Source organism: Bubalus kerabau, chromosome 17 (assembly GCF_029407905.1).
Source record: "Bubalus kerabau isolate K-KA32 ecotype Philippines breed swamp buffalo chromosome 17, PCC_UOA_SB_1v2, whole genome shotgun sequence".
NCBI classification, from domain to species: Eukaryota; Metazoa; Chordata; class Mammalia; order Artiodactyla; family Bovidae; genus Bubalus; species Bubalus kerabau.
In genome coordinates this window covers 29,200,586-29,272,450 of record NC_073640.1, presented here as the reverse complement: position 1 = coordinate 29,272,450, position 71,865 = coordinate 29,200,586, and the positions used below count along the sequence as shown (strand labels likewise).

General features: G+C 43.8%; 2 protein-coding genes across 2 annotated transcripts; one reads left to right on the top strand and one right to left on the bottom strand.

The window, feature by feature from the left end:
• The first annotated feature begins 25,825 nt into the window (after positions 1-25,825).
• On the top strand, positions 25,826-37,889 carry PRSS54 (serine protease 54). The gene is made up of 6 exons (XM_055552305.1): positions 25,826-25,883; positions 28,422-28,593; positions 31,076-31,334; positions 31,921-32,052; positions 35,930-36,231; positions 37,505-37,889. The coding sequence occupies exons 1-6, from the start codon at positions 25,826-25,828 to the stop codon at positions 37,563-37,565; spliced, it is 984 nt and encodes a 327-aa protein (XP_055408280.1). The 3' UTR covers positions 37,566-37,889.
• A 5-nt stretch (positions 37,890-37,894) lies between these two features.
• On the bottom strand, positions 37,895-68,931 carry CFAP263 (cilia and flagella associated protein 263). Its single transcript, XM_055552306.1, has 8 exons — positions 68,826-68,931; positions 64,788-64,914; positions 63,526-63,687; positions 58,060-58,215; positions 57,203-57,283; positions 53,897-54,052; positions 50,422-50,529; positions 37,895-38,158 (listed from the first exon to the last, which is right to left on the bottom strand). Exons 1-8 carry the CDS (start codon positions 68,924-68,926, stop codon positions 37,943-37,945), a joined length of 1,107 nt encoding a protein of 368 aa, XP_055408281.1. The 5' UTR covers positions 68,927-68,931; the 3' UTR covers positions 37,895-37,942.
• Between the last annotated feature and the right edge of the window lie 2,934 nt (positions 68,932-71,865).

Genomic DNA, 71,865 nt, shown 5'->3' with positions numbered 1-71,865 from the left:
GTGGCTGGCAGGACTTCTTAGACGTAGGATGGGTGATAATGTTCATCTGGAAATAAACGTGAGGCCCAAACTTACCCAGCTGAGGAAAAAAATGTTCCCATTTCTGTTGCAACTCTGCTGGAATCCTCTAAGCCTCTGGAACAACACTTGTTGTCCAGAATGAGTGTTTTACAAACTCATCTTGTGAAATGGAAGCTCTAAAAATATGGAATTTTGTAGAATTATGAATGATTATATTTTCAAGATCAATCTAACCCATAAGTTCTTCTTTGGGGTTCACAGGAATAACTAACCCCTCATTTTGGGAAGTGGGGCATCAGCAGTGACCAGTTTTTACCTAGCACCGCTCATACCCAGGTCCCAGCGAGGTGTTCTGAACAAGAATGCTCACCAGGTCCCTTGCCTCAGACTGCACAAAGACAGTCATTTCTTTCCTGAAATACACATTTCAAGCAAATATTTGTCATTTAGGGCACACACTTTGACGTCAAACAAGTCTGGGCTTACATCCCAGCTCCGCTGCTTGTGCTATGTGACCTTGGGTAGGTTGTGTAGCGTCTCTGGGCCTCAGTTTGCCTCATCTTGGAAATATGGACAAGAGATTCTACCTCCTATAGTTGTGAGGATTCAGTGAGATAATATGTGCTGACATCTTGAATAAACTGTTTGGCCTGTAGTAAAAAATTAATGTTATTCCTATATATAGATTTAATGTATTTACTGGTTTTTTCCCCTTGACTTGTAGGGATGAGTTATTTCCAAAAGTTTTGCTTTTTGTTGATCAAGGTTTTTAGAGCCGCTTCAACCCCGTGTATGGAGACAGACAAGCCTTATGCTTCCCGGGTTTTCCAATTTCAGGTGAGGGAAGAGACTGCTTCAGCCCCGCAAGAGGTCACACTACACTGTCCTTGAAATTGACACTGACACCAGAATCTATACAACTTTGGTTTATCTAAATAATTAGTGCTGGGACTTCCCTGGTGGTCCAGGGGCTAAGACTCCAAGTTCCCTATGCAGGGGGCCCAAGTTCAATCCCTGGTCAGGGAACTAGATCCTGCCTGCTATAGCTGAGAGCTCGAGTGCTGCACCTAAAGCATGCTGCAGTGATCAACCAAGCAACAAAGACTGCAGATCCTGAGTGCTGCAACTAAGACTTGGCACAGCCAAATAAGTAATTAAATAAAATATTTTTAAAAATAACTAGTGTTCGTTGAGCTTTGTTTTGAAGCTGAAGAAATGCTGTGTGAAAATTGTGGGTGGCTTTCTATCTCTGGGAATTGAGTGACCATTTTTAGAGCACTTGCCTCTGCTTGGGGAAAATCACCAGGATGACTTTTAGTCACACAGATATAAAAAGTTTGTGGTGGCAACTGCGTGGTTGATTGTAACTGAGGTACCAATGCTTCAGCAGGCTGTCCTGTGGAGCCATGTGAATGGTGAAGGCAGCTACAGCTTGACTATGTCCTTACTGAGCAGGGTTAGATGGTGTTGGGTCTTAAAAGATGGATTCAGCCTGCACCATCTCTCAACATAATGACTTGTTTTGGGGGAACGTGAGTGCCCCCAAATTGCCCACAGGCTGGCCCAGGCAGGAAGGATCAGGAGCAGCTTGGCCTCACCTGAGGGATATGAGGGCACTGGGGTTCAGGGGTCTCTCTCAAGGGGAAGGGATTGTTCCTGCATTTGATGAGGGGTCCATCGTCAGGCGCTCCTGAGGCTGACAGATAGGCTGGCTGGCCAACACGGAAGAAGAATGTACCAAGATGGAGAGGGGGACATAGAGAGATTCCTTGAGCCCCTGAATTAGACTGTCCAGAGCCAAGGTTTGGGAACTTATTAAACCAGAACCATAGTTTGGGGACCACTGTTTCAATTCAATTCAGCAGTTGGCAACCTTGGCTGCATGTTAGAATCATTGGGAGAGCTTATATATATATATATATATATATATATACACACACACACACACACACACACTACATGTATGTATATCCAGTGTGTTTGTGTATACTTACTTGCTTAGTTGTGTCTGACTCTTTGCGACCCCGTGGACTGTAACCCGCCAGGCTCCTCTGTCCATGGAAATTCTCCAGGCAAGAATATTGGAGTGGGTTGCCATGTCTTCCTCCAGGGGATCTTCCCAACCCAGGGATCGAACCCAGCTCTCCCACATTGCAGGCAGATTCTTTTATCATCTGTGCCACCCAGGGAAGCCCATGAATGCTGGAGTGGGTAGCCTATCCCTTCTCCAGGGGATCTTTCTGACCCAGGAATCGAACTGGGGTCTCTTGCAAAGCAGGCAGATTCTTTACCAGCTGAGCTACCAGGGAAACCCAGATATCCAGTACATACCCCAAATGATTGAAAGCAGATGCTAAACAAAGACTTGTATACAAATGTTCATAGCAGCAACAACCAAGTTACTAGTGATTAGTTATTATTAGTGATAATAACAAAAGGTAGAAACTACCCACATGTTTACTGATGGATGATGAGTAAACAAATTGAGGTATATCCATGTCATGGAATATCATTCAGCCTTAAAAAGAAATTAAGTACTGATACAGGCTGATGCAGTGGTTAAAAAGAAAAAAACAACCCACCTTCCAAAGCAGGAGATGCACAGGAGACACAGATTTGACCCCTGGGTAGGGAGGAGCCACTGGAGTAGGAAATGGCAACCCACTCCAGTATTCTTGCCTGGAAAATTCTGTGGACAGAGGATCCTGGGAGGCTACAGGCCATGGAGTCGCAGAGTCAGACATGACTGAGCAGCTGAACATGCACGCAGGTTCAGGCTACAGCATGGATGAACCTTGAAGACATTAAGTGAAAGAAGGCTACAAAAGGTCTCATCTTGTGAGATTCCTTTTTATAGAAAACATTCTTTTATGTGAAATACCGAGTTAAATCTATAGAGATAGAAAGCAGATCTGTGGCTGCCAGGGGGTTGGGTAAGGGGAGGATGGAGAATGTCTGTATCATGCATACCAGGTTTTGTTTTGAGGCGGTGAAGGTGTTTTGGAATCAGAGATGGCAGCTGCACAAAATCGTGAATGTACCCAGTGCCACCTAATCATTCTCTTTTTGTTGTTGTTCAGTTGCTCGGTTATGTCCGACTCTTTCTGACCCCTTGGACTACAGCACGCCAGGCTGCCCTGTTCTTCACCATTTCCTGGAGTTTGCTCAAACTCATGTTCTCTTTAGCATGGTTAACTTTTTGTGATGTGAATGTCACCACAATAAAAAATTACAATGATATTTTAAAAAGCATATAAATGCCCAAGGCCCCATTGCAGACCAATCAAACCTGAGCCTCTGGGGTGTGACCAGACACATGTGCGCTGAGAGGCTCCCAGGTGACTCCAGGGTGCAGGCCGGTCTGAGAACCACATCCACAGGGGACTCGCTGCCAATTTCCCAGCAGAACTTACCCCACACCTGACCTGCTCCAGATCTCAAGCCAGTATCCTCTCCTTAGGAAGATGTCTTCAGGGGTGCTCCCTCCTCCTGCCCCTTCTCCCTCCTGCTCCTGGACACAAGGGACTCACTTCTTCCCGGAGCACTCCCTGCCCTTGCTGCCTGACTGTGAACTTCCTGGGGGTGGGCACCAGGCCTTCCTTTGACTCAGTTTCCCCAGGGCCCAGCAGGAGCTGCAGAAATATAGAGTGAACGTGTGTGAGGGAGTGAGCAAAGGGGTGTGGGCTCTGCGGGTGGGTGGGCGAGGGAATGAATGAACCACCTGTCCCTGTGTGTCTTCCATCTGCTCAGCTTCCCCAGAGCTTTCAGAAAGTTCCTTTAGGAGCGGGCCTTTCATTCCTCCTGCAGGCTTATCTCTGCAAAGTTGAGGGATAGCTAAGTTTCAAACTTCTTAATTGTCAAACTTCTCACATCATTACATCTAGAGCCTTCTCTGCGTGCCTGCTGGAATCAACTGGACTGCGTGAATGCACTGGTCCTGCCCGAGTCCCACACCCAGCGTCTGATTCAGTTGGCCTGGGGTGGGACCAGGGTGTGGTGCAGGGGACAGCTTTTAAAAGCCCCCAGGTGATTCTAATGTGCCGATATCACAAACTACTGTATGCCTGCTTGGTTGAAGTATTCTTTTTATATATATATATATATATATATATATATATATGTCATCACTGAGTGCCAGGCTGGGCTCCCTGTGCTATACAACACCACCTGGTTATCTGTTTTACGCATGGTACTGAGTATGTGTCAATGCTGCTTTCTCAATGTGTCTCACCCTCCCCTTCCTCTGCACAAGTCAGTTCTCTACATGTGTCCCTTCCTTCCCTGCAAATAGATTTATCAGTTCCATTTTTCTAGATTTCATGGATGTGCGTTAATATACAACATTTGCTTTTCTCTTCTGACTTACTTCACTCCCTATAGCAGGCTCTAGGTTCCCCCACCTCACTACAACTGTTTCAAATTTGTTTCTTTTTATGGCTAACATTCCATCGTATATATATTCCACATCTTCTTTATCCGTTCCTCTGTTGATGGACATCTAGGTTGCTTCCATATCCTGGCTATTGCCAATAGTGCTGCAGTGAACATTGGGGTACATGTGTCTTTTAGAATTGTGGTTTTCTCAGGGTAAATGCCAGAGAAGGCAATGGCACCCCACTCCAGTACTCTTGCCTGGAAAATCCCATGGGCAGAGGAGCCTGTTGGGCTGCAGTCCATGGGGTCGCTAAGAGTCGGACACGACTGAGCAACTTCACTTTCACTTTTCACTTTCATGCATTGGAAAAGGAAATGGCAACCCACTCCAGTGTTCTTGCCTGGAGAATCCCAGGGACCGGGGAGCCTGGTGGGCTGCCGTCTATGGGGTTGCACAGAGTCAGACACGACTGAAGCGACTTAGCAGCAGCAGCAGCAGCAGCAGGGTAAATGCCCAGTGGTGGGATTGCTTCTTCATATGGTAGATTTATTTCGGTATTCTTGGCTCATTTGATTTCTGAAAGTCCTAAACCATTCAGAAACCAATCTAAGTTTCCCTCGCATAGAAGCAAAATGACATATAGCACATACTTGAATATGTTCTAGAATTTCATGCCGCATCTCTGAATGCTATCACCTTCAGAGTCAGACAGCCTTCTGGGCAGATGACCTGCTTCCCAGTCCACAGGCTGAACGAGGCATTTCCCAGGGGAAAGGAAAAGGCTTGGGTAGTTTGTTGAAGAAAGAGTTTGTTCTGTGTATGTAACCTAATGCTGTTCAAGAGAGAAATCTTTAGGGACCTGGAAAAGCTGGAGGGTTATATCTTTCTTTCCTGTAAATAAAGAGAAAGAGCAAGGTGAAGCCAGCCTCACTCTGACACAGCAAGACTTTCACATTCACACGCTCCATATTATCTATTGAAATGCAGCTATTTTCAGCTAAAATGTTTTTAACTCCATATGTTTCTTTTGTTCAAATTATACCTTGTTGTTGAAGAAACATAATGCCTACACACCTTGTTTTAATTAAATAAAGCTTAAATATTTGTTGTATTGGGTGATGTTTGTTGGTAATGTTTGCTGTTTCTTAGTACAATGTGACAAAACAGAATCCACTTAAATATTTACGATTAATGCTAAAATTAGGTATGATACTGTCCAATGACTTCACACATACTGGTTCCTCTTAGTTTGGATTTTTAAAAATTTTATGATAAAGTACACATAATATAAAATTGGCCATTTTAAAGTGTACAGTGGCGTTCAACAGATTAACAATGTTGTCAACCATCTAGTTCCAGAATTTTTTCATCATCACCAAATCCATTAAGCAGTCGTTCTCTGTTCTGTCTTCCCATATATTTATTGTATGATTCCATTTTAATGAAATATCCAGAAGAGACAAATCCATAGAGACAGAAATCAGATTTTTCGTTGCCTGAGGCTAGAGAGGTGATTTTCAGGGAGAAACGGGGAGTGACTGTCAATAGGTATGGATTTTTTTTCTTAGTGGTAACAAAAATGTTCTAAAATTGATTATGGGGGTAGTGCACAAATTTGTGAATATACTAAAAACCATTGAATTTTAAATTTAGGTAGGTGAATTGTATGATATGTGAATTATATCTCAATATATGCTTTTAAATAAACAACAACAAAACACTTAATTATCAAACTGAGTCTGAATAAGCCTCAGTTGTGATAGTTATTGTTTTAATTTTTTTAATTTAAAATTTTTTAATCAAGATGCAATTGACATATAACACAGTGTAAGTTTGAAACGTTCCATGTTTTGGCTTGGCCCTTGAACAACCCAGGCGTCAATCTCAACCCCTCCACTTCCCGTTTGCAACTGAAAATCTGCTAATCCAAGTATAACTTTACAGCTGGCTCTTTGAATCCCTGGTTCTGTCTTAGGATTCAGTCAACCTTGGATTGTGTAGCACGTATTTCTTGGAGAACACCCCCGTATCAGTGACCTGCATAATTTAAGCTTGTTCAAGGGTCACCTGTACCACGCTAATGGTGGCTCAGATGGTAAAGCGTCTGCCCACCATGCGGGAGACCCGGGTTCAATCCCTGGGTTGAGAAGAGCCCCTGAAGAAGGAAATGGCAACCCACTCCAGTATTCTTGCCTGGAGAATCCCATGGACAGAGGAGCCTGGCAGGCTACAGTCCATGGAGTCGCAAAGAGTCGGACACGACTGAGCGACTTCACTTTCACTTTCAATGGGGGATAGGGGTGGATACAGCACAGATACACAGGACAAAGGGATGATTCACGCCCTAGGAGGGATGAGATTGCTCAGAATGGCACCTAATGAAACACTTGTGAACTGTTTATTTCTGAAAATTTCCATTTCCAGTTATGGTTGACCAAGGGTAACAGAAACTGTGGAAAGCAAAACTGAAGATAAGGGGGGACAACTCTATTGTTTTCTTAATCATTATTCTTATGATTTGGGAGAAAATGGTTGTTTTTTAAAAAGATTATTCAAATGTCAAGTTATCACCTTCTTATGCCACCCTAGCTCTCCAAATTTAGACCAATACACGAATGAAGAGCAATTGATTTGGGGGTAATCTTTCTCTTGCATAAGGCCCCAGAGGAGGCTGGGCTGGTGACCTGACTTCATTAGAAGGCAGGGTTTTTTCAGGCAAGTCTTCATCGCAGTCCCTGCTGCAGCATCAGGTACTGAGAACAAGCAACAGGTTCCCTTGCTCACTTACTCCCCGGGGTGAGGAGTGGTGAGCTTGTTTCTTATGTGGGGTGATGGTAGGGGCATCCAGGGATCAGGCCAGAAGGGTGGCTTAGGTGGTTCGCCTGCCCCTCTGGTGGTGTTGAATGCAGGGGGCATGCGCAGTACTCTGCTTTTCTCTCGACACCCTGGTTTTACATTAGCAGGCAGTTTTAACAGCAGGGCCTGGTGCTTGTTTTCTCAGTAAAAGGCTACAAGAGGATGTGTAAAGTCCACCTACTTTCCCTATTTATTTGGGACTCTTGCTGGGACTAATGCAGTAGTTCTAGTTTGATGTTTAATCACGGCTCAGAAATTCTGTTGCCATAGATACAGAGGACCAGGATGATGTCACTGTTGCCATTTGCCTCATGAGCTGGTTAAAACTGGCCTTTAAAACTTAAACTTAGTTATCTTTACTGCCAGAATAGGCCCCTAGGGAATATGCCTTAATAAAGTCATATTTTGACAATCATTTCCTCTTTCCTCATCATTAAAACTGATTTTCTGGGTCTGCCACTGAATTCACATGGGACCTCTTTGAATCACACATTTTCTGAATCCACATTAAGATAAAAATCCTATGTGTGCCCTGCCTTCTCCCTGGAGAGGAAGGAGTAACAGGAGATCCTGGGAGGATGGTGACCTAATTCCTTTTCTTGGTCCTTCCATTCTCTCCATCAGTGGGATTACCCTTCAGGAGCAAAATCAGAGGGTGGGGCAGAGATTGTGATGATCCAAGGCACACCCGCCCTTCCTCCTGTCTCTCTCACTCAACACAGCACTATCTTGTTTCGTAAATGCTCTGGAAAATAAATTCTCTAATGAAACTCACTGTGGTTTGATTTAAATAAAAATATCCCCACAAATCATGCAAAGTATCATCTATGCTTCCACGACACAGACCCACGTGCACGGCTGCAAAGCCCGCAGCCTGCAGCTTCTGCTGGTCCCACACTGCTGAACACACATCTTCACTCATTCCTTCTTTGGACAAATGTCCTAGAAACTGGGGAGCCAGCAGTGAATGAAAATGACAAGGAAATAGCTTCGTGGAGCTACTTTAGGTGTTGAAGACTAAAGACTAAAGTGAATACTCTCAGAAGTCACACTACACCCTCTCCGGTGTCAGGTGCTGGGAGGGTGCTGGGAGTACCTGTTTCTGATCTGTGGCTTGGGGTGGGGAGGGAAGTTTTGACAAAATGTTCCCAGCTTTTGAATGGATCTCTTACCCATGAATGGATTTAGAAAAAAAAAATTGGTTCATTGAGTTGTGTAGATTTTCCATGTTTCCATTATGTAGAATTTTAAAATCATGCTTTTTAATATCACCACCAATCCCACCAGAAAAGTGTTGGAAAACTGCCAAGTTCACAGTGGTCAATGCAATTTTTCCAAATAGTAATTTTCACTTGCAAGCTCAAATTTCATCATTGCCAATAAATATTTCAGGTATTTTCATTGAAATGACAGTTTCACTTCATTTATTTTCAAGAAAATGTCTGTCAAATACTCGAGTTTGAATGACCATAGTTTGTAAGTCACACTTTCGAGTAAAAACAATGTTCCATAATGAAGGGGGCTTGTTTGACTGGCAACTCAGTCACAAAGTGCTTTTCCTTGAGGTAACCATCATCCTTCAGTTTGCAAAAGAAGCGTTTTATGCTTACTTCCTGTTTCATTATGCAGAGTATTTAAAAAGCATGTACTCTAAAGTCATGGTTTAATATAATTACTGACTTGAATGACTTCTTCAAAGATGTTATTAAGTGAAAATGTTTTTCTCCTGTGAATGTATGATAGTGAGAAACCAGTCCAAGCTCATATCTAGGACTATAGAGACACATGACACGTACTTTGGAGATCTCACGTTTCCACAGAGACGACACACATGTCCACAAACAGTTCTCATGCCTCAGTGGATAAGAGCCAGGACTTTGAGTGACAGAGACCTGGGTTCAGAGCCTCAGTCTTAAGCTTTCTGAGTCTGTTTCCTCCCTGTAAGACAGCAATAATATTACTACCCTCAAGTTTATTGTGAGCATTAAATAAGCAAATAATATAGTAAACACATCTCACATATTATTAATAGCAGCTGTTTTAAGTGGGGAAGGTGGACTTTGAGTCTTAAGGACTATATCTATGTATGATGTAGAGTTTATCAGAGTCAGGGAGAGAGGCTGGGGGCAGGGGTAGGGAGATTTCCAGGAAGAGGGTAAAAAGTTGAAAGTCACTCAGTTGTGCATGACTCTTTGTGACCCCATGGACTGTAGCCCACCAGGCTCCTCTGTCCATGGAATTCTCCAGGCAGGAATACTGGAGTGGGTTGCCATTTCTTTCTCCAGGGGATTTTCCCGACCCAGGGATTGAACCCAGGTCTCCCGCATTGCAGGCAGACTCGTTACCAACTGAGCCACCAGGGAACCAGGGAGACTTCCAGAAGAGGGTAGGTGGGACCGTGCCTGGGCACTGCTAACTGATGTGGTGAGATTTGGTGAGCTGGGTGCTCCAGAAGAAGGGAAGGGATGAGGCTCAGGGGTTGGCAGGAATCAGATGTGTCTGTGGCCATGCTGGGGCTTCTTTTCTGTGGGAGAAGAGATCTAGGCAAAGCTGCCTGGAGGAAGGTGACTGGCAGCAGGGTGGAGGGTGGGTTGGAGGCGGGGAGAGCAGTGAGGGGGCAGGACCCACAGGAGGTAGTGGAAGGGCAGGGGCAGCAGTGAGAAGCAGACAAGGACGCTGGGGAAAAGCCTGTATTGGGGAGGACATCAAGAGCCATGCTGAGAACTTGAGGCACCATTATGACACTCTTCTTCCTTTTTTCCCCATCTCACACAATGGTCAGTTGAGGTATTTTTTGCCCCAGATTTCTCTGTCTTGGTAAGCTGATGTGGATGAATCTAGGATGTCTATTCCTGCAGTGAGTCTGAGTACCTTAATTGCAAGACAGATGGGTCACCAGTCTCTTCAAGTGTCCTGTTTTATAGTGAGGGACACCTGGAGTCCTTTCTTAATTAGCCGGCGGATTTAGAGCAGAGTGAAAAAGTTGGCTTAAAGCTCAACATTCAGAAAACGAAAGATCATGGCATCTGGTCCCATCACTTCATGGGAAATAGATGGGGAAACAGTGTCAGACTTTATTTTTGGGGGCTCCAAAATCCCTGCAGATGGTGATTGAAGCCATGAAATTAAAAGATGCTTACTCCTTGGAAGGAAAGTTATGACCAACCTAGATAGCATATTCAAAAGCAGAGACATTACTTTCCCAACAAAGGTCCATCTAGTCAAGGCTATGGTTTTTCCAGTAGTCATGTATGGATGTGAGAGTTGGACTGTGAAGAAAGCTGAGTGCCGAAGAATTGATGCTTTTGAACTGTGGTGTTGGAGAAGACTCTTGAGAGTCCCTTGAACTGCAAGGAGATCCAACCATTCCATCCTAAAGGAGATCAGTCCTTGGTGTTCATTGGAAGGACTGAAGCTAAAGCTGCAACTCCAATACTTTGGCCACCTCATGCGAAGAGTTGACTCATTGGAAAAGAGTCTGATGCTGGGAGAGATTGGGGGCAGGAGGAGAAGGGGATGACAGAGGATGAGATGGCTGGATGGCGTCATCAACTGCACATGAGTTTGGGTGAACTCTGGGAGTTGATGATGGACAGGGAGGCCTGGTGTGCTGTGATTCATGGGGTCACAAAGAGTCGGACACGACTGAGCGACTGAACTGAATTGAACTTAGACACATCACATTTTATTCCAAGAAAAGGTCTTCTCATTCTAACTCTTGCTCAGCAACTGTTTCTTGACTGATAAATGTGAGAGATATGATGTTTTTTGTTGAAGTACGATAATCTTTGTTAATTATTTGTGAAAGTGTGAGTCACTCAGTTGTATCTGACTCTTTGCGACCCCATGGACAGTAGCCCAGTAGGCTCCTCTGTCCATAGAATTCTCCAGGCAAGAATATTGGAGTGGGTAGCCATTCCCTTCTCCAGGGGATCTTCCTGACCAGATGTCCTGCATTGCAGGCAGATCCTTTACTGTCAGAGCCACCAGGGAAGCCCCAATAATTATTTATAACAAAATGCTTTAAAAAAAAAAATCTTTTGGCCCAGCCACACAGCATGTGGGATCTTAGTTCCTTGACCAGGGATTGAACCCAAGCCCCCTGCTTTGGAAGCATGGAGTCTTAACCAATGGACCACCAAGGAAGTCCCTATAACAGAATATTTTTAAAATTAACTCTGTTCCTTTGATCTCCATAGAAGTACCAGGATTTCAGCCTGCGTCTAGTAAACGTTCTTTCCTATGAAACAGTAGTGGGTACTTAAGAGGAGGTACAGAGAGACATGAAGGCCAAAGCAAAAGATCCCTACCTCTCCCTGCCCACCCCCACCACCCCCGCCACAGTCTTAATCGATTCCTTGGGGGTATGAATGTGGCCTGTCAGATGTTTTCAATGTCTTATCTTTTTATTATACTTGAAAAAAAAAAAAAAGCCAGAGATGAACTCACAGTCCATATCCTGTTTTATAGCTTGCTTTTCTCCTTCGATAACAGATGAGCTAGGCCTTCTGGAGGTCCTGGCATGGAGCGGCACCTCCTTCTATGTGCTGAAGAGTCCTGTCCACACAGGCTTTGTTCTTAAAGGCACTAGTAGCCTCAAGCAAGGCCATCGTAACTAGGAAAAGATCTCAAGGCCTCAGATGCAATCTGCAAGGGGATCCTTGGGAAATGGGCAGCTTTTGTCCCTTGAACAGTGGTGTCCTGTGGCTGGATGTCATGACCTCGGAAACTCCAAACCTTCAGGACAGCAAGAGGTTCCCAGATGGAACCGGGCAATCGTCAGCCCTACAGTGAGTAGAAGGAGGAGGCAAGATGTGTGGGGTTTGCTGCTAGATCAGATTCTTGCCATAGGGGATCCAGAGCCCCAGCAAAACATATATAGTTCACATTTTCCATTTCCTTCAGGGCATTGGTCATTGACATTGAGAAATACAGTGACAAGTTGATGCATTTTACAATATGTCCAAGAAAAGTTCCTTCCAGGAAAACTAATTTTTACATTGACTCAGCACAGTCAAGCAATGATGTTTCTTTAGTGTAACAGGGTTACATACAAAATCTTGTATGCTTCCATATGGAGACCTGTACAAAAAAATTTTCTGCAGAATTGTTAATATTTTAAAAATTGGAAATGCCCATCAGCATGAGAATGAATACATACACTGAAATATATTTATAACTGGAATACTTGACAGACATGAAAATGAGTGGAGTAGATCTTAAAATAACATGGAGTGAAATAGCAAGCGGCAGGGTATGTGGTGTGAGACTGTTTAAAAAGCACACAGAAGCTGCATTGTGTTTATGGATACCTGTGTGATTGGTAGCAACTTGACAGTGATGACCTTGGAAAGGGAGTCATCCCAAGGTCATCGATGACTTTGGGAAGAAGGGGAAGAGACTACCCAGTTGGGCCACATCCCTGGTCCCTGTAATGTTAATGTCTTTCTTTTTTTTTGTAGGAAAAAAAATGAAGTTTCCATCTTCACCATATCTAAGTATACAGCTCAGTAGTGTTATGCACATTCCCAATGTTGTAACACAGTCCTCCAGAACTTTTTCCTTTTGCAAGACTGACACTCCCCATCCACTCTCTCCACAGCTCCCGGAAGTCACTACTCTACTTTCTTCTTAGAATAATGTGATTACTCTAGGTATCTCATATGACTAGAATCACACAGTAATTTTGTGTATATGTGACTGGCTTATTTCACTCAACATAATGTACTCAAGTTCCATCCATGTGGTAGCACGTGACAGGATTTCTTTCTAAGTCTGAAGAGTATTCCATTGTGGATTCTGGATACATATCCTGGATATACACCATATTTTCTTTTTCCATTTGTCTGTTAATGGGCATTTGGGTTGCTTCTACCTCTTGGATATTGTGAATCATGCTTCTGTGAACCTGGGTATGCAAATATCTCTCTGAGGCCTTGCTTTCAATTCTTTCGGATATTTACTCAGAAAAGGGATCACTGGATCATAGTTCCTTTTTTTTTTTTTTTCTGAGGAACATCCGTACTGTTTTCCAAAGCAGCTGTACCATTTTACCTTCCCAAACAACAGTGCACAAGGGTTCCAATTTTTCCACATCTTTGCCAACATTTAGTTTCTGTTACTTTACTATTTTTTATGGTGACTATGACATGATACCTCATTGTGGTTTTGATTTCCCTTCCCTAATTATTAGTAATATTGGGCATCTTTTCATGTACTTATTGGCAATTTGTATATCATCTCTGCAGAAGTGTCTATGCAGTTTTTTGTCCATTTAAAAATAAGGCTATTTGATTTTTTTTGTTGTTGAGTTGTAGGAGCTCTTTGTATGTTCTGGACATTAACTCCTTATAAGGTATATGATTTGCTAACATTTTCTCCCCTTCCATAGGTTGCTTTTTCACTCTGTTGATGTATATTAATTTTTAAAAAAGAAATATGAAAAAAATGAACTTTTGCTCATGCGTGTTTGCTGTATTATCCCTTGTGCTTTTATTTTCAATATTTTTTAAGTGAAAAAAGGTGGTGGGAAGTCTTGAAGGTCTGGGTTAAAGTTTGGGCTCAACTTACTTATCTCCAGTCTGTTTCCTCATATATCAAATGAAGATCATAAAATTCACCTGGCAGGAGTACTGCAAGAAGTAAAATAATATATGTAATCCTCAGAAAATATGTACAGTCCTGCTGTCCAATAAATGGGGATCATGATTCATCAGTCACGATGATGGCTGGCAGACGGAAGAAGTTTTCAATCACTTTGTACCCTCCTGTAAGACTGAAGCACGCATCCTGTTTTACTCTTCTTCTCTCCTGTTCCTCTCCTGCTTCCAGCCTCTACCCCCATCTTCTCTTCCAGTTCTCAGATTACTCCAAGCTCCAAGCTCCACCCACAGGCGGGCTGGTGTAAGGTAATAGGGAATGGTGGGGTCTGTGGCAGTCTGAGAACACTGCTGATATGCAGCTACCTCTGAGCTCTAAGTTGCCATACTGGAACGTGGGCCCAATGTTATCAGATATTTTGGGTTGGTTTTCTTTCTTCCTTCTGAGAGCAGTCAGAAATCCATTATTTTATGGAAAATACTTAGATTTTTAAAAAAATAACTATTTTTGGCTGTGCTGGGTCTTTGTTGCTGCATGGGCTTTTCTCTCTCTAGTTGTGGTGAGAGGGGCTACCCCCTAGTTGCCGTGTGTGGACTTCTCATTGCGGAGGCTTTTCTTGTTGTGGAGCATGGGCTCTAGGGTGCTCAGGCTTCATAGCTGTGCCTCCCAGGCTCTAGAGCACAGGCTCAGGAGGTGTGGCGCACGGGCTTAGTCCCTCCACGGCATGTGGGATCTTTCTGGATCAGGGATGGAACCTGTGTCTCCTGCATTGGCAGGCAGATTCTTTACCACTGAGCCATCTGAGAAACCCTGGATTTTTTTTTAATTGTTGGAAATCCAGTTTTATTCACTACTGTGAGGTCCAAACTGAATTCTCAGATAGGCCAGTTCTAACCTGCGGAGTGCCAGCTGGTCATCTCTGAGTGACAAAGGGGCCATGTGCATGATTGGGGGAGGGGTGCAGCGTGCAGAAGGAATGGGAGCTCTTCACTTGTGTGCAGATGTGCAGGCCTGCATGCGTATATGCACATGTGCACACATCTCTACGCATGTACATTTGCATTTTACAGGCGCCTCCAGTCCTAAGCAATGAGAGAAGAGCTGGTTGCCCTGGAACATTTGGTTTTCATTTGTCCAGTCCTCAGTGGCTGCCGATGCATTCGCTGTATGGGACCTGGGTCAATACCTCTGCTCTTAGATCCTCAAAGCTGCATCAGAGACCCTGGTCTGGGAGGTCCGTAGGTCCAAAACTCGAAGATGAAGTTCAAACCTCCTAGTTCCCTCTGCTCTACAAATCTTTAATGCCTCTGTGCACACAAACCCATGCCTGCCTTGGACTTTTCTGTCCTTCTATATAGAAGTTTGCTGGTGGGATCTGAGCTTGTTTATGGCAGAGCCGAGTGTCAGAGAGGAAGCCTCCGTGAGGCAGTGGAGCTAACACAGCCCGCTGTTGGTCTGGCCCAGTGGTTCCAGCTATTTTGGTCTTTCTGCCCTTTGGCTCAAGACTCGAATTCCAGGGAGGGGAGGATCTGATGGACCTGCCTCGGGTCACAGGTTCACTCCGAGGCCTGTGGGAATATCAGGCCTGTGCCGTGTTATAGCCCCAATTCACAAAAATGAGGGGCTGGCTAAAAGAGTTTCTGTGAAGTTTAAAAATAGTGATAAAAATAGAAGCGTGTATACTGTAATTCAGAATAGGAGTGGCTGGAACCCAAGCGTGATTCACTTCTGCTGGGATAAATGAATCTGAGAGCATGATGAGTTTGAGAAAGCAGCCAAAGTCTAGGTGAGGGAAACCAAACAACAGCAACAAAGAAATCCAAAAGTGAAATAGGAAGTACCACAATGACTACCTGGAAATTACATGTTGCTCTACTGGGAGCCTGTGAGTCCAGTTTCTAACATGTGGTCTGCGGAAAAGCTCAAGCCTTTTTGGTTTTGAGCATCACTGCAGACTGGGTGGTCTGAGGAGCCCTCTTGTTGCAAAACAGTGCAAAGGACACACCCTGGGATGATCTTTGTTCCCATGAGCTTTAGGAGAAGGTTTCAGAAAAATGAGCTGAGACCTGAGCTGTTACACAATGGCTTTAGGGGCAAGTGCTCTAAGGGGCACAAATGTTAAAATACTTAACATGCAGTGTGGGTGGAAAGCCAAGCCACAGCTTCTGGTAGTGATGCTCTCTGGTGACCAGTGTGTGTGTTAGTCATTCAGTAGTGTCTGATTCGTTTTGACCACATGGACTGTAGCCCACCAGGCTCCTCTGTCCATGGAATTCTCCAGGCAAGAATACTGGAGTGGGCTTCCATTTCCTTCTCCAGGGTACTTCCCAACCCAGGGATTGAACCCAGGTCTCCCGCATTGTGGGCAGATGCTTTACCATCTGAGCTACTAGGGAAGTGACCAGATGCAGAAGCAAACTCTCTGGAAAGACGTGTTCCCAGTTTAGATCCAGAGGACTTCCTAGTTGAAGAAGAAACTCACTTCCATCATTATCAGGAAGGGACTTGGGAAGGCAAGCCATTTTGTCTAAGAGTTAACAGGTAATATAGAAAACATATTTAGAGTTCCTCCACTTCTCAACTAGCAGATCTTGGAACTGTCAGATACCAAATATAAAACAGATATATATGAAATGGTTAAAGAAATAAGGGATGCAGTGACAAAGGTGAGGACCAAAAAGATACAATCAGACACAGACAGACCTTGAAAATAGATATTCTGGAAATAAAAACGTTTCTTGGTTGAGTTGAAAACACTTCCAGAGGATGGTTGGATAGTAAATTAGAGAGAGAGAGAGATAATTAAATAAGAGAGAGAGAATTGAGTAAACTAGGATGTATGTCCACAGTGATCACCCAGAATGCACCCCAATGACCAAAAGATACAAATATGAAAAGTATACGAAGAATAGAAAGCCTGAAGAAGAGGCAATATTTGAAAAGAGCTGAGATCATTCCAGAATCTATAAGAAAACATAAAAACACAAATCCAGAAAGTATAGCATATCCCAAAAAGCACAAATAAAAAGATTCATGCTTCAACTCACCTTAACGAAAGCACAGTATACCCAAAACAATAAGATTTTAAAAAGGGCCAGAGAGAAAGGACAGATAATTTATAAAGAAACAACAGGTAGGTTGGCAGGATCCTTCTCAAGGCAGTGGGATCCAGAAAACAAGGGGAAAAACACCTTCTGAAGATTGAATGAAATATCTCTTAACAATCTTAGAATTGTGTACCACCAAAATGGTTTCTCAAGAAAAGGAGTGCACAAAGAGACATTTAAATTCTAGCAAATCCTGATACATTTTTATCTTTAAAAAATCTGTACTAAAAAAAAATAAAAATAAAAGAAACATGTACTAAAGAAAACTTCTAAAAGAGATTCATTGGGGAAGAGATACAGATGTAGATATAAAGTCTAAGATACAAAATATAGTGAGCAAAAAACATAGTAAATATTGTTTAAATGCAAACAATCACTGAATAAAATCACAATTGTAATCATAGTAATTTAAAAACTATAATGTATAGGGTTAAAGAAAGAGCTAATATATAGAATGAGAATAGTGTATAAATCATGAGGGAAGATTAAGATGGAAGCCTTCTAAGGTGGTAGTATTATCATGGGGGAGTTATTATAAAAATTAATATTAGAGGTGATGAAATTAAATGTGCATGGAGAGATAGCTTGAGTGGTACCCTCTACAAGAATAGAAATAGACTGTAAAAATTTTAAACCAGTAGCAAGAAAATGTGGAATAGGCAAAACAAAACATAAGTCAAAAAGTCAAGAAAGAAGGAGAGAAAGCTCAGAAAAAGCAGAACAAATTTTTTTTTAAAAGGAAGATAGTAAAACAATTCTAAATATACCAAGAATCCCAATCAGTATAAAAAGAGTGTACATGCCAGTTAAAAAGACAGAAATTGCCAGACAGGAATTCTTTTTTAAAAAAATTCCAACAATGTACTATTCATAAGGGATACATCTGAAGCATAAAAGTACAGAAAGGTTGAAAGTAAAAATGTAAAAGCATGGATGGACTTCCCTGGTGGACCAGTGGTTAAAGATTCACCTGCCAATGCAGGGGACTCGGATTCAATCCCTGGTCCAGGAAGGTCCCACACGCTGCACGGCAACAAAGTCTGTGTGCCACACATACTGAGCCCCTCTTTAAAGCCCATGAGCTGCAGCTATTGAGCCTGAGCTCTGTAACTACTGAAGCCCGTGCGTCCTACAGCCCAAGCTCCGCAACAAGAGAAGCCACCGCAAGCCCACACACTGCACAGATAGTAGCCCCTGCTCCCACGACTAGAGAGAGCCTGCGTGCAGCAACAAAGACCCAGTGCAGCCAAAAATAAATAATAAATAAAATTAAAAAAAAAAAGAAGCAGCGTCTGCCTGAGCTAAAAAAAAGAGTAAAAGCATGGAAAAAGAAACACCAACAGATACAAAGTAGGCATAGTTATACTCACGTAGGACAAAGTAAACTTTTAAGATTAAGGGTATTATTAGGAATAGAAATTATAAATATAGTCAATGCACATTATCATGAAGTCTGTATTTGCAAGTTTGCCTACTCATTGAACTTTATTTTAACCCTAAAATAAACACTTGCAGTGCTTTGCAGTCATTCTCAAGTAGATACAGAGTGATGAAATTTTGAGTCACTCAACAAGCTGAGGTTGAACAGCTTCCTGTTTTAGCTCATACTAGAAACAACCATCCCTTTGGCTGTTTATTTAGTGCTGTGGTTTTTGTATTTCTGTGCTTTTTGTTGGTGATTTTGCTGTTTAAAATGGTCCCCAAGCATAGTGCTGGTATCTAGCATCCCCATGCACAAGAAGGCTTAAGAAAAAGCATGGATTAGAGAAGCTTCATTCAGGCATGAGTTACAGTGTTGGTGGCCACATGTTCAATGTTAATGAATAAACAATATGTACTAAATAAGGTGCCTTGAGACAGAAACACACATATAACAAGATTCAGTTCAGTGCAGTTCAGTTGCTCAGTCGTGTCTGACTCTGCAACCCCATGAATCACAGCACACCAGGCCTCCCTGTCCATCACCTACACCCAGAGTTCACTCAAACTCACGTCCATTGAGTCGGTGATGCCATCCAACCATCTCATCCTCTGTCATCCCTTTTTCCTCCTGCCCCCAATCCCTCCCAGCATCAGAGTCTTTTCCAATGAGTCAACTCTTCACATGAGGTGGCCAAAGTACTTACATATTGATTAACTGATGAAAACTTTATAATGAGAGGCTTATGCAAACCTAGCCTAATATTTCTCCAAGAAGCAATGGTTCAGTATTCATTAATTCAGTGTTTATCACAACTTCATAGAATAAAGCTGCAGAGAATAATGACAGAGAACTGTAGTTCATCAGGAAAATATGACAATTTAAAATTTGTGTATCTAATAAAATAGCTTCAAAACACAAAGCAAAACTGGCTATGATGCTAGGAAGAAACTGATTAAGTCACCATGATAGGAAGCACCTTTCTTAATTATTGATAGGCCAAACAGACAGAAAATCAGAGATACAGAAGATTTGAAGAGAACAGTCGACAAACTGAAGGTGAACTGATGGGCAGAGACAGTCTGCATTTTCCTCAAGCAAACATGGAACAGTTAAAAAGTTTCTTATTACATATTAAGCCAAGAGCAAGCCTCAGAGATTTTGAAGAATCAGTATCACAAAGATATTCTTCAACCCAGTTGTGTTAGAAATAGCTAGAAAAAGTTAAATAGAACTAGTCATACAGCTGGAAATTTAAAAACACACTTCTAAGTAGTTCAAGAGTCAAAAATAATCATAATGAAAACATTATAATATTAGAAATGAATGATAAGGAAAGCACAATGTATCAAACTTAAAGGATGCCAGGCAAGTAGGACTTAAAGGGAAATACAAAGTCTTAAATGTTTATTTTAGAAAAGAGGGCAAGAACATCCATGAGCTGAATGTCCAACCTAAAATTTTAGAAAAAGAACACAAAATAAACCCAATGAAGGTAGACGAAAACAAATAATACATCTAAATGCAGAGAATAATAAACCAGAATATCAAGACACAGAGTAATAAGCCAGTGCTGGTACTTTTTAAAAACAGATGCTACTAATAAGATAGAAAACAAATGCATGAAGATATCCAAAAAATTGTTAAAAAATAAAACCCAAAACCAAAAACATAAAGATCAACAAAGACAAAACTTTATTCTGAAAGCACAAGTAAACTGGAACTCTGGCGAAACTGGTAAAGAATAGACAGAGGCATGAATAAACAATACGAGGAATGAAAAAAGGGTGTTAATTTTCATATTACAGATTTTAAATGAGAGTGAGTGATAGCCCTTAACTCCTTTTAATTTAAAAGCAAACAAAATGGAAACGTTCCTAGAAAAACATAACGGAAGTGCCTCAAGACGAATAGTCAGCATAGTCCTGCTACTGCTGCTAAGTCGCTTCAGTTGTGTCCAACTCTGTGCGACCTCAGAGATGGCAACCCACCAGACACCCCCGTCCCTGGGATTTTCCAGGCAAGAACACTGGAGTGGGTTGCCATTTCCTTCTCCAAGCATAGTCCTAGAGGCACTAAAAATATTAAACAGCCTTTAGAAATTTACCCACAAACAGCAGACCTAGACAGTTTTCAATTGAATTCTGCAAAATTTCAGAGAACATATAATTACTATCTCCCAACTAATTCCACAGGACCTTAAAACTGATAAAACGAGAGAGGAAAATTACAAGCCAATCTAACTCACAAACACAGATGCCAAAAATGCTATATAAAACATTGGCAAATAATAGTGTATAAAAAGATAAAATATTTATCCCTGAAATTCGAGTGGCTTGAGAAGTTCTGTACTTTTTATTAATCACACTAACAATTTCAAGAATAACCATATGATTATCTTGTGTAGTTGTTCAGTCGTGTCCGACTCTTTTTGACCCTATGGACTTTACCCTGCCAGGCTCCTCTGTCCATGGGATTTCCTGGACAAGAAGAATACTGGAGTGGGTTGCTATTTCCTCTTCCAGTGATTATCTTAATTGATACCAAAAAATTATTTGACAAAATTCAATCCTGTCTAATCAAACACCATAAAGAAATCAAAAGTGAAAACATAGGCCACAAATGGTTGAAGATATTCACAATATGTACAGTGGACAATATTCAGAATATATCAAGAATTCTCACATAGCAATAAGAACTCAACAGAAAAAAAAAAAAAGGGCAAAAGACCCAAGCATTAACTATGGAGGGAATAAACATGTGGGGAAATTACCTTGACCTTATTAATAATTAGAGAAATGAAAATTAGCAATGAGATATCATTTATAACTGTTGTGATTGGCCAAAAATTAAGGCTGACAGTAGCAAGAGTTAGAAAGGACATGGATCAGCAGGACCCATATACGCTGCTGGTATGAGTGCAAATAGTTACAACCTCCTTGGAAAACAATATAGCCTTATCTTCTAAAGATAGATATATCCTGACAGATTGGGAAAGGAGTATGTCAAGGCTGTATATTGTCATCCTGCTTATTTAACTTATATGCAGAGTACATCATGTGAAATGCCGGACTGGATGAAGCACAAGCTGAAATCAAGATTGCTGGGAGAAATATCAAGAACCTCAGATATGCAGATGACACCACCCTTATGGCAGAAAGCGAAGAGGAACCAAAAGCCTCTTGATGAAAGTGAAAGAAGAGTGTAAAAAAGCTGGCTTAAGACAACATTCAAAAAACTAAGATCATGGCGTCTAATCCTATCACTTCATGGCAAATAGATGGTTCAGAAACAATGGAAATAGTGAGAGACTTTATTTTCTTGGGCTCCAAAATCACTGCAGATAGTGACTGCAGCCATGAAATTAAAAGATGATTGCTTCTTGGAAGAAAAGCTATGACCAACCTAGACAGCATATAAAAAGCAGAGATATTACTTTGCCAACAAAGGTCCATCTAGTCAAAGCTATGGTTTTCCACAGAGTTGGTGATGGACAGGGAAGCCTGGAAGGCTGCAGTCCATGGGGTCGCAAAGAGTCGGACATGACTGAGCGACTGAACTGAACTGATGGTTTCTCCAGTAGTCATGTATGGATGTGAGAGCTGGACCATAAAGAAGGCTGAACACTGAAGAACTGATGCTTTTGAATTGTGGTGCTGGAGAAGACTCTTGAGACTCCCTTAGACTTCCAGGAGATCAAAGCAGTTAATCCTAAAGGAAATCAACCCTGAATATTCAGTAGAAGGACTGATGCTGAAGCTGAAGCACCTATACTTTGGCCACCAGATGGGAAGAGTTGACTCATTGGGGAAGACCCTTATGCCGGGAAAGAATGAGGGAAAAAGGAGAAGGGGACAACAGAGTATGAGATGGTTAGATAGCATCACGGACTCAATGGACAGGAATTTGAGCAAACTCCTGGAAACAGTGGAGGACAGAGGAGCCTGGCTTGCTGTAGTCAATGGGGTCACAAAGAGTCGGACAAGACTTAGCAACTAAACAACAACAAAATGAAGTGCTTGATTTTTTAATTCTGTTAATTCCACAAGAGATTTTTGAAGTATAGTAAAGCTCTTATTGGCATGTTTAAAAAACATTTTTAACAAAGTGGCAATGGGACATAAAGAAATATTTTCCAGAGGGAAAAGCAACCAAGTGGACTAGTACTCCAACCATCGCTATCTCCCTGGATGAAACTTTCATTTTCCCAGAAGAAAATTTCAGCCCAGGTTTTGAGCTTGATGGGCTGGCCCCTGAGCATGCAAGATCAGCCATCACTGAAAAAACTCTCTGTAATTTTGGAGTCCATGTTTAATCTGAATACACTGAACTGAATATCTGATGGAAACTCCAGAACACACTGTGATTTCAGATGCCCTTTAGTTGAGAGGTAAGATTTTCTAACTTAATGAAAATAAAGAAAACAAGTAAAAAATGACAGGTTGAAAAATTGAATGTTTCATGCTGTCACTGTCCTGAACCTGAAGCCCTTGGTGTAAGACTGCAAATGAATTTCCTCTCCAAGATATAAAATAAAAATTTTATTATTATTAACCTTAAAGAAACAAATAATTATTTTAAATGTTGTGACGAATTTTTTAAAAATTTACCTAAAGTTGACAGTCTGTATTAAGTGGCCCAGAGAGGATGAAAATTTGAGGCCCACTGTCTATAAGGTTGGGCTTCCCTGGTGGCTCAGTGGTAAAGAATCCACCTGCCAATGCAGGAGATGTGGGTTTGATCCCTGAGTCGGGAAGATCCCCTGGAGAAGGAAATGGCAACCTACTCCAGTATTCTTGCCTGAGAAATCCCATGGACAGAGGAGCCTGGCAGGCTACAGTCCGTGGGGTCACAAAGAGTAGGACATAGCTTAGGGACTGAGCACGCATGTACACATGTCTATAAGGTCTGCTGGATACCTGTAGGTTTCTTTCTTATTGTGGGTTATGCTAGCTCCCTCCTGTCAGGAGACAGACTGTTTCTGGCAGCTTGCACATGGCTTCTTTTCATGCAGAAATTTCAGAAGGAATCTGGAGAGAGTCAACATCTTGGGTACTAATTCAGCATCCCCATTCTTCAAGAGCAGCCCCCGACTTTGCCCCGATCACTGTTTCTGCTTCCATCCCCTATCAGGCATGTGGTCCATGCTGAGAAATGCCGACTTGGAGCTGGTTGACCACCCTGGAGTTGGAAGGATCTGGCTGGAATCCTGCCCATGCTTCCCAGGTGTTTGGCTCTAGGGAAGTGACTTTCCCACGATGAGGCATGGTGTTTACATCTGGAGAGCTTGGGTAATTCCTTCATCCTGGTAAGGGTGACTGTGAGTCCTGAATGAGAAATTGTGAAAACTCTTTGAGACCTGCAAATGCAGAGCATATTGAAGGATCAGCAATTCCGTTTTCTCCCACTGCCAAAAATCTTTCCCATTCCATTCTCCCTCCTTGGGGTTGGAGGTGATGCAGGCTGGCGAGGCACACAGGATGGATGTTAGGGAAGCCAAGAAGGGAAGGAGGCAGTGGTTTCTCTCTCATCGGGCTTTGCTTTCTATCCAGCCATCCTTTACCTATCAGTCATTCATCTGTCCAGTCAATGCCAGCAGTCCTCTGGGTCTGTGGAATTACATCTGACCACAATGCTGTCAACACTTTTCTGAAGTCCTGGCCCTGTGCTGAAGCCTGGGCTGTTTGGAGCTGCTGGAGTGCAGATCCACCTAGCAATTGTGGTCTGGCAGGGCACTTCTTGTAGCTCCACATGGATCCACAAGCTGGGGGGCTAAAGAAAACTGGGCTGAGCCTCCAGGAAACCACACTAGGAGCGTAAGAATGCTGTCGGGGTTGGAAAAACCAAACCCTCCCAAGTCGTGGGCTTCCTCCCTCCAGTCCGACAGATTCATGTAGACACAGGGCGGGTGCCAAGGAAGCAGACAGACCATGGCCATGACTGGACAGGGTGCTATGACCTGGCGAAAGGGAAGTTGTCTCAGCCAGACTTGGGGAGAGGCTTCCAGAATAGCGTTGCCAAGTTTATGAAACAGGCCGGCTTTTCATCCCCGCTCCTTCTGTGTCCCCGTGTCCAGACGTTTGCTTGGTGGCTCCATGGTAACCGTGATGCCACAATGGAATATTCTTCCCAAGGTGCTAGAAGGAATCCCTCGGTTGAGCTCTGCAGTATAAGGTCAGAGTGAGTTCACTTCTCCTTTTGCAGGAGCAGTTCACAGAAGAACTCTGAGAACCATCCTGACAGCAAGAAACATCTGGCATCATGAGCGGAACATGGTGAGTGAGGACAGCACGCGCGGGTTCCTAGGGCCCTTGTGCATTGTCTGAGGCGAGGGTAGGCCTGGCGGTGCAGGGGATGGAGGAGCACGCCTGGGCTTTGAGCTCCAGCTCCACCATCGGGCAGCCTCGGCTGACCTTGGGTGGGATTCCTATGGTCTCTGAGTATCAGTTTCTGAATCTGTAGAATGGGGATGAGGGCTTCAATCCCTGGGTCTGGAAGATCCCTTGGAGAAGGAAATGGCAACCCACTGAAGTATTCTTGCCTGGAAAAATCCTACAGACAGAGGAACCTGGCGGGCCACAGTCCATGGGATTGCAAAGAGTCAGACATGACTCAGCGACTTCACACACACAGTGGGGATGACGACAGTGTCCACTTCACAGGGTTACCGTGTGAATGAACTGAGCGAAATGCTGGGGCAGTTACTATGTAAAAGTCTGAGCTGTCATCAGTGAAGAGAAACCCAGCATTACTTAAGCCAGCAGAGTTTAATGTGCTCAGTTGCTCAGTTGTGTCTGACTCTTTGAGACCCCATGGTCTGTAGCCCACCAGGCTCCTCTGTCCATGGAATTCTCCAGGCAGGAATACTGGAGTGGGTAGCCTTTCCACTTCTTCAGGGGATCCTCCCAACCCAGGGATCAAACTCAGGTCTCCTGCATTGCAGGTGGATTCTTTACCATCTGAGACACCGGGGAAGCCCATAGGAGGGGCAAAACCAGGGTGGGCTTTTACGGAACCCCCACTTTTTGCTTTTCAGCAGCATCCTATGGCTACAGAGTTAAGGCAAGGGTTGAATTCCACGAGTCAAAAAATTACCTTTTTCTGAGGCCTGACGCCATGGGGAAACCCGGGGACCCTGGCTGGGTTATACAGAAAACCAACCAGCGTGGCTGCCTCCTATCCTTGCATCTTACGAGCCACTGGCTGAACATCGGGGCCAGGCAGCTGGTCCTGGCCTCATTACTGCTCGGAACCAAAGAACAGGGACCTGACAGGTCTGATTCCCGTGTCTCGGAAGTTTTGCGGGTGGAAATGCAAGGGACAGGGACTCTGATACGGGGGTCGGGTGGAGGATGTCACCACCTTGGGGAGGAGAGGAAAAGGCCAGGCGCTCGGCACTTCTGTGTTCACAGCTGCCCATGGTGTCTGCTGCGGCTGTCCCTGGGGATGGCAGCGATGAGAAGGGCGCTCCTGCTGCTGCTCTACGTCTCCCACGCATCTGCCAGTGAGTGTGCTTCTATCTTTTCTCTCCCGTCACGACTTTAGCTGACCATGTGACGTGGCAGGGGGAGTCATCCCAGAAAAGGAAACTGTCCTTTTAATGTCTAGAGAGGGACTCGGGGGCGGGTGAGTTACGCCACCTTGCTCTGGGCAGCATGAGTTGGTGGAGGGAACCAGGGGAAGAAGTGGAACGTGGTGGGTGGATGTAGGACACTGGGCTTGAGCAGCCTGGTGTCAGGACTAGTCCTTGGGGAGAGTCTGGTTAGGAAAATAAAGCTTAGGCTACAGAGAGGGCCCCCTGAGGGGGGCAGAGGGGGTTGACATGAGCTCCTGGCTCCCCACTCACCGCCCCTGCCCCTGCCCTCCCCAGGATATATCCTCCAGGCTCCATCCTTCCTGAGCCGGAGTTGGGGGGCGAGTAAGGGGAGGGTAAGATTTGTCTTATGCACTTGGGAACCAGGCCTTCCAAGTGTTTCTGTTTCAGCTTTGGATGAAGGCCTTTATCCTTAAACTTTTAACATTACCTCTAAACTGATCCCCAGCTGCAGGGCTGGGCTCAGGGGCAGGGAGGTGCCTTAGAGGCTGCCTGGCCTCAGTCGGCAGAAGTGGCAGCTGCAGTCACCTCCCTGATACCCAGGTTATAGATTCCAGCCTGGAACAGGGTAGATGGTAGGGCACCTGATGAAAGCAGTCTCTGTGCCAGCTCCTGCCACCCCAGCTGGCTCTCTCCTGTCTTCCTGGAGTTAAATAGGAGACATGAAGGAGCTCCCCACGCACACGTATACACACACCAAGCAGACCAACCTCCTTCCTGGCCTCCTCCAGCTCCTTGCAGGCCAAGGAGACAAAAGACAGAAAGGGCCTCTCCGCCCCTCTTTAAAAGCCTCAGGCAAGTGACCTGGGGCCAACATTTCATCTCTGGGACAGATGTCCTCATTATATCCTGGCCTTTCAAGGATTGTATAAGGTCATGAATGAATGAATCAGCCAATTAGAACTTTGAAAAGATAAAAGTCATCACACATGTATAGATTCTTGCTGCATGAGGAAGGGCTGTTTATGCCTTGCTCACCACAGATGGCCAATATTCTGTGGAAAAACAAACAAACCAGAATTCCTATCTCTGGTGACCCTGAAGCACCTGATAGCCTTGCAGCCATCATCCTGCTGACAACCAGCTCTGTCACTGTTCCAGCAAAGTCTCGAAGTGTCAGTTCACAGAGATGTGAATCTGATCACATGGCATGGTGCCCTGGCATGGAGTGGTCCTTTGATGACTGTACTGAATATTCAGTCAACTCCAGCATCGCGGTTTGGAAATGCTCTGCCATTAGTGGTCACCTCAAAGGTCACCTCCTGGGGGAAGCCCTCCCAGACTTCATGTTCTGGGCAAAATCCATGTCCCCTCTTCTGTGTACTCTGGGGACAGTCTTGTGTCACAGGTCTCTCTGTACATCACTCTTCAGCGTGTCTGTCTCCCTCATGCATTGGGACCTCCCCTGGGGTGGGGACAGAACCCTGAAATCTGTCCCATTAGCCCAGCCCCTAACTCGGCAGGGCTGTGTGTACAGGTAGATGAATGGATGAAAAAGAAGCCACCAATGTCCTGACCTTATCAGCCAGTGCTACCCAGCAGGTGACATGCAGGGCCCAGGACCACCAACTTAGAAACACACGCTGGGGACTCACGTAGTGGCTACCAGAGGAGTGGGGGTAGGTAATGCCATCATCCATTGAGCTAGGAATTATCAGTCATGGGGACACACCTCTCCTCTTGTGAGAGGTGTGTTACCTTACCTCTCATAAAAGGAAACTGAAGCCCAGAGAGGTGAGTGGCTCTCCCCAAGTCCCAACGCACAGTGGCAAACTGGACTTGGGACATGGTGTCCAGATAATAGTTTTAACCTGGCAGACCCCAGAAAGGGTCTTGAGGACTCCCAAAGATCCCAGAGTACACTTTAAGAACTGCTGATATTTATGAAAGATTTCAGATAAACAGCTTAGGATAAACTCAGTGGGACTTCCCTGGTGGGAAGGGAAGGGAATTCTTTTTCACTGAGCCACCTGGAAGCCCCCAGTGGTAAAGAATCCACCTGCTAATGCAGGAGATGTGGGTTCAATCCCTGGGTCAGGAAGATCCCTTGGAGAAGGAAATGGCAACCCACTCTAGTATTCTTGCCTGGAAAAATCCCATGGATAGAGGAGCCTGGCGGGCTACAGTCCACAGGGTCACAAACAGCTGGCCCCAACTTAGCGACTAAACAAACAACAACAAATCTGCCAAGTGCTAAGCTTGTAATAAATGAGGGTGATCATCGCTAGCCTAACATTTTTAGATTCAAAGATGTCACCAAGGGTCTTTGATGGGGAAGAAGACCTCCTACAAAAATAAACGAGGGTGGTATGGTTATGGCGAGCCAGAAAACGTGGGGGAAACAGCAGGAGAGCGAGCGGGTCCTGAGGTCTGATGTGGCAGTGGTAGTGGCGGCCACAGGCCTCTAGCTGCTTGCCCGGCAGTCAGTCTCCTGCACATCCCCTCCAGGTTGCGGCATCCAGAAAAGCAACATTGCGGTCACTTCCGAGGAGGGTTTGGTCGAAGAGCAGGAGTTCCCGTGGGTGGTGTCGCTGCAGGATTCCCAGTACACCCACCTGACTTTCGGCAGCATCCTCAGTGAGTTCTGGATCCTCAGCATCGCGTCCACCTTTCAGAACAGGCCAGTACCCCAGCTTTGGAGCTGACACAGCCCACCGAGGCGGGGTGGGCTCCGGGGGACTCTGCTTCCTGCTCAGCTTGGGGAAGCCTGGAAGGTGGATTCCTGGTGTCAGGGCAATACGGCTTTTTTTTTACCAGCTCAGGGCTTGCCTTGAGCTTGGGGGTCCTAAAATCACCAGCTGCCAAGGTCGGCGCAGTCTGTGTCTTCTCTGCGGTAAGGACTAACAGCTGCACCTCTGTGGAGCCAAAGGATGCGCTCGCCGTCCTCTGTAGGAAGGATATTGGCTCCCGCTTTCTGTACTACAGTCACAAAGGCGCTGACTCTTGACACTGGAGGTCCTTACTGCTTATCTTGTTAAGGGAACTGATAAGAGTCCTAACAAGGAGTCTTCTTAAGGGAATTGATAGGATAAGTTTAAAACACTTAAACCTCAGACCTTAACCATGAGACTGCCACGAATGTACGTGCAGAGAGAAAATGCTTGAAGGAAATACACAAACACTTGGAGAGTGCCCATCTCTGGATGCTCAGAGCACACATGATTCCTGTTTTCTTCTTTGAACTTCTCTGTATTCTCCAAATGGTTTACGGTAAATGGACATTCTTTTAAACCAGATTTAAAAAAAAAAAAAACACTGTATGTGCTATATATATTGCCCTCCAGAGAGGTGGTTTTCTATGTAGTGTTTTCATTACTGCTATTTTCTATCTGATCTGCTGGTTTGGTTGATCTCCTTTTTTTTTTTTAATTTTATTTTTAAACTTTACAATATTGTATTAGTTTTGCCAAATATCGAAATGAATCCGCCACAGGTATACCTGTGGCAGTTGATCTCCTTTTTGACTCTGGGTTTTATTAAAGACCATTTAAAAATATCCAAGTGATAGGATGCTTTGCTTTGTTCTCCAACACGATTTAATTTTGAGTTAGATGGCAAGGTGATCTATTAAGGAATTTGTTCATGTTGTCTTTGTGGTCTACTATGTGGTCCATGTGACTATTTTCCATAAGTAAATTAAAAAGTTCCCCTCTGTCCTTGGAATATAATTTAATATATAAAATTGGAGCATGGAGTCTACTTGATCATTCCTGGGCTGACCAAGGCAAATTACAAACTCCTATCTTTTTCTCCTTCTATTTCCTGCCAAGTTAATTCATGAACATTGTGTTACTTGTTGCAATAAATTCTTCATTGTAGATCTAATTCCTTATCACCACGAGAAGCCTTTGTCTTGTTGCATGCTCTTCTGCTTTGATATTCAGAATAAAACTCATGCTTTTTGTTTTTAGATTATGTCTTCTCTCCAGTACTCTTGCCTGGAAAATCCCATGGAGGCTACAGTCCATGGGGTCGCAAAGAATCGGACATGACTGAGCAACTCCACTTTCTGTTTTTCTTGCTTTCTGTTTTCCTTTTCATTATATGGCTTTGTTTCATAAGTCTCTTCTAACAGATTTGGAAAGCTTGAATTTGTTTTCTTACAAATGTGTTCATCTTAGCGTTACAATTTCATGGAAAATACTCAAGTCTTCTGTTTCTCTCTGGATCATCCTCTCAAGACTCTCCCATGGCTAATGCCAGAATTCCTATCTTTCCACTCTTTCCTTCTCTCCTCATGACCACTCAATGTTAATAGGTTATTTATGTACTTTCATGTCTGCACACTTGTTATTTCATATATTAGCTGTAAATAAATAACAGTTTAGAATCCAATGAAAGATGAGAAAATTGGTGTATACAACCCACCTCTGCTTTCTTTTCAGTTTTTGTTACACCATTTGATTATTGCCAGGGTTTACATTATTACTCCAACCTATGGCTTTAAAAGTTTTTCTTTCATTTTAATTTTAGACCCATAAATAAATAAGCATAGAAGAAAGATAATCAGCCATAACATACCAGATTATCTTCAGGTGGTAGGCTATATGCTTGTAAGATAGAAGAATCTTCAAAGAATGATGGCACAAGTGTAGGGGTTCAGAAATGATTTCCTGACAAACTACTGTAAAATTGATAAATGACAAGGTCTTACTGTATAGCATAGGGAACTATATTCAATATCTTGTGATAAGTCATAATGGAAAAGAATATGAAAAATAAAATATATTATTGTAATATATTGTATATAATATATGGAATACATTTTATATGTATGAAATATATTTCATATATGTTTCGTGTATTTCATATATAGTCTATGAAATATATTTCATGTATATAATATATAAAATATTATATATATATATAAACTGAATCACTTTTCTGTATACCATAAACTAAAACAACATTGTAAATCAACTACACTTCAATAAAACGAAAAAAAAAATTTCCTGGGGACATGCTTCAAAAAGGTGAGTAAAAAGTAGCCCTAGGAAGATGAGTTGGATGGAGCCAAAAAATCAATAAACATGAAAACAGGAAAAGTGTGAAGCTTCCTGGGTGCCTCAGCTTCTCAAGACCTGCTTGTTCTCTCTCTCCAGGAAGGACGCTGTGGCTATAATTGGTATAGCTAAGATGGATGCAAAACTGATTGCTCATGAAGAGTATCCTATCAACACCATCATCATCCATGAGGACTTCGACAATATGACAATGAGAAATAACATAGCCCTCCTGAAGACAGACACGGCGATGCAGTTCAACAGCCTGGTCCGGCCCATCTGCTTCCTCGGCAGAAAGCTGAACAGGCCGCCACTCCTGATGAACTGCTGGGTGGCAGGATGGAACCCCACATCTGCAGTTAATGGCTTCCTTCTCCTAGAGGAGGCTGTGTGTGTGCCAACGGTGGGGGTGACCAGGATGAACCATTCCAGGGCTTAGCTCAATAATTCAGGTGGCCTGAGGTTCTGGAGTTGGGCTGGAACCCCCACTGAACGGGTCAGGATTCCCAGCGCTTGCCCTCTTTGAGGTCACTTTTACATTGGGTCCTTTTTCTTTTATCCTTACACCCAAATTGGACATACACGGGTAGCGAACGCCTGAAGTGACTGCAGGGTTACTGAGGGGCGAGGGGACATCATTCCCTGAACCAGAGCTTGCAGTCCTCTTCTCTGAGCCATCCTTGTTTTCTCTGACTCTTGGGAAGCAAACAAGGAAAAGCAAAGAAAGGGTGAACGTTCTCTGCCTGCTTCACACTCAGGTTCTTTGCTTTCACAAAGGTAGTCTTCAGTAAAAAGCCAGACACGTGTTGTGATTTCTATGAGGAAAAGGGGGTTTATTAGAACATTTTTTACTGACTCCCATCTGGATATGTGAGTTGTAGTTGAGTTGACTTGGGGGATGTCTTCCTGTTAATAATTCTTGGGCTCTCTGTTGCATGGTCCAGACAGGAAATCACATGACAATGAGTATCCTGAGGAAAATCTCCGTGAAAGACATTGACTCGTGTCCCTTAAACATAGAGCAGAAAACAGGATGTGGCAACCACCTAGAGATGGAGACTAACGCCGTCTGCTTGGTAAGGACACGGTGGAATAGAAGCTGAGAGTAAGCAGAGGTTACTTCATGGGGGGCTTGGGGACTCCCCCTGGCTGCGTGTGGTCAGGGACGGTCACTTGGGATTCACAGATATCTCTAGGATGAGCAGGACTTGGCAAATAAGCTCAATAACCCAATAATAATAATAAATACATAATAAAAAATAAATAATAAGAAAAGCTCAATAGCCATCTGCTGAATGGACTAACCAGTCACCATTGTCAGTGTGACATGACTAAGCACGGCTAAGTAACATGTTTTTTCATGAGCTAAAAGTTTGAAAGAATGAGTCCCAGCCACACATGGGGATATATGTTGAGTGTGCTCATAGCACAGGCTCACTCTATTTGGCTTCTTTGGAACCTAGACTGATGCTATTGCTCATCAGTCACTGGGTTTCTTTTTTTCCGATAAGAAGCCCTGCCCTCTACCTGGATGTGGGCTGTCCTACTGTCTCAGGAAAATGCACAGAATTCACAAACACCTGTCCTTGGCCCTCATATCTGTACCTGGGGAAAGCGTGGCTTACCAGGGCCACACAGTTAATAAACATTAAAGACAAGAACCCAGGTCTGCCAGACTTCCAAAATTTCCCTCCTCTACTCCATCAACCACTTTTCTCAAAATAGTCTTCAGGATTTCCCAGTGGGAAAATTTTTTCAGAGGGCTAAGGAAAAGTTTTTTTAAGAGAAAGGGAAAAAAATACTTAGATGTGGACAATTCTTTCTCAAAGTCATTTCATTGCAAAAGCACGAAGGACTGCCTTTCATCAGACAGTAAGTTTGCCCTGCCAAAGCTGGTTTAACATTTATCAAGTGTTCTACATTGTACTGCAATGTAGTCCATGGGGTCACAGAGTCGGACCCGACTGAGCGACTGAACCAACATTGTACTGAGCTCTGTCAGATGCGCGATTGTAGCAACTTCTTAGAGAATGTGTTAAAATACAGAAGAAGATGTAGCTACTTAACAAAATCCTGCCATCAGCCACTCCATCAATCTAGAGCCACACTTCATCAAATCCAGATGCTATCAGCTGTAGAGCACACTATTATTTTATGTAATGTTGAGAAGGAAAAAATGCTGGAAGAAGAGTGAATGGAAATTCTGGAATCAACTGATTAAAAGACACATTCCATTTCAAAGATGAAAAGTTTTAAGAGAATCTTAGATGCATAGGAATATGGTAAACTCCTTACAGGCTTCCCCAGTGGTTCAGCGGTAAAGAATCCACTGTAATGCAGGAAACTCCAGTTTGATCCCTGGGTCGAGAGGATACCCTAGAGGAGGACATGGCAACCCACTCCAGTATTCTTGCCTGGAGAATCCCCACGGGCAGAGAAACCTGGTGGGCTACAGTCCATGGGGTCGCAAAGAGTCAGACACAACTGAAATGACTCAGTATACAGCACAAACTGCTTACAGTCTAAATGATCACTTCTTTAAACCACCCACAAAATTTAGATTGGTTTTTAACTGCAGCACACCTGTAGACAGTTCTTTGCTTTTTAGATTATGCTTAAAAACTGTCTCGGACCATTAAAAAAAACAGTGCCTTGTCTAGCTAGAGTCCCAGGAATTGTGTTCTACTGTCCAGGGGTCCTCAAAGTCACACTTCTCACCTGTGGAATAATTCACCCAGGTTCAGTGTCTGCTCTGGGCTTCCCAGATAGCTCTGTTGGTAAAGAATCCACCTGCAATGCAGGAGACCCTGCTTCAATTCCTGGGTTGGGAAGATCTGCTGGAGAAGGGAAAGGCTACCTACTCCAGTATTCCAGCCTGGAGAACTCCACGGACTGTACAGTCCACGGGGTCTCAAAGAGTCAGACACGATTGAGCGACTTTCACTTTCACTTTTCAGTGTCTGCTCTAATGAGTCCCCAGAGATCCAACAAAAGCAGAATCACTCTGAATCCACCCCTCCTTCTTCCCAAACTGTTAGGGCTTTTGCTGAATGTTGAGGTTGAGGATCGCCCAATGAAAGGGTTGCTCCCCCAGGAGATGAGGTGAGACTGCTCCAGAGGAGCAGCTGGTACTTTTTGTCTCCATTGCTTGAGCTGCAGAGGTCTCAGCCTTACAGGTTATGGAGAAGAGAAAAAGCAGCGTACTCTACACCTGAGTGGAACAGCAGCTTGCAAAACCACCCGAGAGCCAGGGATGGCGACCACACAATCATTTGTCAAACTATTTGTCCTGAATTGCATTCCTTTTCTTCCTCAAGCTGTAAAAGCACAGTTAAAACAAACTGGAAGCGGGTCCGGTGAACACAGTGGAGATTACTCCATGCTTGGCCAGAAACCCTCTGTGCCCCAGGCAGGCACAACAGGGTGCAGACAAAAAAGCCTGTTCACCAGTCCCAGGAGGACTGGCCAGAGCTCTGGGATGAAGTTTCTACCTTCTGCTGTTTGGCAGCAAGGGATAAAAACAGTAGAGTGTGAAAAGCTGAAAAATAAAGAGTTCCAAACTCAAGCACCCCCTTCCATCTGAAGAGAGGCACAGAATGAAATCCAGAATGTTACCCTCACGTGTGTGTGGCCGTGAGAAAACCAGGGAATTATGGCAGCCTTGCCGAGCGTGCCTCCCCTGGCCCTGCTTGTGGAGTGGCTCTTGTCTTCTCCTGTTCATTTCTGTTCTGGCATGGCTTCCTCAGAAAAAGGAGGGTTCAGTGAAAGAGGCTGCAAGTGTATAGACACCCAAGAAGGCTCAGGCACTGAGGCCTGGGGACCGGCAGGGACTGACGTGACCACTTTTGCGCCTCTCTAATTCTCATGGTTGAATCTGTTCAGACTGTTTGCCATTGTCAACTGTAAGCCCCCTCCCCCATGCCTCAGTCCAAATAGTGAGAGTGAAGTGTAATTGCCCAGCCTTCAATGATAAACCCACCCCTGCCTGGACCAAGATGGACCACAGGCCGGGGCTGGGGAGCAGGTATTCCTTTAAGAGGAGGCCTGGGGGATGGGGGCGGGAGAGGACAGTTAAGATAAATTATTCCTAGTTGCTGCCTTGTTTCTTTTTCCACATTTCTCAGTTTTTCTTGTAAAAACGATGGCCTTTTCTCAACACCAGGGTAATAGCAGCTAATTGTTTACTGAGTGCATTCTGTAGGTCAGGCACTGTGCTAGGACCTCTGCTGGTGTTACAGAGGTGAACTGAGTCCCCAGTTTAGCTCAGAGAATTAGGTAACCTGCCAGGGCTACATCTCCAGCCAGATGTGTCAGGCTCCTGCCCACTCACCTGAAGGGAGATCAGGTCTGTATGGCAGAGCTCCTGAGGCCAGGAGGACAGCTCTCTAGGGTCTTGGATGGGGATGGCGGGGGCAGGGTGCCTCGCTGACAGCTGCCAGGCTGATAAATCTGTGAGTCCAGCCTGGTGGCATCTGTTCCCCCACTAGTCTGACTCTGACCCTAGCTGGACTGTGGGTGGGTGTGAGCAGCTTAAATCCAAACAAAACAGAGAAGAGAAGGGGGAAAATGGGCCCATTCCAGGCCAGAAAGGAACAAAATAACATTTGAGGAGTGAGAAACCAGAAGAGAGGGAGGGTTTATTCAAAGTCCTAGAAAGGGGCAAGAAAATGAAGTGGGAACTCGGAATCTACAGGCAAACTGCAGGAGCCTTCAAATAATTTGTATGATAAAAGGAAAAGTCATCTTGTTGGAATTTGTGGGACAGTGGCCTAGATTAGAAACAGTATCTTATAATTTACCTCATTTCTAGTGAGAACCAGCGAGAACAGGCCAGAATAGTGCAAAACTTTTCTAGAACAGAGAGTAAATAGCACTAGGACATACTTTTTAAAAAGAAAGAGAGAGAAGGAGTTTTTTTTCCTAAGACCTGAAGCCTTCTATCCTTTATCACAGGGGGACCCGGGAAACCCAATGATGTGCCAGCTGAAGGAAATGAGACTGTGGGTGCTGAGAGGAATCCTGTCCCAAGGAGGGGAGAAATGCCCCGGCCTGTTCCTGTACATCAGGGTGGAAGACTACAGCGACTGGATCACGTCTAAAACCAGGAAGACCAGCTCTCCCCTGTCTTCCTTCCATCACTGGGAGAACCCCAATCCTTTACCCAGCTACTCATCACGTGATCTCGTGACACAGAGAAAACAGGCTGGGCTGAGCCAGCTTGCGTGGCCCCGACTATCCTTCCAAGGACAAGAAAGGTCCACCGTGCATTCCACGCGTTCACTGCCAGACAATGGCACTCAAATGAGTCTAGACTTCCGGGAAAAGGGGCGGAGGGAGCCAGGCAGGTCTGAGATGGCCATCCAGCCCACGTACTATGACTACTACGGTGGGGAGTTCATGGCGTCTGCGCCCTCTTCAGGCCAGAACAGGTTACATCAGCCCCAAGAAATTACCTTATTTTTTCTTTGCGCTCGTTTTGTTTGGTAATGGGATCTTCGTCTAGGAGCTAGCCCTCCAAACCGAAGAGGAAGCTCAGAACGCTGAGTGCCAGGCATTCACCATGCTGTTTCGGTGTCTCTTTTTGAGAGTCGCGCAGCTAGACTGCCGTGGACAGGGCCGCGCTCAGACTTGGGCCGGCTCCCTCTCCTCTAGCCCCACTCCCGCGAGCGGGAAGGTCGCTTTCGTGTGTGCTTGTGAACTAAACGTGGGCTAACAAGTGTCAAACCATTAGAGTGCCCTGTGGTTCTTTCAGTGTTCACGGGTTCCCGGGGCCAGGCTGTGAAAACACTTCCCCAGGGGGCTGAGGTGGCCTGAGAGGTGACCGGAGACCCCAGCCAGCACAGGGAATAGTGAGCGGACCCCATGACTTAGACAGGAGCTAATGACTTTAATGGATCACTTTTTGGTCGGCAGCCGTAGCTTCCTTCTGGCTATTTCCCAGGGCCGGAAATTGCCTGCAACTGCTCATTGGTGGTTTTCATCTTATTCCAAGCTTTGCGGTAGCCTTTCAAGGACATCTACAAAAGGAGAAAGGGGGGGGGGGGGGGAGAAGATCATTTGAGACAAACGGATTGTGCCAATCGTACCCGCATCCAGCCCTGTGATGGCGCGGATGACCTTGTGTTGGGCACAGTGTCTGCGTGCAGGCGGTGGCCCCCGGCCACCTTGGGGCATCCGAAGATTCATTGTTTCTGTTCAGTGAAGTGAGAAGTTGCAGGCTCCTCCTGTGATTCTCTGCTACTTCTTGGCCCCAGATATGATGCGCCCATGTTTGGACCCTAGTTTATTATCCTGCTGCCAAGTGACCACGGGAAAGGGAGAAAGAAGCACCCTGGAAAATGTACCTGGTGTTTACATGCCAGAACGCTAAGCTTCCCAAGTGACCTGACTGGGTTTTTGCGCTGCTCTAAGGATGTCTCTAGTGTCCTGTGTATGCAACCTGGCCTCTGGCAGTCTCAGTGCTTCCCTTTTATCTTTTTTTTTAGACGGAGGCATTTCATTTGCACTTTTCCTTTTTCTTCTCCACAGCTCACAATGGGCAAGGGGTCTTCCGGGCACACTGTACCGTATGAAAAGGCTGCGGACTTAGTCAACGGAAAGACCCATGTCAACTGTGTAAATGCATGGAATCAGGTTCTGAGTGATATTAAAATCCATTATCTCATTTTTTAACAACCTGGCTTATCCATGTATTAAATAGCAGTCACTTAATTATCCACAGTGGGGAGAGGGACTCAAAAGCTTCCAGAATTCAATAAGAAAATAAGCAACTAAAAACACACTATTGCTACAGTGTCTTCCTGATAACCTGAAAAGGCCCTGTCTTTAACAAGAAAAAGGAGCTTTAAGGAAAAAAATTTTTCAAAAAGCCATCTTTTATTTTGGTGTAAGCGTTGAAGCAATGACTGAGATTTCTCACAGACTACACTTCCAAACGCCTGCATTCTTAGCTCAGAATACAAAATCCTAAACAAAAGATGGGGGGTGGGGGCAGTGCATAAGACATTGGGGGGTCTTGAGACTCACCTCTGCGATCTCCACTTTCCTCTCCCACATCCTGATGGTCTTCTCCAGGTCCCCGTTGCGGATCTTCTCCCGGATGTACATCATCACCTGTGGAGCTCGGAACTCAGACAGCTGCTTCCGGAGCTGCTTGTTCAGAGCCAGGGCCTTGGCCCGGTCCTGGGTGGGGGAAGGGACCAATTAGACTGTGGGCTCCCTTGGCAGTTCCAGCCTCCTAGGACTTACTGGCCCTGGCAACTCCCCCCCGCCTACTTTCAATGTCGTTCTAAAAATAACGTTTACATTTTCAAAGGAGTGGATGAAATCACAAGATTCTGACTTTTTACAGATCCTGACATGTTTGTCCAGTTCAGAAACACTAAGTGCAGTCTATACAGTCTTTCTTCCTCCCTTCCTTTTTTCCTTCTTCCTTTCCTTCTTTTATTAAGGAATGTGCTTTACTTTTGATTGCTTAGGGGCTTTTTTTTTTTTTTGCAAAATATACATAACATAAAATTGCCGGTTTTAACCATTTTTAAATGTACAGCTCTGTGGCATTCAGTATTCTCGAATTGTTTTGCAGCCTTCATCACAATCTGTCTGCAGAAGTTTTTCATTTTCCCCAACTGAATCTCGGTATCTATTAAACACTTAACTTCCCATACCCTTCCTCAACAGGCCCTGACAACTACCATTCTATTTTATGTCTCTATGAATTAAAAAAAATTTTTTTTTGGTCTCACTGTGTGGCTTAAGTGAGCTTAGTTCCTTGGACTGCTAGGGGATTCCTTCCCCCATTCTCTATGAATCTGACTACTCTAGATATAAGTGGAATCATACAATAGTTGCTCCTGCATGACTGTCTAATTTCACTTAGCGTAAATGTCTTCAGAGTTCATCCATTTTGTAGCATGTCACAATTTTTTCCTTTCTAAGGATGAGTAAAATTCTTTTACATGTATGTACAGCTCATTTTGGTTATTCATCCGTCTGTCAATGGACACTTGAATTGCTTCTATATTTCAGCTATTGTAAATAATGCCACTATAAACCTGGGTGTACAAATACCTGTTGTTCAAGTTCCTGCTTCCAAATTATTTGGGGTATATACCTCGAAGACAACTTGCTGGATCATATGATCATTAAGTTTTTTTGAGGAATCTGTCTTTTTAAATTTTATTTTTTTTAATTATTATATAGTAAAATTAACTAGTCTTTTCCTTGAGTGGATTTTGAATTAGCATCGTCCTTTTAACAATTGTTTTGAATAGGCAACACATTCAATCCAAATGGTATAAAAATACAATACTGTGAAGTTAAAAAATAAAATAAAAAAAAAATAATAATTGCTGCTACACAGTGGAATTTTACCTAATAGATTCTCTATTCCTGAGGTCATTCACCAGCATATAAAATATATTCAGAAAATATGATTTGAAAAGAGAAATGAACTGATCACTAACAAAAAAAAAAAAATGTACACAATGACAAGCTCCCATCCTATCCCTTGTCCCCAGCCACACAGGTCCCCTTCCAAGAAGCATATACTGCTTTTAGGTTTCCTGTATCCTTCAAGAAATCTCTCAGTTCAGTTCAGTCACTCAGTCGTGTCCAGATCTTTGCAACCCCATGGACTGCAGTACACCAGGCTTCCCCGTCCATCACCAACTCCCAGAGCTCGCTCAAACTCATGTCCATTGAGTCAGTGATGCCATCCAACCATCTCATCCTCTGTCATCCCCTTATCCCGCTTTCAATCTTTTCCAGCATCAGGGTCTTTTCCACTGAGTCAGTTCTTCGCATCAGGTGGCCAAAGTATTGGAGTTTCAGCTTCAACATCAGTCCTTCCATTGAACACTCAGGACTGATATCCTTTAGGATGGACTGGTTGGATCTCCTTGCAGTCCAAGGGACTCTCAAGAGTCTTCTCCAACACCACAGTTCAAAAGCATCAATTCTTCTGCACTCAGCTTTCTTTACAGGCCAACTCTCACATCCATACATGACCACTGGAAAAACCACACCCTTGACTAAATGGACCTTTATCGGCAAAGTAATGTCTCGCTTTTTAATATGCCGTCTATGTTGGTCATAGCTTTTCTTCCAAGGAGCAAGCATCTTTTAATTTCATGGCTGCAATCACCATCTGCAGTGATTTTTAAGCGCTCCACCCCCCAAAAACAGTCTGTCACTGTTTCCATTGTTTCCCCGTCTATTTGCCATGAAGTGATGGGACCAGATGCCATGATCTTAGTTTTCTGAATATTGAGTTTTAAGCCAAGTTTTTCTCTCCTCTTTCACTTTCATCAAGAGGCTCTTTAGTTTTTCTTCGCTTTCTGCCATAAGGGTGGTTTCATCTGCATATCTGAGGTTGTTGATATTTCTCCTGGCAATCTTGATATGTTTGCATGGATAGAAATCTCTATATTTTACCTTTTTTGACCCAAAGAGTAGCCAATTCTATTCACTTTTTAAAAATATAATAACAGGAAGATTATTAATGAAGGGGTATAAATCATTGTTTAGAACTATAATAAAGCCTGCAGTTTATCAAGCACCTTCACATACACATCTCCTTTCAGTTTTCAGTGATCCCAGGAGGTAGGAAGGAATCACTATCCGAGACTCAGAAACATTAAGTGATTTGCACAGAAATCTCACAAATTTTATCACTCTCAAACACCTGCTACCAAATTCCAGACTTTCTCAATGTTAAAGTAGATGGTTGTGAATATCTGCTTTGAGCCTCAGTTTCTTCATCTAGAAAACAAGACTAGTCAGATAACCTACATAATGGTTATGAGAATCCAATGAAACTCTAAAGTGGCTGTCAGCTCTTAGCATAGGGTATGGTACACAGTCAGTTCAGTTCAGTTCAGTCACTCAGTCGTGTCCGACTCTTTGTGACCCCATGAACTGCAGCATGCCAGGCCTCCCTGTCCATCACCAACTCCTGGAGTTAATTCAAACTCAGATCCATCGAGTCGGTGATGCCATCCAGCCATCTCATCCTCTGTCGTCCCCTTCTCCTACTGCCCCCAATCCCTCCCAGCATCAGTCTTTTCCAATGAATCAACTCTTCGCATGAGGTAGCCAAAGTACTGGAGTTTCAGCTTTAGCATCATTCCTTCCAAAGAACACCCAGGACCGATCTCCTTTAGAATGGACTGGTTGGATCTCCTTGCAGTCCAAGGGACTCTCAAGAGTCTTCTCCAACACCACAGTTTAAAAGCATCAATTCTTCGGCGCTCAGCTTTCTTCACAGTCCAACACTCACATCCACACATGACTACTGGAAAAACCATAGCCTTGACTAGATGGACCTTTGTTGGCAAAGTTAATGTCTCTGCTTTTGAATATGCTATCTAGATTGGTCATAACTTTCCTTCCAAGGAGTAAGTGTCTTTTAATTTCATGGCTGCAATCGCCATCTGCAGTGATTTTGGAGCCCCCCAAAATAAAGTCTGACACTGTTTCCACTGTTTCCCCATCTATTTGCCATGAAGTGATGGGACCAGGTGCCATGATCTTAGTTTTCTGAATGTTGAGCTTAAAGCCAACTTTTTCACTCTCCTCTTTCACTTTCATCAAGAGGCTTTTTAGTTCCTCTTCACTTTCTGCCCTCAGTAAATTTTAAGAATAATGATCATACAAAGTTGTATCAATTCAATACATCAATGTATCAATTCAATACACCTTCAGCAATATAAACATGTCTGCACACCGATGAGGACCAGAAAGGAAGGAATAACGAAAATGTATGCTGCATGGGTAAAGCAAGAGCCAAAGAACCCCTTCCCTTTTTGGAATTAATTTGGTTTTGGTACAATAAGTAGAAATCTGGGGGAAAACAAAATTAAAATATACAACATTGTCCTAAAAGGAATTGGCATCTCTGGGGGAGCCTCATACTAAATCTGGGATCACTGGGATACTTTGAAATAATAAACTCAGCAAATGCACCCCCTGGAGACATTTTGCGGTGTGGGGAACCGGCCAGTGGATGGCATTGTTTCACCTGCCCTAGGGACCAAGCAGGTCTTTATTGGCCTCAATAATATACTGGGCTTCCCCAGTAGCTCAACTGGTAAAAGAACCCACCTGCAATGCAGGAGATCCTGGTTCGATTCCTGTGTCAGGAAGTTCTCCAGGAGAAGGGATAGGCTACCCACTCCAGTATCCTTAGGCTTCCCTGATGGCTCAGACGGTAAAGAATCCGCCTGCAATGGGGGAGACCTGGGTTCGACCCCTGGGATGGAAAAATCCCCTGGAGGAGGGCATGGCAACCCACTCTAGTATTCTTGCCTGGAGAATCACATGGACAGAGGAGCCTGGCGGGCTACAGTCCATGGCATTGCAAAGAGTCAGACACAACTGAACGACTAAGCACAGACCAGCAATAATATACTAGTGCTTGTTGATCAGTCTTTCTTAAAGATTACTCCTTTTCTTTTCTCCTCCATCTTAAAACTGAGACTCAGAAGCTTCTCAAGCAAATCTCCAGGTAGTTGGTAAAAAGATTCAAATCTGCTCCCCATGAACAGCAACACTCCAGGGGAGACACTCTGCGGTGAAGTTCATCTAGCATGAAGCTGGTCTCCAGCTGGGTATACAGTCTCAACTCTGCCGGCTTTTATCTCTAAGAGATTTCTCCAGAAGCATCAGCTTAGATCTCTTCTAGATCGTAGAAGAGGCACTTCTGCTGCTCATTTCCACACTTGTTTCTCTCCCAGTAGGGAAGCTGGGAGGTACAATCTCTGTACAAGATAATCTCTGGCACCGTCACACTTGAGAAGCTGAAGAAGCCGTGAAGTCACCATCACCCATTCCAAAATCCCAAACCTTAGTGGTGGTTTTGTAGGACCGGAAGAAAGAGGACTGGATCTTCTAGTTCTGAGAGCTCCTTATCCTAGACACCTTTGCTGAGCTTTTCGAGTGGGGCCCCAACAAGGGTCCTCCTGCCTGGGGTTGTTGGAGCCAATAGAATGAGAATGCATTCACTTCAAAAGCAAAGGAAGGTTTTCTTCTTGGATTAAACAAGTGAGATTTAGGAGCACCCACTCCAGAGTGCACCGCTCCCGACAGGGTGCTTTATGGGGATCTCTATTCACTTTTATTTATCCAACTTTTTTCTTCCCCTCAACAAATCTTGAAGAATCTTCTGTATCAGCACATAAAGAATTTACTCTTTTTAAATAGCTGCATAATTTTCCATTGTATGGATGCACCATAATTTAACAAGTCCCCACCCACAGTCACTTAGCTTCTCCATCTCTTGTTACAACAAACAGTGCTGTGATTACAAATCTTCGGGGTATACATCATTTTGTAAAAATGCAAATATATCAGTAGGATAAGCTACTGAAAGTGAAATTGCTTATTCTAAGGCAGTGGTTCTCAACCAGAAGCTATTTGCCCGCAGGAGACATTTGGCGATGCCTGGAGACACTTTCGCTTGTCATAGTTAGGGGAGTGCTACTGGGATCTAGTAGGCTGAGGTCAGGGATGCTACTGAATACCCTACCATGCACAGGACAGACCCCACAACAAAGAAGTATCTGACCCAAAATGTCGGTAGTGTCTAGGTTGAGAAACTCTGTCCTAAGCATGTGAGTGTACACAATTTACGGTGCTAACTTGCCTTCTATTATAATGATCAAGCCAATATACTTCTGCAGCAGTGTTTGAGACTGCCTGTTTTCCCTGTTCTCTCAACACAATCTTACTATTTCATCTTTGTTAGTTTAATGGAGGAAAAATGGTACCTCATTATAGCTTTACTTTTTCTGACCCTTATGGGTGAAGAGGAACATTTTTAATATGTTCGAGATTTTTTAGCTTTTTTACAAACTGTTTAAGTCTTTGGCCTATTTTTCCTACTTTTTGTTGGATTTTTCCTATTAATTTCTAAAATGTATTTACGTTTTAAGAAAATTAGCTCCTTGTGATGTTAGATACAACATTTTCCCAGTTACTTATCTTTTGGCCTTACTTATGATGGGTTTTTATCATGCAGAAAAATTTTTATTTTTATATAGTTGACTTTATTGATTTCATGGTTTATGGGCTTTATATTTTAAATGTCTTCCCCATTCCAAGATCATAATAAAAATGTTCCCACTATATAAATTTAGGACTTTAATGGCTTTATTATTTACATTTAAATTTATGATATGACTGGATTAATTTCACCATTACATATAAGTTCCAAGTTAATTGTTACTAACTGAATAATCTGTTGTCTTTTATTACAATGTCACTTTTATCATAAACTAAATGCATCAATATTAATGTATACTTATATAAATTGGCTTATATTTTTTTCTTTGATCTTCTAGTCTATTCATGGTCTTTTTTTTTTTTTATGGTCCTGTTTTAAATACTGTAACCTCATGACATGTCTCAGTATCTGGTAAGGCTAGTCTTCTCCTTATTAAGAATTTTAATTTTCTTATTTTTCCAAAAGAATTTTTGAGTCAGTTTATTTAAACCTTTCAAAAACTTTTGTTATTTTAATTGGAATACTGTTATCTCACAGATCAACTTAAATAGAACTAACATTCTTATGATGTTGACTCTACCTAACCTAGTATGTTATTTTGATTCCTTGCTTCACAAAAGAATCACCATCTTCTGACACTGGCATCACCTGGGAACTAGGTGAAAATGCAGAGTCTCAGGTCATCTATCCAATCGGAATCTGCTTGTAACAAGATCCCCAGTTATTGATTGTATTCTTCTGGTTTGAGAAGTGCTATTTTAATTCAGTTTAAGGCAACCTAATAAAATTAATTTTTTATTAACTTGTTTTCAGAATGCAGTAAAAATTTGTCAGGAAGTGTACAGTGCATACCTACTATCTGTCTAGAGCAGGACACACGACTGTGGGGAGACCTAAAAATATATTCAGAACCATCAGTGGACACTCTTGTGAGGATGATGATTAGAGAATACCAGAGATGAATATAATGACGAACTAAAGCATTAAGTACTAGCTATGAGGGGTATGTTCAGAAGAGCAGGGACTGCAATCTCACCCAGCACCCCACTTGAAGAGCAGGGTGAAACTACAGGAAAGGCAGGCCACTGTTCCCATGCCTGGCTCCAGGGCAATGGTGCAGGGGAGAGGCTGTAAAACAAAGAGCTCCGGACTGTGGCCTAAGAAATGAACTTTACTTGGAACAGTGTGGGGAGATCATGCCTAAGGACTTTGTGGGAAACAGTGGAGGTCTTTGGGGTGAGTGGTTAAGATCGATCTGATAGTTCCATAGAAGTAGCAACAAGCAAAAAGTAGATCAGTTAGATCTTTAACTTAACCAGGGAAAGAGACAATTAAGAAGAGCTTTCCTGAGAGTCTCTTGGACTCAAGGAGATCAAGTCTGCCATTCCTAGAGGAATCCAACCCTGAATATTCATTGGAAGGACTGATGCTGAAGCTCCAATAATTTGGCCACCTGATACGAAGAGCTGACTCATTGGAAAAGACCCTGATGCTGAGAAAGATTGAGAGCAGGAGGAGAAGGGGGTGACAGAGGATGAGATGGTTGGATGGCATCACTGACTCAATGAACATGAGTTTGAGCAAACTCCAGGAGATAGTAAAGGACAGGGAAGCTTGGCGTGCTGCAGCCCATGGGGTCACAAAGAGTTGAAACAACAAATATGGGGTTAAAGCAAGCCTCAATGACTGGCAATGCTTTGCCCCTGTGATCAAGCCTGATGTTAATTAGATCAAGAATGTGGAGCAATTAACGTCTCAGGGTGTTAAGGCAGTAGAGCCATCAGCTAGAAATGAACGGAGGCTAACAGCTAGGTGTGGCACCAATAGAGGCAGACCAGCGAGAGGTTTAGCTGGAAGATGGAAGAGTCAAAGAGAACTCAGCTGAAATCACCCTGGTTGTCAGGGAGATAGAATCCATGAGCGAGGCTGTACCCTCTGAGGAGCCACATCAGAGGCTACTAACAGCAGGAGAGAGAGAGACTTTATTGAATAGTGTAGCCAGATCACTAAACAACAAGCAAAAACAATAACAAGACCAAGATATTGTTGCTAAAATACATTATCTAAAATGTCCAGTTTGCAAGAAAAATTATGAGATAGGAAAGAAACAAGGACATGTGATCCACACAGGGATAAAAAGAGGCAACATAAACTGCTTTTCAGAGAATCCAGAAGAAGGGCTTGGCAAAGTCTTCAAAGCAGCTATCATGAAGATGATAAAGAAACTCAAGGAGGGAACTTCCCTGGTGGTACAGAGGATAAGAATCCTCCTGCCAATGCAGGGGACAGGGGGGTGACCCCTGGTCTGGGAAGATTCCATATGCCAAGGGGCAACTAAGCTCATGCACCACAACTGCTGAGCCTGTGCTCTAGAGTCCGTAAGCAGCAGCTACTGAGCCCACATTCTGAAGCCGCTGAAGCCCATGGACCTAGAGGCTATGCTCTGTAACAAGAGAAGCCATTGCAATTAGAAATCCTTGAAGAGTAACCCACGCTCGCCACAACCAGAGAAAGCCCATGCAGCAACAAAGATCCAGTGCAGCCAAAAATAAATTAAATAAATAAATCTAAAAAAAAAAAACCTGGGCAAAGGTCTTGAATAGACATTTTTCCAAGAAAGACAGACATGTAGCCAAAAAGCATATGAAAAGATGCTCAATGTCATTAGTCATAAAGAAATTCAAATCAATACCACTTCCCACCTATTGCAAAGCATTGAAGAAAACACCTGAAAATAACAAGTGTTGGTGAAGATGTACAGAAATTGGAACCCTCACACATCCATTTTTGATGGGAATGTAAAATGGAGCAGCCGGTTTGCAAAACAGCTTGGCAGTTTCTGTAAATGTTAAACATAGAGGTACTATATATATGGGGCTTCCCTGGTGGCTCAGTGGTAAAGAATATGTCTGCAATGCAGCATATGGGCATGCTAAGTCTCTCCAATTGTGTCCGACTCTTTGTAACCCAATGGACTCACCAGGTTCCTCTGTCCATGGGATTCTCCAAGCAAGAATACTGGAGTGGGTTGTCATGCCCTCCACCAGGGGATCTTCCCAACCCAAGGACCAAACCCATGCCTCTTACGTCTCCTGCATTGGCAAGCAGGTTGTTTACCACTAGAGCCACCTGGGAAGACCCTATGCTGCTGCTGCTGCTAAGTTGCTTCAGTCGTGTCTGACTTGTAGAGACCCCATGGACTGCAGCCTACCAGGCTCCTCTGTCCATGGGATTTTCTAGGCAAGAGTACTGGAGTGGCTTGCCATTGGCTTCTCCGGAAGACCCTATGAGAAAAGGCCAATTCACAGAGACACTAAGCTGATTAGTAGTCACCTGTGGCTACCTAACAGAAGCAGAAGATATTAAGAGGATATTAAGAGGCAAGAATACACAGAACTGTACAAAAAAGATCTTCATGACCCAGATAATCACGATGGTGTGATCACTGACCTAGAGCCAGACATCCTGGAATGTGAAGTCAAGTGGGCCTTAGGAAACATCACTACAAACAAAGCTAGTGGCGGTGATGGAATTCCAGTTGAGCTATTTCAAATCCTAAAAGATCATGCTGTGAAAGTGCTGCACTCAATATGCCCCCAAATTTGGAAAACTCAGCAGTGGCCATGGCACTGGAAAAAGTCAGTTTTCATTCCAATCCCAAACAAAAGCAATGCCAAAGAATGCTCAAACTACCGCACAATTGCACTCATCTCACACACTAGCTGGAGAAGGAAATGGCAACACACTCCAGTATTCTTGCCTGGAGAATCCCGGGGACGGAGGAGCCTGGTGGGCTTCCGTCTAAGGGGTTGCACAGATTCGCATACAACTGAAGTGACTTAGCAGCAGCAGCAGCAGCAGCACACGCTAGCAAAGTAATGCTCAAAATTCTCCAAGCTAGGCTTCAGCAATACGTGAACTGTGAACTTCCAGATGTTCAAGCTGGTTTTTAGAAATGGGAGAGGAACCGGAGATCAAATTGCCAACATCCGTTGGATCATCGAAAAAGTAAGAGAATTCCAGAAAAACATCTATTTCTGCTTTATGGATTATGCCAAAGCCTTTGACTGTGTGGATCACAATAAACTGTGGAAAATTCTGAAAGAGATGGGAATACCAGACCACCTGACCTGCCTCCTGAGAAATCTATATCCAGGCCAGGAAGCAACAGTTAGAACTGGACATGGAACAACGGACTGGTTCCAAATTGGGAAAGGAGTATGTCAAGGCTGTATATTGTCACCCTGCTCATTTAACTTATATGCAGAGTACATCATGAGAAATGCTGGGCTGGATGAAGCACAAGCCGGAATCAAGATTGCTGGGAGAAATATCAATAATTTCAGATATGCAGATGACACCACCCTTATGGCAGAAAGTGAAGAACCAAAGAGCCTCTTGATGAAAGTGAAAGTGGAGAGTGAAAAAGTTAGCTTAAAGCTCAACATTCAGAAAACTAAGATCATGGCATCCGATCCCATCACTTCATGGCAAATAGATGAGGAAACAGTGGCTGACTTTATTTTGGGGGGCTCCAAAATCACTGCAGGTAGTGACTGCAGTCACAAAATTAAAAGACACTTACTCCTTGGAAGGAAAGTTATGACCAACCTAGATAGTATAGTTGGACCTTTGCCAACAAAGGTCCGTCTAGTCAAGCCTATGGTTTTTCCAGTAGTCATGTATAGTTGTGAGAGTTGGGCTATAAAGAAAGCTGAGCACTGAAGAATTGATGCTTTTGAACTTTTGGTGTTGGAGAAGACTCTTGAGAGTCCCTTGGACTGCAAGGAGATCCAACCATTCCATCCTAAAGGAGATCAGTCCTAGGTGTTCATTGGAAGGACTGATGTTGAAGCTGAAACTCCAAATCTTTGGCCACCTGATGCAAAAAGCTGACTCATTTGAAAAGACCCTGATGCTGGGAAAGATTGAGGGCAGGCGGAGAAGGGGATGGCAGAGGATGAGATGGTTAGATGGCATCACTGACTCCATGGACATGAGTTTGGGTAGACTCCGGGAGTTGGTGATGGACAGGGAGCCCTGGCGTGCTGCAGTCCATGGGGTCACAAAGAGTCAGACACGACTGAGCGACTAAAGTGAGTGAGTGAGTGGTTGGCGGGTGGGCATGAGGTGAGGTAAAATGAAGGACATCTAGTGGATCCGGGGTTTCTTTCTGAGGTGATGAAAATGTTCTAAAATATTCAAGCTGATGGTTATGCAACTCTGGGAATATACTATAAGCCACTTGAATCTACACTTTAAATTGATACATTATTTGATACATGAATTAAATCCCAATTGAACTGTTTTTTTTTTAAAGTTAAGAAAATGAAAATATACTAAGTAGTTAACGCCAGCTTTTAAAGATTGATCTCACATTTTACTTGTCATCTAAGGAGTATCAACCCAAACAAAGAAGGACCACAGGAATTCCGCATAGAGAGAACACCCAGATCTTTGCTTTGATTTTGTTACAGGCCACTCTGTACTGAAACCAGCTTTTCTTTTTTTTCCCCAAAGGATTCAGGCTCTCCACCAAGAATACGATGCGGACGCCATGGCAAAACTGAGTCAGATGTAGTAATCCTGTGGCTTCGGGACTGTTGTAGGCAGTGTCGGGGACACTTCAGACTCATTTGAGACAATGACAGTAATAACTGAACAGGTGGATGGTTGTAAGAGGTTGACAAAGCACCCTGTCTGATCACCGCAACAAAGGCTGTGACACCTTTTGCCTGGATGCGGAAACTGACATCTGTCTACTTCAAAGGCTTATTCAAGGCAACACCAAACTTGATGCCAGGCCTTCAGAATACAAGTCCAGGGCTCATTGTCCCCCATCTTCCCCCCCCAAAGTCCCTTTTGAGAATCCCAGGTGCATTTAGGTTGTGGGAATTCAACTCTATGTGCTCAGCAAAATACTGAGATTACTCAACCCCCATGCAGATGGAGGGAGCTCAGATGTTCGCATGGTGACCACAGGCCCTGGGGTGCACTGGGACAGAGGTCACAAGTCTACCATCTGAGCAGCCATCATACCAAGTGAGAGTTCCATGTTTAAAAAGCTTTCTCTCCTTTGCATAGAACGTTATCATTTGCTGTGTGTTCTTTTTCTTATATTGGTTACATTATTACATGCATTGTACATTTTTTTTGCCAGATTGAACACACTATACTTTGAATTTGGTACCTTATGAATCACTTAAGGAATTCTCAAGGGTGATTTGGACTCTGTGGTTTCTAGATGATTTCTGCCTCTAGATTCTAACCCAGCAGTAATTAAAATGCCAACACCACGGACTAGGAGCTTTCTCCTCTGATGGCCCAGAACTATTTTGATTTTTCTGATCTAGGCTTTTCTAGACAAAAACCAAGGTGGCTGACTCAAAGTCCTTGTTGACAGAAGGAGAAAAACACTATAAAGAGTTTTACCCTTGCCTACCTCCTCTGCTTGTAGGGTTTCTTTTTCAATTTTTTCAAGTAACTCTTTTCTCAGCAAGAACTCCTTGGTCAGATTGAGGGACATTTGCATGGCCTGGTGTAGCTTGCTCTGCAATATAACAACACGGGAAGTCTTGAGCAAAGATGATCGCCACAGGAAAAAGAGACAGACAACTCTTTATTCAGCAGAATAGCAGGGCCATCCAGGAACTTGGGTCTGTCCTTCTTATGACTCCAGATTTTCAGAATCCTGGTGCCTAAGAGGCAGGGGAGGAGAGGACCTTGGGAGGCTTCTCACCTGCAAAGCACCCAGACACACCTAGACCCAAATCCCACCCCACCGTTTACTAAGAGAACCTCTCTAGACTTGGGCTGACTGCTTTGTAGGGTTGTGGTGCTTAGTCACTCAGTCGTATCTGACTCTTTGTGACCCCATGGACTATAGCCCTCCAGGCTCCTATGTCCATGGAATTCTCCAGGCAAGAATACTATTGTGGGTTCCCATTTCCTTCTCTAGGGGATCTTCTCAACCCAGGGATCAAACCTGGGTCTCCTGCATTGCAGGTGGATCCTTTACTGTCTGAGCCACCAGGAAAGGCTTAACAGAGACAAATCCTGGTAAAGTGTTGAGCACAGTGCCTGACACACGGACAGCACATGGCATATGACCACCATCATTTGGACAAAGAGGTGGATGCTACTGTGAGCATGTGAGATCTCACATGTGAGGTCTTCCCAGACCAGGAATCCAGCCCATGTCTCCTGCAACGGCAGGCAGACTCGCTACCATGGAGCCACCAGGGATGCCCCAAGGGGCTCCCTTGACTGAGACTCACTCATAAAACTCACAGAAGACAAGACACTGTGTCTGTCTCCTTCACGGCTAAACCCTCAGCACTTAGCCCTGGGCCTAGTGTGCCACAGGTTCTCATATATTTAGTAATAGAGGCAAATTATTCTACATATTTTTTTATTATTTTAGAAATATGTGTTTATTTGGTTGTGCTGAGTCTTAGATGTGGCATGCAGGATCTTTGTTCTTTAGCTGCAGCAGCATGTGGGATCTAGTTCTCTGACCAGGGATTGATCCCAGGTCCCTGTATTGGGAGCAAGGAGTCTTAGCTACTAGACCACCAGGGAAGTCCCATTCTACATATTTTTAATGACGTCTCACACTTGGGTGTTTGACATTAAAATGAAAATGAGCCAACCTGTTGCCCATCCATCCATAAACATACACCTGGATTTTTAGCAGTTTTTTGACAATTCTGACTGAGCACCTGCTTTGCCATTGTCCTCAGTGCTAGGGCCACATCACTGACCAGTCAAGCTCTGTCCTGGTGGGCAGTCACAAAAACCTGCTTCTGAGAGGGGAAGCATTGGCCCATGGTTCCCAGTGGAGTCCCCATTCAAACGCAGGTGAGGCCTGACTCTACAACTCACCAGTGCTGGGCCCTGCTTTCCCCAGGAGACCTGAGAACTGAGATACAGAAAAGTCAAACTGTCTCTCTCAGCTTCAGGCTGTGTCACCTTAGGTCCCCTGTAGGCGTCTCCTCCCAGCTTCACCATCTGCTTGCTGTTATTCTCAACAGGCTGACAGGCACCCTAGCCCCTGGGATTCTGACCAGAATGGCTCCCATCCTGCCCACCACGGCCTGTGTTCCAGCTGCTTGGGTATCACCATCAATCTGCACTACGCGTTCTGGAGCTCAAGACCTGGGCCTGGCTGTCGTATTAGTATTTTATAGCCAGTAGCTCCACTCTAAAGCCCTGACTTTTCCCCACAAGACCTGACTGGCCCTGGGCCACTTAGTTGATTCCTCAGGATCAGATCAAGGTCCAGTGTGGTGTAACCACATACCTCGCAGCTCTCTAGCTGGACACAAGAATTTCAGAATGTGAGCATGACCTTGTCTACACACACTTTGCCAGCGGAAGGCAGTGGGTAAGGCGGGACATGCACTGGACTAGGAGCCCCAGCTCCATCACAGCATGTGGCTTGAATCCCGCAATTACTCTTTCTCTTTCAGCCTCAGGTTTTTCATTTGTAAAAGGAAAACAATGAACAAACATAAGCCTAATATAAACACATTCGAATTCACATTTTTAAATGACACCGTGTGGACCAAATGAAGTTTACTTGTGAGCTACCTAAGTCCATGGCTGCTGTTGCCACCAAGGCACTAGGCCAAGGGTCAGCAACCTTGTTCTGTAAAAGGTTAGATGGGAAATATTTCAGGCTTTGCAGGCCAAGAGGCAAAATTGAGGATACTGTATAATTATATTAACAAGAGAAGAAAACAAACTGCCACAATTGTTTTATTGATAAAATTCAAAATGAAATAATTAAGTATAATATTTTGGGATACTGGTCTACAAATGAGAAGAATGAAATTTCTAGGGGAGAAATCAATTTTACTTAACTGGGTGTCAAAGGGAGTGTTCTCTATCAAAATCAGTTGCAAATGTTCTTCTGTAAAAACCACCCTTGTCTCCCAGGCCAGTGGGCAGGATAGATGGGCCACTGCATCAGACAGTTGCCAGCAGAGTGACCAGACCGCCTGGTCTGCCAGGGACAGGCCATGCTCATGCCCACAGTCCCTGCTTAATTGTCAATATTGCCTCTTTTTCACCAAAAACAGTTCTGTGTAGATAAGGAATTATTTAGTAGGTGTGTTTTTTTTTAATTTATAGCTAAGATGATTTCCTTTGCAGAGTTTTAAGCAGGGAAGTACTTACCGTTGTTTATTTGCTCAGTTGTGTCTGACTGTCTTACAATTCCATGGATTGTAGCCCACCAGGCTCTTCTGTCCATGGGATCTCCCAGGCTAGAATACTGGAGTGGTTTGCCATTTCCTTCTCCAGGGCATCTTCCCTGTTAAGACAGGGATCGAGCCCAAGTCTCCTGCATTGGCAGGCGGGTTCTTTAACACTGAGCCAAGCCCCAGGGAAGTGCTTATTACAGACTAAATTAAATAGAGCCCTAATTGTGGCTGGTTCTTAAAGCTCACAGTGCATAAAAATCATCTGGGGAGTTAAAAAAAATGTATGGCTCTCACCTCTTAATTCAATTGGTCGGGGTTGAATTAGTGTGTCTATGTTTTTTTTTTTAAAAAAAAAAAGGGGGGGGAGCTCCTCAACTGGTTTTAACACATAGTCAGGGTTATAGAGACATTTGGGGGATTTTACGAGATATGGCCAGAGAAGGCAATGGCAACCCACTCCAGTACTCTTGCCTGGAAAATCCCATGGACAGAGGAGCCTGGTAGGCTGCAGTCCATGGGGTTGCAAAGAGTTGGACACAACTGAAGTGACACAGCAGCAGCAACAGCAGGAGATATGCCTTTGTCGGGAGAAATCAGAGAGCAACGGGGGAGCATAGGATGCCTAGGCTCTCAGTGAAGCCACAGTGACATTCCAGAACCTCGCTGTGGCACGGGAAACCCCAGGCACCGGGGCATGAGCTTGAACCTTACTTTGTACGCGTTAAGGATCTGCAGGGTGTTTCCAGATGCCAGCTTCATCTGGATCAGCTCTTGATTCCTTGCTTCAATCGTCTCTAAAAACTGAGCATTCTCGATCTTCAGCTGCTGGAAGTCAATGTCGTGGAGGGCTTCACCTACCTCCTCCTTCTACAGCTCAGGAAGAAGAGTGACACAAGTCAGAAAGACAAAAACAAACATATATTAATGCGTAAGTGTGAAATCTAAAAAAAATGATACAGAGGAACCTATTACAGGGCAGGAATAGAGATGCAGATGCAGAGAAAGGACTTGTGGACACAGTGGGGGAAGGGCTAGGCGGGATGAACTGGGAGACTGGGAGCTACATGTGCTACCGTGTGTAAAACAGATAGCTAGTGGGAACCTGCAGTATAGCAAGGCAGCTCAGCTCAGTGCTCCGTGATGACCCAGAGGGGTGGGATGGGGTGAGGGGGGCCGGAGAGGTGTATGTATACGTATAGCTGATTCACTTCATTGTATAGCAGAAACGAACTCAACTTTGTAAAGCAATTATATGCCAGTAAAAAAATAATAATAATAAAGAATAGAACATGGCCAAAAAAGAAAAAGAAATGATGTGAGGTTGTGACTTCTGTATAGCCATACATTCAATTTCAGGTGAGCTTTTGGAAGTCAGTCATCATTCAGTCATTCTACAAACTTGGATTGGGGATCTGCTTGGTGCCAGGCATGGTGTTAGGCCCTAGGGATAGAGATCTGAGTAAATACAATACTCCCATACTCAATGACAGTTCACAGGCAGGCCACAGCATGGTGTTGTGGGACACACAGGGGCAGCACCAAACAGAAGCCCCTCAGGCAGGCCAGGAGAGTATGGAAGGCGGGTCAGGGGAGGCTTCCCTGAGGAGGTGGTGCCTAAACAGGGCTGTGAAGGAAGAGGCCATTAAAAGTTGTTTTTAACCTGGAAAACTCAGAATAAGCGGCACACAAATGCCTTTCCTTGATCACATGACATTTCTGCACTGGGCGTGTATCGGTGCATTGGGTTGCCTCCCTAGCCCTCACCCCACTTACCTGTCCCACCAGCTCTATGGCATCTCATGTCTGTGGTCACAAAAGCCAACCTCGGGACTGCTCCCCACACCCACTTGCTATTCAAGCTGTATACCTCCTAAAAGACATCTTCTTCCCTTCCCCCCGAATAACACAACAATTTCCTTAAGCCCTAACTTGACTCATCCTCCAGCTCAAACTGTTCCCATCTTCCACACCAGAAGGCAACCCCTCCCTCCACTCAGTCTCTGGATTCTGTGGCTCCTGGTCGTGGCTTCTGTGGTCTCCGTCTAGCAGTTACACATCTACGCCTTTTCTCACCATCACCTCTCCCTGTGAGCCTGTGAGGACAGGACCCCATCAGTGTCATCTCTGGGTAGCAATGGCTTTTAGGTTCAAGGTCAGCCATCTACTTCCTCTCTCATGCTTCTGGATGCCTGAGCGTGCATGAAGCCCAGAGAACCAGGAACTCGGTATCAGGAGGCACGTTCTTGAAAACGTGCTGGGGCCACCACGTTCTTTCTTCCAATGAACTCAACTCTTCTTCGCTGACATCTCCACCCCGGCTCCACCCTGGGGACCCTCCCAAGTGGTGTGGTCCTTTCCCACAGCAGCCAGAGAGAGCACTTGGAGGCAGCAGCTACAGCCCTCATGGGCCCCTGCTCCTTGGCCTCTTGAGTCCCAGGTCCCCTGATGTGCTCTCGGTTCCCATTCCTGGACGCTAGTTTGCAGATTCCTTCAAGCGTGGAGCTCTCCGTGAGACACGGTGCTCCAGGTGGGGTTACTCAGAACATCATAACAGAGGGCAGAGAGACCACCCCTTTGCGAGGGGAGGGAGGTGGCATTGTGGAGTGCAGCCTAGGCCACAGCATGGCTCCCAACTGAACTGACGTATCAGCTGCTCCACGACTAAGCCACCCAGGACCTGTGCAGGTATTTGGGGGGAATCAAAGTGAAGGATCTCACATTTGGCCTTAGTTACCTCATGTGTTAAAGTTGCCCCCAACCTGTTGAGCCTTTGGGATCCCAAGTCAATCAACCCACAGGCCCCAGACATTAATTCTCCTGCCCGACTCTGTGTCACTGTCAGCGGCCACCTCTGATGCACACGCCATCAGGGCCTGCATTTGAGTTAATGACAGAAATACTGAGCTCAGAGAGGAGGGAACCATGTAACCACATTCCAGAGGCCTTGTGCCATGTCTGCCTTTAATCAGGAGCCTTTTGGATCAGCTGCTCAAAGACTCAGCAAAGCATACTCCGAACTGTGCCACCCAGGCCACACTCCCCAAAAGGGTCAACAAGTATGTCATGAGGGTTTTTTATATATAGTTTTCTTTCTTTATTTTTGGCTGTGCTGGGTCTTTGTTGTTGTGGGGGCTTTTCTCTAGTTGAGGCGAGCAGGGGCTACTCTCTAGTTGCAGTTTGCAGGCTTCTCATTGCAGCAGCTTCTCTTATTGTGGAGCAAGGGCTCACACACCGGCCTCAGTAGTTGTGGCACCTGGGCTCAGCACTTGTGGTTCCCGGTCTCGAGAGCACAGGCTCAGTAGTTGTGAGTTAGTTGTTCTGTGGCATATGGAATCTTAGTTACTGGTCTGGGGATCAAACCTGTGTCTCTTGTTATGGCAGGTGGATTCTTTACCACTGAGCCACCAGGGAAGCCCCATGAAGGTCTTTTAAATTCAAGCCAGCTCCATTACAGATTTATCAGCATAGAAACTGTATTAGTTTCCTATTGCTACCATAAAAGATGACCACAAATGCAGAGGTTTAAAACAATAGAAGTGTATTCTCTAGCAGCTCGTGAGGTCAGAAGTCCGTAACAGTTCTTTGGATTAAAACCAAGGAGTTGGCAGGGTGGCATTCCTTCTGGAGGCTCTAGAGGTGAATCTGTTTCCTTGCCATTACCAGCTGCTACAGGCAGTCTGCATCCTTCATTCATGATCCCTTCCTTCGCTTTGATCTCTGCTTCTATTTCCACATCTTCTCTGTCTCTCACTCTCCTGCCTCCCTCTCCTAAGGACTCTTGTGATTACATTGGACCCACTTAGATACTCCAAGATATTCTCCCCATCTCAACATTCTTGATTTCATCACACCTGCAAAATCTTTATGCCACGTAAAGTAACATAGTCACAGACTCCAGCAATTAGGACATGGACATCTTTGGAATTCGGAGACATGGACATTTTTGGGAGGATGTTGTTCTACCCACTACAGTAACCTTAAAAAAAGAAAGAAAGAAAGAAAGACAAATCCACATACCTGCCTCAATTGTAAAAGCAACTTTTTCCTCTGGACTTTGAGTGAAACATTTTTCAAATGTAATTTATCCTTCATATTATCCTTAAAAATAAAAGCAAATTTTAATCCATTGTCCTCCTTCTTCCCTATCGGCAGGTCTGAGACTGCAAAACTAAACTTTGAGCCCCAACATGCAGTCACTTATTTTTAACTCTTTGATGTCTACTCAAGCTGGTGTTGCTATGATATCCTTGCTCGAGAGCAAGAAGCAGAGGAAACTGGGTCTGCTCTATACAAATTTTCTATTACTTTTAAATTCAAGATAACTTGAGTATATTATTGGATATAGGAGCCTTTCCTGACAAAATGATCTTATGATTCCTTGATCTATTACCCTCTTGGTAATTTACATAATTTTTTATTACATATAACATGTTAGGGTTAGTACCACTACCTACCTGCAGAATCCAAAGCTTGATAGGCTACAAAATCTTTGAAAGTAAAGGAACATTTGTCTCATTCTTACACTAATGGAACTCAAAGAAATTAAGGTTTATTTGTCCTACACTATGTAGTCACCTGACTAAACAGGCTCACACTTTTCTCAAGAAGACAGCAGGTCTTGAAACAAACAAGAAAATTAAAAGGAAGAAGCTGATCTGAGATAACTATGAATATCCATTCTGCCTGTTTGATTTTGGCTTTGATAAACTTGCATTTTAAGACACACACGCTTTGAGGGACACAAAAAAATGTTCATATGTGGGCAACAGTTACGGTGGACCAAATGGAGTGGGGCAGCCTCACGTGGACCTCTTCTTTGTCATCGTTCCATGAAAGTATTCCCCTCTCTAAGCTCTAACCACCTGCCAACTCACTCTCCGACGATTCATGTCCTCAATGTACTTCATCACTTTCTGAGTGGCCAAAATACTCCCTTTCTTCTTGGATATGGTCTTTAGAATATCTTTTTCAAACTCATGCACTTCTTTCTGGACTTCAGTCCATCGAATTTCAGCTTCCTCGATGATAGCCTGGGGAGTCAGTGCAAAGAGAGGACAGTTTGCAAAACTTCTCAAGGAGATATCCATCTAAGGAAACCTAAGGTCTCAGGCCTATTTGGGTCCCAATGCCTAACGTTTCTTCTTAGTCTTAGAAAGATATCCTGAAGATACAAATGGGACCATATGAACCTTGTTATTAAAAAGCATGCCTCAAAAAAGTTACAGTATCTATATATATAAAGGGGAAGAACAAACAAAAAAGGGCCTCGAGTATCTCCAGAAATATATATTTCCATATCTGAAATGTTATGTACCATTAAAATGATAACACTAATATCTATCATATATCACCATATCATATATGTATGTATATCATATATCATATATATACCATATCATATATATATATATATATATACCCACACACACATATATAATATCTGGAAAGTTACACGCCAAAACAATAACCACAGCTGTATCTGGAAAGATAGACTAGGAGGGAGGCAGAGAAGTACTCTTACTATATACTTTAATAATTTGAAAAAAAAAGTAATAACGAATCTATGTATTGATACAGAAAGACACTATTAAGTGAAAAATACAGTTCACAAAATAATATGATATCTTTTTATAAAGACATTCATATATACATGGGAAATCTAAACTCTAGGAGACAAATACAGGAACCAACAGTAATTACCTCTTGGTGGATGTTTTCAAATGTTTCTCTTTTAGCTTACCTGCATGTTTAAATTTTGCTACAACAGAGATTATCTTTAAATTAAAAAATGCAAATATGCATATATTATTTTAAAGAATAAAATGAGTAGCCACAGAGCAAATCATCTTTGATCAGGCTCTTTCACTGGGCACCAAGGAACAAAAGCATCTTCCTTTGCTGGCCAGCATCTGGCCATAGCCTCCTCCCTCCCCATAAATTTCACAGGCCAGAACATCTATCTACCTTAAATGCTACTTTCTATACATTACTGGAATGCAAAAGTAGGAAGTCAAGAGATATCTGGAGTAACAGGCAAATTTGGCCTTGGAGTACAGAATGAAGCAGGGCAAAGGCTAATAGAGTTTTGCCAAGAGAACACACTGGTCGTAGCAAACACCCTCTTCCAACAACACAAGAGAAGACTCTACACATGGACATCACCAGATCGTCAATACTGAAATCGGATTGATTATATTCTTTGCAGCCAAAGATGGAGAAGCTCTATACAGTCAGCAAAAACAAGACTGGGAGCTGACTGTGGCTCAGATCAGGAACTCCTAATTGCCAAATTCAGACTGAAATTGAAGAAAGTAGGGAAAACCACTAAACCATTCAGGTATGACCTAAATCAAATCTCTTATGACTACACAGTAGAAGTGACTAGATTCAAGGGATTAGATATGATAGACAGGGTGCCTGAAGAACTATGGATGAGGTTTGTGACATTGTACAGGAGACAGGGAGCAAGACCATTCCCAATAAAAAGAAATGCAAAAAGGCAAAATGGTTGTCTGAAGAGGCCTTTCAAATAGCTGAGAAAAGAACAGAAGTAAAAGGCAAAGGAGAAAAGAAAAGATATACCCATTTGAATGCAGAGTTCCAAAGAATAGCAAGGAGAAATAAGAAAGTCTCTCTCAGTGATCAATGCAAAGAAATAGAGGAAAACAATAGAATGGGAAAAACTAGACATCTCTTCAAAAGAATTAGAGATACCAAAGGAATATTTCATGCAAAGATGGGCACAATAAAGGACAGAAATGGTATGGACCTAACAGAAGCAGAAGATATTAAGAAGAGGTGGCAAGAATACACAGAAGAACTGTACAAAAAAGATCTTCATGACCCAGATAATCACAATGGTGTTGATCACTGACCTAGAGCCAGACATCCTGGAATGTGAAGTCAAGTGGGCCTTAGGTAGCATCACTACAAACAAAGCTAGTGTAGGTGATGGAATTCCAGTTGAGCTATTTCAAATCCTGAAAGATGATGCTGTGAAAGTACTGCACTCAATATGCCAGCAAATTTGGAAAACTTAGCAGTGGTCACAAGACTGGAAAAGGTCAGTTTTCATTCTAATCCCAAAGAAAGGCAATGCCAAAGAACGCTCAAACTACTGAATAATTGCACTCATCTCACACACTAGCAAAGTAATGCTCAAAATTCTCCAAGCCAGGCTTCAACAGGACATGAACCATGAACTTCCAGATGTTCAAGCTAGGTTTAGAAAAGGCAGAGCAACGGAGAAGGCGATGGCACCCCACTCCAGTACTCTTCCCTGTAAAATCCCATGGACAGAGAAGCCTGGTAGGCTGCAGTCCATGGCGTCGCTAAGAGTTGGACACAACTGAGCGACTTCACTTTCACTTTTCACTTTCATGCATTGGAGAAGGAAATGGCAACACACTCCAGTGTTCTTGCCTGGAGAATCCCAGGGATGGGGGAGCCTGGTGGGCTTCTGTCTATGGGGTCACACAGAGTTGGACACAACTGAAGTGACTTAGCAGCAGCAGAGCAACCAGAGATCAAATCGCCAACATCTGCTGGATCACTGAAAAAGCGAGAGTTCCAGGAAAACATCTATTTCTCCTTTATTGACTATGCCAAAGCCTTTGACTGTATGGATCACAATAAACTGTGGAAAATTCTGAAAGAGATGGGAATACCAGACCACCTGACCTGCCTCCTGAGAAATCTGTATGCAGGTCAGGAAGCAACAGTTAGAACTGTACATGCAACAACAGACTGGTTCCAAATAGCGAAAGGAATACGTCAAGGCTGTATATTGTCACCCTGCTTATTTAACTTATATGCAGAGTACATCATGAGAAATGCTGGGCTGGATGAAGCACAAGCTGGAATCAAGATTGCCGGAGGAAATATCAATAACCTCAGACATGCAGATGACACGTTCCTTAGGGCAGAAAGCGAAGAACTAAACAGCCTCTTGATGAGTGTGAAAGAGGAGAGTGAAAAAGTTGGCTTAAAACTCAACTTTCAGGAAACTAAGATCATGGCATCTGGTCCCATCACTTCATGGCAAACAGATGGGGAAATAGTGGGAAACAGTGAGAGACTTTATTTTAGGGGCTCCAAAATCACTGCACATGGTGACTTCAGCCATGAAATTAAAAGATGCTTACTCCTTGGAAGAAAAGTTATGACCAACCTAGACAGCATATAAAAAGCAGAGATATTACTTTGCCCACAAAGGTCCATCTAGTCAAGGCTATGGTTTTTCCAGTGGTCATGAGAGTTGGACTATAAAGAAAGCTGAGCACCGAAGAATTGATGCTTTTGAACTGTGGTTTTAGAGAAGACTCTTGAGAGTTCCTTGGACTGCAAGGAGATCCAACCTGTCAATCCTAAAGGAAATAAGTCCTGAATACTCATTGGAAGGACTGATGTTGAAGCTGAAACTCCAATACTTTGGCCACCTAATCTGAAGAACTGACTCATTGGAAAAGACCCTGATGTGGGAAAGATTGAAGGTGAGAGGAGAAGGGGATGACAGAGGATGAGATAGTTGGGTGGCATCACTGACGTGATGGACGTGAGTTTGAGTAAGCTCCGGGAGTTGGTGAGGGACAGGGAAACCTGGCGTGCTGCAGTCTATGGGGTCGCAAAAAGTCAGACATGACTGAGCAACTGAAATGAACTGATACATCACTCTCCTGCTCAATTATCCTCCCTGGGGTCCTGCTTTCTAAGACATCAGAGAGAAACCCCTCTGCCTACTCAACCTGATTTCCTAATACAGCCCCCAAAGCACGTTCTTCTCTAACCACAGCAACCTTCTCAGGATTATGAACTTGCTGTGAACATTCCCACCTCCACTTCCTTGTTCATGTCATTCACCTTACTTAGGGTGTCCTTGTTTTCCTATTCCTTAAACAATTTCCGTCATTCTTCACATGTCAAGTCCTATGTCCAGCCCTACCTCCCCAACATGTCTTCTCTGACCACTCTAACCCACACCATTATGTTTAATCACACAGTTCAGCATGTGAGGACAATGCTACCACATCGTGAGCTCTTTAACATGTTACAATTCAATGCAGCATGTTGGGAAAGAGAAAGGAGGAGAGAGGGGGAAGGGCGGGAGAGGTTTATGCCATAGAGATGGTTCTATTAATGGAGACGTGAGTTCACTATCTGTCCCTTTCAAGGAAATGAATATGATGCCTCCATTAGAAATGGAAAAAATTTAGAAATAGAACAGAAACATCTATTTTTTTCATACAAGATGACTATCAAATGCAAGCCAGCAACTTCAGCCTATTGGCAACCAAATGAACAGTGATGTTTCTTCCCTGTTGGAAAACTGACCACCTTGGTCTCCCATATGACGTGAACCATATGGGTCATGGATGCAGCCCATGGAGGGTGACAAGGGATTTTTCACTCGACTCACTGACTTAAACCTCAAGCCCTGTATATCATTAAGGAATTATTCTGAATTTTTAAGAGCATTTATGGTTGGATGGCATCACTGACTCAATGGACATGAGTTTGGGTAATCGCCGGGAGTTGGTGATGGACAGGGAGGCCTGGCTTGCTGCGGTTCATGGGGTCTCAAAGAGTTGGACATGACTGAGCAACTGAACTGAACTGATGGTTATTGATTATGGCTTTTTTTTTAAAAGAATCCATATCTTAGAAACATGTATTGAAATATTCACAGATAAACAGTATCTGTAAGATCCCCTTCATAATACCCAGTGGCCAGTTACAAGTGGGAAGTTGGTAGGGATACGGAGGGAACAAGAGCAGCCACATGTTGATGACTGCTTTGTGCAGATGTTGAATGCACAAGGGTTCACTGTGCTAGCTTCTCTGCATTTGTGTATTTTGAAATTTTTCACTTAAAGAGTTTAAAAAATTTTTTTAATTTTATTTATTTATTTATTTTTAGTTGTGCTGGGTCTTTGCTGCTGCATGTGGGCTCTCCCTAGTTGCGGCAAGCAGAGGCTTCTCTCTAGTTGCAGTGCAACTGGCTTCTCAATGGAGCACAGGCTCTGGAGCCCTAGGGCTTCAGTAGTTGTGGCGCAGGGGCTTAGCTGCTCCGTGGCCCATGGAATCTTCCCAGACTAGGGATTGAACCTGTGTCCCCTGCATTGGAAGGCAGATTCTTAACACTGGAATACCAGGAAAGACCAAAAGTTTAAAATTTGATATCCCCTCAAGCAAGTGGTAAGTTCCTTAAAGGTAGGTCCTCAGTTTATTTTATCCGAGTGTGTTTCTCTCAAAGCACCAACAATCATATGAACGTACTAAAGATACTTCTTGCCGAGGCAGAAGCGGGGAGCCCAGGGAGGACAGCCCACTGGAAGGTCTACCTCATGATGCTGTAGGTCGCGCTCAGCGTTCGCTCTCATGTGCCTGATCTCATCCTTTGTGTCTTCCAGCTCCTTTTGGACAAGTTCCAATTTTTGGTCCACACTGAGGCCCATCACACGTTCCATGCCCATGCGGGACTTGGATTTACGCCTGCTTCGTAACTGTAACACAAGCAGTACAAAGCCATTGTCAAGTAGGAACTGGTAAGAAAGCAGCCCAAGGTGGGTATCAAGACAACCACTCGAACATGCTAGAAATAATGCTGAATGATGGCCAGAGCAAACCAACTCCATGAAAAATGATGCTGGACACTGGGCCCAAGGTGATGTTCATTTCACAAGTCAACCTAAGGTACTGCACAAAATACTTCAAAGGTCTATGCTTGACAATGAACTGAAAATAAGTTAAAGGGAAGTGTCTTGAGTGTGGGGAAACCCTGAAGTAAAGTAAATTGCTATAGACTAGCAATCAAATCAGTGTCAGGGAAAGCCTGGAGCTCAGTGCTTCCTGAGCTGGATATAAAAGAGAAAATGCACTTGGGGGCATGGTTTTCAGCAAAAAAAAACAAGACAACAATGTTGGATTTCCTAAGCATTGACATGGTTGGATGACATCGTCAACTCAACGGACATGAGTTTGAGCAAACTCTGGGAGATAGTGAAGGACAGGGAAGCCTGGCATGCTGCAGACCATGGGGTCGCAAAGAGTAGAATGCAACTAATCGACTGAACAGCAAAAACAGGGCAATGAAGCCTAAGGTCAAAAGCAGGTGACCCAGGAAATGTGTGGACCTGAAGATGGCACTGTTTGATCCTCAAAAGATAGACCCCTACCCTGTACTATTTTTTTTGAGTCAGCTTCCCTTTTTTTTTTTTTTAGTGGAGTATAATTGCTTTATAATATTGTGTTAGTTTCTGCTGTGCAATGAAGTGAATCAGTTCTGTGTATACATATATCCCCTCCCTCTTGGGCTTCCCTCTCACCCTTTCCACCCCACCCCTCTAGTTCACCACAGAGCACTGAGCTGAGCTCCCTGTGCTATACAGCAGATTCCTGCTAGCAATCTATTTTACACATGGTAGTATATATATGTCAATCCTAATCTAAAGAGAAACCTTGGAGGGAAAAGAACCAAATTTAGAACAGGGAGAAAGTCATATGCCACTTGGCCAAGAAGGGCACAGCAAAGGCAGATAACAAATGTTACTTGCATCTAAAGGGGCAAAGAGCTTTAAAGAATTCTTAGATCTCCCTTGCATACCTGTGCAATTTCTGCTCCTGTTATTTTGACTTCTGATAATCGTGGAAGTTGCTGATCCCTGGGCTCCAGTTTATTGTAATATTTTTCAAACATCTCTGTCTCAGTTTTGAGAGCAGAGTTTCCATAGCTGCAAAACAGAGGGTGCCCTTGAGAAAGTTCCACCAACTGGAGTTTAAATTCCAAGTACCTAGTATTTAACACTTGCTAGCAGTGTTCTTGCCTGAAGAATCCCAGGGATCGGGGAGCCTGGTGGGCTGTCTATGGGGTCCACAGGGTCAGACATGACAGAAGCGACTTAGCAGCAGCAGCAGCAGCTTTGTATGACCTTGTAAGATACTTAACCTTTTGGTGCCTTGCTTTCCTCATCTGTAAAATGGGAATAATAATAGCACCTATCTTTAAGGGTTGTGATAAGGAAAGCAAAGACTCTGGGACAGTGCCTGGCTCACAGTAAATGCTATTTACATATTCTATATATTTTTTTAATATACATCTAGTGAGCCATACAGAGAAGGCAATGGCACCCCACTCCAGTACTCTTACCTGGAAAATCCCATGGACGGAGGAGCCTGGTAGGCTGCAGGCCATGGGGTCGCTAAGAGTTGGACACGACTGAGCGACTTCACTTTCACTTTTCACTTTCATGCATTGGAGAAGGAAATGGCAACTCCAGTGTTCTTGCCTGGAGAATCCCAGGGATGGGGGAGCCTGGTGGGCTGCCGTCTATGGGGTCGCACAGAGTCGGACATGACTGAAGTGACTTAGCAGCAGCAGCAATGAGCCATAAAGTTCAGAGCACTAGGATTACAGGCATACGTTAGGGATATAATGGATTCAGTTTCAAACAACTGCAATCAAGTAAATAGTGCAATAAAGTGAGTCAAATGAATTTTTTGTTTTTTTGGTGCATTAAAATTATGTTTACATTATACTGTAGTCTACTAAGTGTGCATGCCATTATGTCTAAAAAAAGTACATACTTTAATTAACAATGCTTTATTGCTAAAAAAACACTAATCATCATCTGAGCTTTCAGCAGGTCATAATCTTTGCAATAGTAGCATCAAAAATCAGTGACCACATTACAATATTGTATTGGTTTTGCCATAAAAAAAAAAATCAGTGACCACAAATCACCATAACAAATATAATAATATAAACAAAAAGCTTGAAATATTTCAAAAAATCATGTAAATGTGACAGAGACACAAAATGAGCAAATGCTGTTGGAAAAAAATGGCATCAATATGCTTGCTCAATGCAGAGTTGCCACAAACCTTTGTTTTGTAAAAAACACAATGTCTGTAAGGTACAATAAAGCAAAATGCAATAAAATGAGATATGCCTATATACTGAAAATTGGTACAAGTCTCATCTTCAAATATCTTCTAACCCATTTGTGAAATGCCTTCTGAATTAATACTGAATATTTTATTTTTAAATTTTACTTTTGGCCGCACTGGGTCTTTGTTGCTGCAAACAGGCTTTCTCTAGTTGCAGCAAGGGGCTTCCCTCCAGTTGTGGTACATGGGCTTCTGACTGCCTTGGCTTCTTTTGTTGCAAAGCACAGGCTCTAGGTGCACAGCAGTAATTGTGGCTTTCGGGCTCTTGAGCACAGGCTCCATAGTTGTGGCGCACAGGTTTAATTGCTCCGTGGCATGCAGAATCTTCCCAGCTGCTGCTGCTGCTGCTAAGTCGCTTAAGTCGTGTCTGACTCTGTGCGACCCCATAGACGGAAGCCCACCATGCTCCCCCATCCCTGGGATTCTCCAGTCAAGAACACTGGAGTGGGTTTCCATTTCCTGCTCCAATGCATGAAAGTGAAAAGTGAAAGGGAAGTCGCTCAGTCGTGTCCAACTCTTCACAACCCCATGGACTGCAGCCTACCAGGCTCCTCCGTCCATGGGATTTTCCAGGTAAGAGTACTGGAGTGGGGTGCCATTGCCTTCTCTGGAATCTTCCCAGACCAGGGATCAAAACTGTGTCCCCTGAATTGGCAGGGATATTCTTAACCACTGGGCCACCAGGGAAGTCCACTACAGAATTCTTGAAGTTACACACATCCACAATCTTCAGAGGTTTACTTTGGTTTATATTTCTCAGTTCTTTTATTTCCAGCCACCCAATGGATGAAGTATTATTCTCTAGAAGTCTATTATAAAAGACTTTGAACAGATGGTTTTTAAACATTAGAGATGACAAAGCTAGTATATCCTGTATATGCCAAGATTGTGACCCTTTCAACTTATATAACATACCCGTATGTTACATATGAGTGTATAGGGCTTCCCTGGTGGCTCAGTTGGTAAAGAATTTGCCTGCAATGTGGGAGACCTGAGTTCGATCCCTGGGTTGGGAAGATGCCCTGGAGAAGGAAAAGGCTACCTACTCCAATATTCTGGCCTGGAGAATCCCATGGATTATATAGTCTATGGCGTCGCAGAGTCGGACACGACTGAGCAACTTTCACTTTCACATAATACATCAATGGTAAAGAACCCATAAGCCAGTGCAGGAAATGTGAGTGCAATTTCTAGGTGGGGAGGATCCTCTGGGGAAGGAAATGGCAACTCCCTCTAGTAGTCTTGCCTGGGAAATTCCCTATGGACTGTAGGGTCACAAAGAGTCGGACATGACTGAAGTGACTTAGTATGCACTCATGGACTATAGCCCGCCAGACTCCTTCTGTTCCATGGGGTCACAAAAGAAGTCGGACACAACTTATAGACTGAACAGCAACAATATAATACACACATATGTATGTAAGTGTATATATAAGAGAGAGAACAGCTTTGATATTTTCATATGTTATTGAGCTAAACATCTGTTTACTGTGCTGAAAATCCTGTTTGACTGAATTTTAATATTAGTGGGAAAGATTCAACAGAAAAGCCTGATACATCAAAGCATCTTTCTTTTTCAGCATATGTCATGTTCCCAGTGTAGGCTGTGGAGTTGCACCAAAGTCTTTTTTTTTTATTAATTTTTTATTGGAATATAGTTGATTTACAAAGTTGTGTTAGTTTCTGCTTACAGCAAACTCAGTTATAGATATACATATATCCATTCTTTTTTATTCTATTCCCATATAGGTCATTACAGAGCACTGAATAGATTTCTCTGTGCTATACAGTAGGTTCTTATTAGTTATGTAGTTTATATACAATAGTGCAATCTGAGTCTTAATTTTAGCTCTACCACTGACTAGCTGTGTGACTGTAAGAAAGTGACTTAACTTCTGTGTCTGTTTCCTCACCATCTTACTAGGGTTATTTTGTCATTATATTAGTTCATATGTGCTAAATACTTGGTACATAATAAGCACTCAAGATTGTAGCTGTTTTAGTAATAATACCTCAATTCTGACCTAAACTATTTATAAACATTTTGCAGTAACAGCTATTCAACTGTCAGGCCAGGATGTTCTATGTGAAATCAGTAAGTTGTACAACCAACCTCAATTACCTCATAGAACTTGATATCCAATTTACTTGCTATAGTAGATATTAAAACAGATTGCTAAAAACATAGAAAATTGGGCTAGTCCTTCTTTGCTGTTCACTTCTATACTTATACTCTGGTTTAGGTATGTTGCTTCATACTAAAAGTATCTCAATAGCCTCCCTTCTATCTGCTTCCACCTTAATTTTATTATAGAATCTTAGCATTGGAAAGGGACTTAGAGATCACCTGGTCCAAGCTGTCATCACACAATAGAGAAATGGCTAAGCACACAGCGTGGCACCAGACAGACCCACCAGGCTGAAGCTCTAGCTTCACCAATTACTCTCTTGGCTTCGCATCTTTGTCTACATCAGTGGCTTGTTAGTCCCCTGAAGGTGGAGACACGGGAATAAAGAGCAAAGGTAGGCGCCTTTACCACTTTTTTTTGGCGGGGGCGGGGCGCGAGGGGGTGGGGGGGTGCGGGTCTCAGTTTCCTCAGCGTTCAGCGTGGACTTGGGAGTATCTCCATGCTGGACCAACCTCGGAGCCCACACGCTGAGTAGGGACCACCCTCAGAATCCGGCCGGCGGGTACCTGAGCTCTTCCACCAGCCCACACAACTGGAAAACAGGAAGATCGCTCTCTTCCTGGGCCTGTGTCTCCGAGGCAGAAGTCTCAGAGTCGTCGTCCGTCATCACTGCCGAAGCTACTCTGGTCAATACCGAGTTGTGGCCAAGAGCGCCGAGGACCAGCGACCGCGTCACTCGGGCTGCGACCAAGCAGTGCGTTGCCAGGGCGACCCAACGCGGTAGTGGAGGGGCGGGGCTTCCCGAGGCCCAGTCCAGCGCTTCGGCCAGCCCAGCGCAGACCAAAGCGAGATCACTGGCCTTGGACTAGATACCTAGGCGCATTCGTGTTTCCTTTTTCAACAGTATTCTTAAAACGATGATAATAACAGCTGTTTGCTCAGCAGTTACTAATACCCTTGGCACCATGTTGAGCATAGTTTATAAAAATCCTTGCAACAACCTTGTAATAGTATCTATTCTCGATTTCCAAATGGAGAAATTGAGACCCCGAAAGTTCATTGAATTGGCAGGAGTGTCTTCCTTCTTCCACCTCACTGTGAGGCCTCTACTCTGTTCACCATCTGGAGCTTCATACATATTCACTGCAGCTTCTCTCAGATACCAATAATCTGCCTTCCTGGAAGGGGAAAACTTGGCTGATTATTAAATGGGTATAAACTCAAGACATTTCTAAATAGGCATTGATCATATTAGTATATGATCCTGAGTATCATGGGGGGAATGTATGGAGCAGACTATTCAGTATGTCAAGGAGCTCCTGGTTAAATGGGGAGATAGCCCCTAAACTAACTGCTGCGACCTGAAGTAACGGTGGTGACAGTGTTGTGGTTCACACCACCTTATAGTCATCAACTCATTTCACCCTCAAAACAGTCTTAGGAAGTTGGTGTTGTTCTCTTCCTCTTACAGATCCGGAAACTGAGGAATGTAGTAGCTTAGATGAGTTGCCTGGGCTTTCCTGATAGCTCAGTTGGTAAAAAATCAGCCCACAATGCGGGAGACCCAGGTTCAATTCCGGGGTGGGGAAGATCCCCTGGAGAAGGGATAGGCTTACCCAACCCCCTGCAGTATTCTTGGGCTTCCCTGTGGCTCAGCTGGTAAAGAATCAGCCTGCAATGTGGGAGACCTGGGTTCCAATCCTGGGTTGGGAAGATTCCCTGGAGAAGGGAAAGGCTACCCACTCCAGTATTCTGGCTTGGCAAATTCCATGGACTGTATAGTCCAGGGGGTCACAAAGACTCAGACATGACTGAGTGACTTTCACCGTTCACCATTAGACTTTCACCTGGACCACGCTGCTTGGTCCTCTCACCATTTTTGCCCCATTAGCTTAGCAGTTCTTAACGAGAGCTGAGGGGCAACTATTTTGCATCCCCACATACACATATACACATCCCCATATACACAATTAATACTTTATACACATTCTTCAGTATGTGGAGAAATTTTTGTTTGTTATAACTGAAAATGGTACCTTTGACTTCCGAAGTTTAGAAGTCAGAGATAGTGCTTGCAATTAGTTTCCCAAGGCTGCCATAACAAATTGCCACAAACAAAAATTTGTTGTCTCACAATATTGGAGGCTAGAAGTCCAAAATCAAGAGGTTGTCAAGGCCAGGCTCCCTTGGAAGGCTCTAGGGAAGAATCCTATCTAGCTTTTGATGTTTCCCAGCAATCCCTGGCATTCCTTGCCCTGTAACTCTGTTGCTCCAATCTCTTCCTACCTCTTCACATGGCCTTCTTCCTTGTGTCTTGTGTGGCCTCTCCTCTTTGTATAAGGACATGCAAGGATCATTATTTCAAACAAGGTCACATTCTGAGATTCCAGATGGACATAAATTTTTAGGGATGCTTTTCCACCCACTACAGTAATTCCCCTACATATGAATGAGTTCCATTCCAAGAGGGCGTTCATAAGTCCAACAAAGTTAGCCTAGGTACCCAATTAACACAATCGGCTATACAGTACTGTAATGGATTTATAATATTAATACTTTATACACAAGTAATACATAATAAGGGGCTTCCCAGGTGGTGCTAGTGGTGAAGAACCTACCTGTCAATGCAAGAGATGAGAGTTTGATTCCTGGGTCGGGAAGATCCCCTGGAGGAGGAAATAACACCCCACTCCAGGATTCTTGCCGGAAGAATCTCAGGGATAAAGTGGAGGACTACAGTCTGTGGGGAGGCCAAAGAGTCAGACATGACTGAGCTTCTGAGCAATGTGTAAAAAACAGACAAACACAGGACAGTCAAGTATGCCACAGCACAACCACACTTGTAGAGGATGCATGTACATGACAATGTATGGCAGACATGTGAACTAACTTACATGACTGGACATGAAAGTCCGCAACTTGAAGGTTTGTATGTGGGGGACTTGCTGAATTCTGTTAAACACTCTTCAAGGCACAGGACAAGCTCCCCTAACAAATATCTATATCAAAATATCAATAGTGTTGAGGTTGGGAAACCTGATTCAGAGAGAGGCATTTCTTCTTGGGGAAGAAAGGAGAATGTGTCCGCTAATCTAGGTAGCTACAAACAGAAAAGGTCTCGGAGAGGCTCAAAGTCCAGAGGTCACCCTCACCCTTTGTTTTCCAGGACCACTTCTTCCTACAGACTTCAGCATCTCCATGTGGTTGCTGCCCCCTGCCTGGCATTTTTGTAGCCTCTGCATTTTGACTTCAGAATCATAGGATCAGATCCATCCAAAGGATTAAGCTTCAACCAGGACTCTGACTTCAGAAGCAGACATTAGTGTGGCCTGTTTTTCTATTTATACAAATGGAATTGTGCAGCACATACGCCTCTGTGTCTGGCTGCTTTCCCTCGCTGTCCTGTTGATGAGAGCCAACTGCGTTGATGTGGGTAGTTATAGATCACTCATTACTGTGGCTGCATGATATTCCATTGTGTTTATCCATACCATTGTCCATGAGCTTTGGAGGGGTTTCCAGTACGAGGCTATTGTCATAAGCACCGCTAGGAACATTTACCATTAGTAAAAGTCTTCCGGGAACGTGTGTACACATTTATGTTAA

Bases quoted from the DNA above. Each gene is read 5' to 3' on its own strand.
- PRSS54 (XM_055552305.1), top strand. From the start codon at position 25,826: ATGGCAGCGATGAGAAGGGCGCTCCTGCTGCTGCTCTACGTCTCCCAC. The intron at 25,884-28,421 runs GTGAGTGTGCTT...CATCCCCTCCAG, and splicing joins CGTCTCCCACGCATCTGCCA to GTTGCGGCATCCAGAAAAGC. The intron at 36,232-37,504 runs GTCCACCGTGCA...TCTTCTCCACAG, and splicing joins TCCTTCCAAGGACAAGAAAG to CTCACAATGGGCAAGGGGTC.
- CFAP263 (XM_055552306.1), bottom strand. From the start codon at position 68,926: ATGACGGACGACGACTCTGAGACTTCTGCCTCGGAGACACAGGCCCAG. The intron at 54,053-57,202 runs GTATGTGGATTT...CCTGAGCTGTAG, and splicing joins TGCTTTTACAATTGAGGCAG to AAGGAGGAGGTAGGTGAAGC. The intron at 50,530-53,896 runs GTAAGGTTCAAG...GTTATATTGCAG, and splicing joins AGATCCTTAACGCGTACAAA to AGCAAGCTACACCAGGCCAT.